This window comes from Mirounga leonina, unplaced genomic scaffold (assembly GCF_011800145.1).
Source record: "Mirounga leonina isolate KUSES-001 unplaced genomic scaffold, KU_Mleo_1.0 Mir_101608, whole genome shotgun sequence".
Classification (NCBI taxonomy): domain Eukaryota; kingdom Metazoa; phylum Chordata; class Mammalia; order Carnivora; family Phocidae; genus Mirounga; species Mirounga leonina.
This window is the reverse complement of record NW_023270163.1, coordinates 5,906,080-5,977,484: the sequence shown is the minus strand read 5'-3', so window position 1 is coordinate 5,977,484 and position 71,405 is coordinate 5,906,080. Positions and strand designations below refer to the sequence as shown.

The following is a 71,405-nucleotide window of genomic DNA, read 5'->3' as shown; positions in this document are numbered from 1 at the left end:
GGCCTTGAAGGTAAATAGGGGCTTCTTGGGTGGGAAGTGGGGGAAGGGCCCCAGAAAGGACCAGATACATGCAGGGAATTGGAGGAAGGTTCCTGGCTGGAGTGGACACATTTGTGGAGCACCCCCAACCTGGCACCATCAATTCAGGTCCAATGTACAATTTTTGGCATAGGAGTTTGGGAGATTTTGATGCGCTGTGAAGTTGCATTCATTGCCCACAGAGGGAAGTGTGTGCGCGCATGCACAAAGCTACCTAGATGAGGCTGGTCAGGCTCCTGTCCTGCACAGGGGGAGCGTGGCAGGAAGTACAATGTTTGTTCTATGGTTAAAAACCAGGGATTGATCTGCGGCACCCCCTCTACTCCAGTGTGAGTCCAAGCAAATCACTTTACCTCTCTGAGCCTCAATTTCCTTCATCTGAAAGATGGGCATAATATAAAAATCTTACCCTAAGGAGTAATAGCATTTTCCAGTTTACCTCATGGGGGTGAGGATGACATGAGGTAGTTCCTGTGAGAGTAATCTGTAAGCCATAAAGCATTCTACTACTGATATGGTTGAAGAGGCATCTCTTCCCAAGAAGGCTTTGCTAAGTAAGAAAGAGTATAGGGGTGCTGGCCTGTGCCTTGAAGCCTGCTGATGGGAGATGGGCAGATGCTGAAAACTCTCTAGCTGGTAAAAGAGAAGGAAGAGCAGTGACACCATTGGCCCCCAGTCCCAAAGCTACAGGTTGGGGCCTGAGGTGCTATGCATGGATTTTGACCAAAGATGTATAGTGGCCCCTGGGGCCAATTGGGAGGCACTGTGAACCTACTCGAACTGACAGGGTTTGAGAATTGAGGGCTATATGAGTGCCGGGAATGCATGAAGCTTGGAGCCTCTTCCCAGACCTGTGTGGGAGTCGATGTCAGCCTGTTGCCGCAGGTAACACAGGTCCAGGATCTGCTACCCACAATGTCATCATCCATAAAGCTTTGGTAACCACAAGTGTTTTCATAAGCTTGACCTAAACCCTTTTGGTGGTCAAATCAAAAATGGATGACATGAAGCTATTGAGAGAATCCTGAATTTTCTTTATTTCTGTATTTGTCTTATTATTAACGCTCGGTGTTAATAGTCACATGTTTCTCTACAGTGCTGTCTATGTGTTTGCTAGACCGTGCAAGGGTGTCACTGACCTATGGACTGTCCCCACCACCTTTCTGAATTCTGAAATTCATCTGGCCCTGAGGTTCTGGATGAGATGGTGTGCACACATGATGCTAACACCAGTAAGAGCCAACATTTGATGAGGATTTATGGAGGGCCAGGGTTCCTGGATGTATGTCCTTCCTCCAGCCTTCAGCCAGCAGGGATGCCCTCCCTGGGCTAGGCAGGACTGAGGCCCTCCCTGGGTCAGCCTGGATGGCCGGATGCCTCACCTGCTGCCGACCCGCACCATGGTGGGAAATCTCGTTTGGTACCCACCACAGTTCTCCATGGTGGATGGACACGGAGTTCGAAATAGGAAGGCCCCTTGGCAGGCATGTGTGTACACTAGTCATTTATATTACCGATAGTCTGCCCTCAGCCTTGCTTCAGGCGGTCCTGAGCCCCATGCCGTCTCCCAGTGCGGTCACACCGAGCCTGGGCCCACTCCCTCGATTTTGGGGTACTGTATGATTCGGAGTCGGATTTTGAGATGAAGGTAACGACGCAGGCAGCTGGGCGGCCCCAGATGCCCGGCTGCTGCTTTCCCAGTGCGCACTGGGCATGGCTGGAGGAGGGGGGCAGAGAGGGCACTGCTCAGCTTGCGCTGGTGACTCTTGCGTGGACCTCTGCCTGAGGAGCCTGGTGGTCCTCTCTGGACAGGACAATAAGACGCCAGAAAGCAGCTTGCCTGGGCTGGTCTTCGGGGTCTCGTTTTCATTCGTTGTGTCCATTTGTTTTCTTCAGGGATTTTTTTTCCCTTCACCTCGAGGCATCTTGACTGGAGAGCTCATGTCTTGCAGCCAACATGGGTGAACATTAAGGAGGTGGGGTGGCGAGGTGAGGTGAGGCCGATGCAGGCAGCACGGGGCCTGGCACTTGGCAAGTGCCCACCGCGGGGTAGCGCGTCGCGGTCCCACGTGGCTTTGTTCATTGTGTCTCTCTTCAGCAAAGCAGTGCTGAGCACGGAGGCTAAGTGAGGGAGCGGGGCTGGAGTCCTAGCTCGGTCAGTCTTGGTCACTGACAAGCTGCGAGACCTTAGCTTGTCTCCCTCTTCTCATGTGACAAGAGGATAGTAGTGCTATTGGGACATAAACTTCAGGCAGCGGCATCCAGTTCTCACTCACCGCATCCTTGGTGGCTAATAATATTCTCATTAGAATTAATGTGGACCCTGAATTGCCAAGCACACGTTTTCCTGAGCAAAATTAGGATTTTGTGCCAGCCCAAGATCTGGAAGCCCTCTCTTGCCTGCCCACCCTGCCTCCGTGACCCTCCATGTTACCCTGGTTGCCTGTGAAGATACACAGTGATCACCCTCACGGCACAAGGCTGAGCCACCCAGACCAGGGCCCTGGCCTGGGTCTGTCTGTGGCAGCCTGAAGGACATCGTGGCTAGAGGGTCAGGCTTTAGGTTCCAGCTCTGTTGGCTGTGCGGCCTTGAGCCGGTGATGCCCCTTCTCCAAGCCTTAGTCTGAACATCTGTGTGCTGGGGCCCATAGCAGTGCCCAGTCCCTGGGGCCGCCATGAGGACTCAATGAGCTGAAAAGGCTGGAATGGATTTGGTGCACAAAGATGTTATTGGGAAGAGAAGTGAGACCATGGTGTTGGGGTCTTTTGCCTTACTTGCCTCCCCCGCACCAGCTGACGATGGCACAGAAGTGCTGATACCACCCCACCGCCAGCCTGTGTCTCTGGGGACTTAGTCTTCAAACAGCTTGTTGTTGATGGAGAAGACAAGTGACACAGGAAACGGACAACCAGAATTCCCCCCCCCAATCTTAGTACAATGAAAGGGGCGCCCGGAACATGCCACCTGTGCCCCCTGGAGCCTGCCTGGCATCTGGGCCAGCATGCACTTGAGTGAAGGCTGAGCCCCCCATGCCACAGACTGTGGCTTTATAACTGGCCACGTTTTGCTGGCGCAGCCGGCGTCTCTCTGAGGTTCACAAGCCATGGTGTGGGCTCAAGTGAGCCAGCGATCACTGCAGCTGTGCCCCTGTGGGGCTGGAGCTGGGGTAGGCTGGGTAGGCTGGGATCTGGGTCTCCATGGGCCACCAGAGTCCAGCCAGGCAAGGAGAGCCTGCGACGCATGGCTCCTGTTTATTAAGTGCCTGCTCAAGACTGGGAAGGGGCCCCTAGGTGGTCTCTTTGTGGCATTCACCTTTGCAGGTGAAGTCCAGAGAAGTTTAGCAGTGGGCGAAGTCCACTGTGGAGCTAGGGTTGAAATCAGCTCTGTCTGATGGCTGAGCCCATGCTCCTTCAGCTGCGCCATCATCATGTGGCCCCTCAGCGTCTTGCCACTCAAGGCTAGGACCGGGAGGTACAAGGCTTTGCTCCTGCCCAGGATTCAAAGACAGCACTTGGGCCCCAAGATTCAATGGAGAGAAATCCCCACTTTGAGGACTTTTGAAAACTTTACATGTGAACAACGTATGCACTTTAGCAAGAACCCCCTTTGGTATGCCTGCCACCCCTGAGTGCTTTCAGTCGTCCCTTAGAGACCCTTAGAGACGTCTCCCATATTGACAGACTTTTTAACAATGTCACAGAAAAATCACGTCCCGCCAGTTCCATGAAGAGTAACGCCCACTGCTTCCCAAATGCCACACTTCTTCAAGTAAAAAGCAGGTGACTGCATGTGGTAAGTTGAGACGTCATGTCTTGGTAAAGACAGAATTGAAATTCTTGGCAAAACATGTCATCCCTGTCAGTAATTAACCTCATGTCATAGCAGATTAGGGCTGATTTTCCTCATCCAGCTGGCAAAGTTGCTCTCCTACCACCTTTTTGGTGTCAACTGTTAGCTTCATGAAGTCATCTGTCACACAAGGCACATGGTAATTTGGTGCACCTCCGAAGATTTCTTCTGTGCTTCTGGTTTTTATCCCTTGGTGGTGTCAGAGTTCAGGCTGTCTTTAGCTGTCCCTTCTATCAACACATGGATTCATGCCTGAGGTGTGTTTCATAGGACACCAGGAGAAGGGCCCCTGGAGGAACATCACCAAAGCCTTGCAGTGTTTCCCAGTCTGACTTGTCCTCTGGCTTTTACTTCAGAAGTGCAGGAGGCAGTGGGGGTCACTTTGGCCATCCAGCTGTGGGCTCCCCTTTGCAAGAAGCATCTGTTTGTCAGAGCCTGAGAGTGCAGGCTGGCAATGCCTGGTGAACTCCCTGCAGACCCAGGGACCAGAAGCCCCTCCCCGCGCACAGGAAGCCTTCCATGATGAGAGTCCTTTTTTATTCCCAAAGAGCTGTCATTGTTTCCCTTCCTTGAGGTTCTTTGTAAAGCTGGACCTGGGGGAATACGCAGAAATTCTCCCTGAATCCAAGAGGAACGGGAAGCCAGGAAGAGAGGGAGTGACCAAATGTAAACTCCTCATCCAAATGAATGCAACGCAAATGGGAAAAGAACCAGTCATACCTCACTGAGTGACAGAGCGATGCCTACAAATATCTGATTAGGCATCTCCGTTGTACTCATTTTGTTTTAAGCTTATGCTTTACACAAAATGCGTATTTTTGAGCAAATGAATCACCTAGGAAGCTGCGCTTTCAAACCCCGGCTTGGGCAACCCCTGGTGGAGGCTTTTTAGAAACGCTTTGCTTCCTGGCTCCAACAGCAGGAGGGTTGCTCACTCCAAGCCCTGCCGTCCACCCAACCTGGGCTGTGCTGGCGGAATCCACGGATAGCAAGATGGAAGAGTCTGGGCTTGAAAAGAAAGAGAGAGGAGGGGGAGGGAAGGGAAAGATTGCTTACAGGATAATGTAAGATGTCCAGAGGCAAATGGGACTATGACTAACCCCTTCCATTTGAGAACATCATTTTGCCTTACAAAGTCCTTGGCTCAGTGTGTGACCCAGGGTAGAAGCTCAGCAACTCTTAAGGCTGCCCCTCATGCTCCATGGGGCATGCTCCACGGGGCTTCTACTTCAACAGAATCAGATGCTGGTTGTGATCCGATTCAAGTTCACCCCCTTGGGCTCCCAGCTAGGGGCCAGGCTGTTCCTGCTGCATCACAAACCTGGGGGCAGCCCGGACCCAGCCCTGTCCATCTGGCCCTCCTCAGGCGGTTGGAGAACAGATTCCCAGAACTGCCTCACACACCCTGACACGGCCACTTCTAGGACCAGGGCCCTTGGTGCCTGGCATATTTGGTGGCGGTCACAGCCCACATCAGGCTCCTCAGAACCATTTCACACACTCACAGAGACCAGGGCCCGGCCTGCCTCTCTCTGCAGGGTGAGAGAGCCCTTCTTGGCAGCAGGCTGTGTACGGCCTGGGCCGCTCTGTCTTCTCATCCAGATAATTCTGATCACGCTTCTCATCCCATGATCCTTGGGAACCCAATGACAGTGCTAGCCCCGGGGACACAGCAGTGAGTTGAAGGCACAGAGCCTGCCCTCAAGGAGGGCCCACCTGAAGACCCTGGATCTGGAATGAGAGAGAAGCCTCGAGCTCTCCCCTGAACCCTCACCGTTCTGCTGTGGCAAGGCATTGTGTAGTATTTACCAATGTACTGATGTGTGCTGCCCTCAGCCCCTGGAGTTAGGGTCAAAGGTGGGAGTGCAGTAGAAGTCCAAGGGCAAGGGACTTGTGCTCCCTTGCTGGACCGTCCCCCGGAGAGTGAACAGAGCCCTAAAATTCTCCTCACACCGGATCACCAGGGCTCAGCTGCAGACGTGCCCGAGGCAGCCCCCCGACCTTCTTGTGGTACTAAAGTGGCACGGGAAAGTGGCTGGATTTACCTGTTCCCCAAGAAGGGCATTGAAATTGTATGTGTGTGTGTGTGTGTGTGTGTGTGTGAGAGAGAGAGAGAGAGAGAGAGAGAGTGTCACCCTCCAAAGAATGTCACAGTAGAAAGTAGTGTGGACTGCATACCAGGTTAGGCTGACCCCTCATTGGAAGCCAGCATGAAGGGGTGCTACCTCAGGGCGGGGTGGGATTGCACGCTGCGGTGGATGCTGGCACGGACAATGACCAAGGACAAGGATCAAATGTGCTTGCTCGCTCTCTCTCCAAATGCCATGAAACTCTGCCTCACAGAATTTAGGTGATAGCCTGAGGTCAAGAAGGAGAAAATTCTGAATTGCTTGATAATGATAATTGGAAATTAGTAAGAAAACCCTGAGGTAACTGGAAAAATATGGAATGGACTAGATTAAATTGTCTGTTATCTGACGGAATTAAGGCTCAAGATGGGGTTCATCTGTGGTAGGCAGAAGTCTATATAGCCCTCAAGTGTCCTATTCCCATAGTGTACATGTCCTTGTATAATCCCCTCCCTTATTGCTTAAAAGGAATAGAACATCGCAAAGGTGAAGGGATTTTGCAGATATAATTAAAGCCCCTAATCAGTTAACTGTGAGTTAATCAGAAGGGAGATTATCCTGGGTGGGTCTGACCTAATCAGATGAGCCTTTCAAAAGAGGCCAAAGTTAGAGCAATCCCCTGGCTGGCCTTGAAGAAGTAAACCCCTGGGCTGTGAGAGCACCAATGAGAGGGTCGTCTGGCAAGGAACTGTGAGCAGTCTCTAGGACCCGAGAGTGGCCCCGGGCCGATGGCCAGCTGGCAAAGGGGACCTCCGCCCTCCATCCACAAGGAACTGAATTCTGCCAACAGCATGAGCCTGGAAGGGAACCCAGAGCTTCCGATGACAACACAGCCCCGGCCGGCATATTGATTACAGCCGTGTGAAACTGAGCTGGGCAAAAGGCCCTGCTAAGCTGCCCCCAGACTTCTAACCTATAGAAACTATGAGGTACGAAATGGGTGTTGTTTCCAGCCACTAAGATTGGGGTGATTTGTTGCCCTGCCATTATCCTGGGCAACTTCAGCGTCTACCTGGGCAGCCCCTTGATTTCTTCCTCACCTCTGACAACCTCTCTTCCTCTCCACCTTGGCCTCCCCCATTGGAGGCCATAGCCTAGACCTTTTCGTCATTGGGATCTGCTCCACCTCACATGTCTTAAACTTCAGGAGCCCACTGACCAAAACCAGTTCTCTTACACCCCGAGTCTTAACCATTGTCGCCCAAACTGCTCTCACTGGCCCTCTCCACTTGCTGTCACTCTGGTCCTGTTGCTGCTTCTTCCTGCCCAACAAAACACACGCACGCGTGGCCCGTGTTGTGCCAACTGTTGCATGTAATTTTCTACCTCTGCCGGCCTTCTGCACAGCCCATCCATCTCATCATGTTCGAAATGTTTTTAAGTCGTATTAGTGTTTTGGGCTGCTGTGACTGAGTACCACAAACTAAGTGGCTTAGAACAACAGAAATGTATTGTCTTACAATTCTGGAGGCGAGAAGTCTGACATTAAGGTGTTGGCTGAGCCATGCTTCCTCTGAAACTGCTAGGGGAAGGACCCTTTCTTGCCTCTTCCAGCCCCTGGTGGCTTACTGCCAAGTTTTGCCATTCCTTGGCTTGGAGATGCACCACTCCAATCCTCCACATTTACGTGAACATCTGCCTTCTGTGTGTGCTTGTGTTTGTGTCCAAATTTCCCCTTTTTATAGGGATCGCCATCCGATGAAGTCCCACCTAACGACCTCATTTTAACTTGATGACCTCGTCAAGATCCTATTTCCAAATTGGGTCAGATGCTGAGGTTTGGGAGGTTAGGACTCCAACAAATCTTTTTTTGGGGGGGTGGGAGTAGGGGTACACAATTCAACCCATAACAGAAGTCAAAGAGAACAAAAAGCATATAATACAAAGCAAAGGGCCCGTGCCATACCCCTCAGCATCTCTAGTCTTATTTTGAATATTTCTAGTTTCAGTTCTTCTGGTAGTTTGCCTCTGGGTAAAACACTATGCTTACATTTATTTCAACTTTTTATGTTAACTTTAGACATTCTCAGCTGACTTCCTGTGGTGACAGAGGAGATTATAGTTCACTCATTGTTCCCTCTTACATTTTAAACTTTTGACTGCAGTAATTGAGCCAACATATACGGAAGTACATAAAGTAGTATACTAAAGCCCAGTGCTCATCACTGAAATTTACCAGTTATTGACGCATGACCAATTTCCTCTCTCCCTACATTCTCCCTTCTCTTAATATATAGATAGATCACTATTTCTCCAGGTTTTCTGTTGGCTCCTTTGTATCTTTAAATAATATCTCTATACCTCGATTTTTCTTCCCATCAACCGGGGACAATAACTACTGGTTTTCTACTTTGCAAGGATGATATTACTGTGCCAGCTCTTCCCTCCACTTCTCTTCTTCCTTTCCTCCTCCCAACTCCCTGACAATTGGTGCAGGTCAGGTTCCCAGGGGCGCTGGCTCTAAGATGGAGATGAATGTGCAGGAGTTTTGTAGGGAGTTGTCTCAGGATCAACACCTGTTGAAGGGAAGGGAAGAGATTGTACGGATGGAGAAGGTGGGCTGTGATGCAGTCTCAAAACATGCTCTGGCCCATCCCCTGGGGAGCTCTGAAGCTGGGGTGGCCTTGCAACGATGTGCAGGTGGGCTTCCTGAGGACTGGTGTGACTTAGTCGAGGTGGCTGTTTATCCAACGCAATTCCTGAGGAGGGCTGACAGCAGCTGACAGCACTCAAGCCAGCTAGGGAAATAAGAATTTTGGTCTTAAGGGAGTTCTGAGCAGTGCATCACAGCACCACCACAGATGTGTTTGTACTTTTCCATTGTTCATTTCTCGTTAACTGTAATTAAGTCTTCTGGGCTTTGTTGCAGCTTGATTCTCAAAGTTGAAAAGCAAACAGCAGTGCAATATTTTGACTGTGGTCATATTATTCATTACAGTTCAGTGTAGGGTTAGGATACTATTCCCATTTCTTTTTTTAATTGAAGGACATTTGACAAGCAATGTTATATTAGTTTCAGGTGTATAACGTAGGGATTGGACATTGCTATACATTACTCAGTGCTCACCACGAGAAGCGTGGTCCCCATCTGTCACCATGCAAGGTTATTACAATATTATTGACTGTATTCCCTATGCTGTACTTTTCATCTCCATGACTTATTTATTTTATAACCGGAAGTTTGTACCTTTTCATCCCCTTCACCTATTTCGCCCATCCCCCCACCTCTCCCCTCTAGGTAGTTCTCTGTATTTATGAGTCTGCTTCTGTTTTTATTTTGTTTGTTTGTTCATTGGTTTTGTTTCTGATTCCATTTCTATAGTTAGTCATGACCCCCTTGCTGCTCAAATGACAATGTTCAAATGGAGTCTCCTCTTTTGTACCTTTTACTTTTTGTTCCAAATCTTACCACATTCTCCTTTGTGTTATATTAAACCATGACTTTCTTTTATAGTTTTTGTTTTTTCTGGAATTGCTAACTGAATTTTTATTTGTAGATGGGAGAAAGAACAAAAGCCTTCTTCTTCTAGCCATAGCCCTAATATCTTTTAGCTTCTTTTTCTATGTATGTCCTGAAATCCCTTCTATTCTTCTTCTTGAAGGTCACTGACTTCTGTTTCAATTTGAACTGGTTGCTTAATATTTGGACAGAGACTTTTAGAGACTTTTGGTGTTTTGTTTTGCTTTAGGCACTCTATGCTTTTAGCATATATTTTTCTTCTAGTGTCTCAGTTACATTATCTATTGGATGCAATTCCTTTATTTCCTGGAGATCTTCCTCCCAGAGTCTCTAACCTTCTGTTTCAGTCGGGACTGGTTACTCTCTAGGTCTGCTGCACAGTTGTCATACTGGAGAATTTCCTAAACAAATATGTATGATTAATAACTTAACCTAATTATATTTAATGTAATTAGTATCTATAATTTCCTAATTTTATATACATATATATTAGCTATGGTGGTGGTAGTGATGATGGTGTTCTTCCATACTTCCTTCAGTTGCTAGAGTGCATCTTCAAGAAGCCTTGTAAGAAAGGGTCAAGTAGGGGGTAAGTTTTTGAATTCTTGCATGTCTGGAAAAGTCTTCATTCTCTTCCCTGTTTGACAGTTTGGCTATATATAAGAACTTACACTGAAATTTTATATAATTTTTTAATCTCTGAAAGCTTTTAGAATCTTTTTTTATCCTTGGTGTTCTGAACTTTCACAAAACTATGCATAACCTTGGGTATGCTTTCATTCATTGTGCTAGGAACTCAAAGAAGTCATTACAGTCTGAATTCAGTTTTTTCTTCAGCTCTGAAGTTGTTCTTCTAATATGTCTTTAATAATTTCCTCCTGTCCATTTTTTCTTTTCCACCTCTATAACTTAGGAAAATGTTGGTCTTCCTAAATGACTCATATTTTGTTTCATATTTCCTAGACTGTATTTTACCATATTGTACTGAGGCATAATGTACAGTAAAGTATATAAATCTTAGGTATAGAGCATATTTTTTTTCATATGTACTCACTCATGTAATCACTAATCAGATAAAATATTAGAACATCTCCAGCACCCCTATGGATGTCCTCATGCCCCACTCCTGGTCAGTACCTTTCCCAAAGGTAACCACTATTCTGACCTTATCACCATAGATCAATTTTGCTGTTCTAGAACCTCATATATATGTAATTGCACACTAGGTACTTTTTTTATGTTTGGCTACTTTCAGTCAGCATATTTGTGGAATTCAACTATATTGTTGCACATATGGGTAGTTTATTCTGTTTTATTGCTGTATCGTATTCCATTTTGTGATCATACCACAGTCGGTCTATCCAAATCATTGGATACTGTTGAGGGACCTTTGAGTTGCTTCCAGTCTGGGGCTACTATGAATAATGCTACTTTGAATTGTATGTGTCTTTTGGTGGCCATGAGTACTCATGTGTTTTGGGTATATTCATTGGAGTAGCATTGCTGGCTCATAGGGTAGGCGCATGTTCAGCTCTAGCTTTAGTAAATACTGCCACAAAGTTTTCCAGAGTGGTTGTATCCATTCACACTGCCGCAAGCAAGTAGGAGAGTTTGAAGTACACCACATTCTTGTCAGCACTTTGTGGTGGTGTCCTTTCCTGGATTTCTGTTGTACGTTTTTGAAGTTCCTCTCAACTTGGTTTTTTAATTCTTTTATTGAATTTTTAATTTTGCAATTATAGTTTTAATTTCAAGTGATCTTTCCTGTTCTATGGTATTTTTTTCATAGCTATCTGTTTTTGTTTTTAAAATTTTTTTTAGATTTATTTATTTGAGAGAGAGAGAGAAAGCACACAGAGGGAGAGGGAGAAGCAGGCTCCCCACTGAGCAGGGAACCTGATGCAGGGCTCAGTCCCAGGACCCTGGGATCATGACCTGAGCCAAATGCAGACGATTAACAAACTGAGCCACCCAGGGGCCCAGCAATCTGTTTTTGTTTTATATATTCCATATCTTCTCAAATCTTTCTGAGGATATTAATAAAAGAAAAAGTATTTTTTAAAAGATTTTATTTAAATTCAAGTTGGTTAACATGTAGTGTATTATTAGTTTCAGGGGTAGAATTTACTGATTCATCAGTTGCTTACAACACCCAGTGCACAAATCATCAAGTGCTCTCCTTAATGCTCATCCCCCAATTACCCCATCCCTCCACCTCCCCTCCAGCAACCCTCAGTTTGTTCCTTATAGTTAAGAGTCTCTTATGGTTTGCCTCCCTCTCTGATTTTGTCTTGTTTTCTTTTTCCTTCCCTTCCTCTATGTTCATCTGTTTTGTTTCTTAAATTCCACATATAAGTGAAATCATATGGTGTTTGACTTATTTCACTTAGCATGATACACTCTAGTTCCATCCATGTTGTTGCAAATGGCAAGATTTCATTCTTTTTGATGGCTGAGTAATATTCCATCACACACACACACACACACACACACACCCCACATCTTCTTTATCCATTCATCCATCAGTGGACATCTGGGCTCTTTCCGTAGTTTAGCTATTGCGGACATTGCCGCTATAAACATTTGGCTGCATGTGCCCCTTTGAGTCACTATGTTTGTATCCTTTGGATAAATACCTAGTAGGACAATTGCTGGGTTGCAGGGTAGTTCTATTTTTCACTTTTTGAGGAACCTCCATACTGTTTTCCAGAGTGGCTGTACCAGTTTGCGTTCCCACCAATAGTGTAGAAGGGTTCCCCTTTCTCCACATCCTCGCCAACATCTGTTGTTTCCTGAGTTGTTCATTTTAGCCATTCTGACCATGTAAGGTGGTATTTCATTGTGGTTTTGACTTGTATTTCCCTGATAATGAGTGATGTTGAACATTTTTTCATGTGCCTGTTGGCCATTTGTATGTCTTCTCTGGAGAAATGTCTGTTCATGCCTTCTGCCCATTTCTTGACTGGATTATTTGTTTTTTGGCGGGGGGGGGCGGTGTTGAGTTTAAGAAGTTCTTTATAGATTTTGGATACTGAGCCTGCCAGGCACCCCAATAAAAGGTATTTTTGTTTGTCCTTTTTAAATTGTTCTTTTCTGTCCCTTAATCATCTCTTTCCTCTAGGGCCAGCTTTGCTATTTCTACTTCTTGATATTTCTCTGTCATCCTGTATACCATCCTCAAATATTTAGCCTTTCTTTGTTGTCTGATTATGCTTATGAATGAGACTGGCAGCTCTGTGGCCATGGGACTTATTGATTTGCAGGCCTTGTTGTAAGATGAAGAGGCAGTAAGCCGACAGTTTTGTGGGGGCCCACCAAAATGTAATAATGTGGAGAGGTGGGGGTTTTTCTGGTGGTTTCAATACCCACTCAGCTTTCCTAGTCTTCCCCAGAGACTTTATTCAATTTATTTAGAGAAGAACCCTTCTTTTTTCCATTCTTGGGTTAAATACTGGCTTTTGGGCCTAATGGCACGAGATTAACATCCACATAGAAACCTTCAATTAGGGGCGCCTGGGTGGCTCATCTGTTAAGCGTCTGCCTTCGGCTCAGGTCATGATCCCAGGTTCCTGGAATCGAGCCTCACATTGGGCTCCCTGCTCAGTGGGGAGCCTGCTTCTCCCTCTGCCTCTCTCCCCCGGCTCTCTCTCTCTCACTCTATCTCAAATAAATAAATAAATAAAATCTTAAAAAAAAAGAAGCCTTCAATTAATCTCTCTGGTCTTAATCCCATTCCTTACTTCTACCCTTACTTCTACTTATACCTGTTCTCTGTGAGTTGGGGGACTGGCTAGGCTGAGTTTGCCCCCTCCTTAGCTGAAGTCCCTTTGTAGGTATTCTAAGCTGTGGCTTCATTGGTCTCCACTGTGGCAGCTTCAGGGAATTTGCTGGAATTCTTAAGCCATTGCAGGCTCCCTTCCATCTTTTCCTTTCTTTAAATTGAGATAAAATTCATGTAAGGCAAGATTACCCATTTTAAAGTGAACAATTCAGTGACATTTAGTGCATTCACAATGTTGTACAAGTGGTGCCTCTATCTAGTTCCAGAACATTTCTGTCAGCCCCAAAGGAGACCTCGTACATGTTCAGCAGTTGCTCCCCAACCCCTTTTCCAACACCTGGCAACCATCAATGTGTGTTCTCTCTATAGATTTACCTACTCAGAATATTGTATGTAAATGGAATTATACAATATGTGACCTTTTGTGTCCGGATTCTTTCCATTAGCATGATGCCTTCCAGAGTCCTCCATATTGCAGCACGCACCAGGGTTCCATGCCTTCTTCATGGCTGTGTCATATTCCACCGTGTGGCTAGACCGCAATTCATTTATCTGGTGATGGACATTTTGGCTGGTTCTAGCTTTGGCTGTTGTCAATAGTGCTGTTATGAACATGCATGTACACAAATTTGAGTACCAGTTTTCCAACCCTTTGGGTATATATCTAAGCGCAGAACTGCTGAGCCTATGATAATTCTATGTTTAACTTCTTGTGGAACTGCAAAACTATTTCTGCCACAGCTGAGTCATTTTACATTCCCACCAGCAAGTGTATGAGAGTTCCCGTTTTTCTCCACATCCTCACCAGCACTTGTTATTGTAAGAGTTTTTGATAACAGTCATCCTCGTGGGTATGAAGTGCTACTTCTTTGTGGTTTTGATTTACATTTCCCTAAGAACTGATGAACTTGAGCATCTTTTCCCATTCTTTCTTGCTGTCAGGTTATACTGTTTTTGTTCCTTCATGATTATTTTAAAAGGAGGAAGAGGTGTGGTGGGCAGAGGGATGTGCCACCTAAACCCCCTTCCGGCGAAGGCCTTCTTGCTCCAGTTGCTGAGAGGGCACCTCCTTCAAGGCTGTCCACCCCTTTAGGGCTTGCTGCAGCTGCAGAGAGCCACCTTGCCCAGGCTTGGACCCCTCCCAGGGTAGCTGCGTCCAATGACTTATGAAGGTGATGTATACATATCTGGCCATATTGGCCTAACTTGAGACGACTCTGAAGGGCTGCTCGAGTTCTAGACTGGCCCACGGGGTTAGCCAGGGCCCGTATCACAGCTCAACTGCCGCTTCTTCCCACTCTTGCTCCCTTCTCATCCTTTCTACACGGATTTCTCCCAAAGGCACTCGCCGACAGACATCCCGCACACTTAACTGTGTGTTAGTCAGCTTTCTGAGGAACGCAGACCGTACAAGACAATAAATGCCTATGTCTGGTTCACTAACTCGAACTGGAGGGTGGAACCAATAATTATTTCTTTAATATTCCAGAAACGTATTTACTCCTTGCTTGTACATATTCGGTATAGAAAGACTGGGGCTGTTTTCTTTGGATGCCCCTATTAAATCTCATGTAGGCACAGAGTTACAAAGTGGTGCCAATCAGGAGACATGGGAGACAAGATATTTTCATTTTTAGGGAAACCAATCTGCTCCCTTAAAAACTTCTCAGTGAGTTGAAGCTACCATGTGAATGGCCTTGATATTTAGGAGGGTGTTTCATATTTTGGTCTGTTGGGATAAGTAACTACTTGGGAAAAAAAAAATCTGCTTTTTTTTTTTTCCTTACATGGGGCTTCGTGGCCAACAGAGTGAGTCTTCAGCTTTCGCTTTCAGGTCTTCTGCATCGTATGTCCCTCTACTTCAGCATTTCCTCCTCCAAGCCTCTCCAGTTGCCCTGCAAGTTCAATCTCAGCTGTGTCTGTGGCCTCCTGGGCTTTGTTGAAACATGGAAGACATCCCCTTTTCCCTCAGTCTTTTCTTTGATTATGGCCATAGCTAGATTGAGGACAGAGAGGCCATCCATTCTGCCCAGAATTGGGTAGCGTCACATACCCTGGCTGCATTCCCTTCTGGAGTCCAGAGTCCTCTGTCAAGCTCATGCGGTTGTTGGCCGAATCCATTTCTTTGTGGTTCTAGGACCAAGTTCTCAGCTTCCTACTGGCTGTTGGCTGGAGGCCACCCTCCGGTCATAAAGACCCTCCAAAGTTCCCTGCCATGTGGCCCTCTCCAGGGGCAGTTACAATATGGCTTTTCCAAGACCAGCAGGAGAAGTCTCGTATGTGCTAGCAAGATGGACTTATACGTACATCAAAATGTAGTCACAGATGTGAAATACTGTCTCACCTTTGCCATATTCTATTGGTTAGAAGCTCAGGTTCTACCCACACCCAAAGGGAGGGGATTATACAAGGGTGTGACTCCTCGGGGGTTACTTTCAGGTATGTCCACCACAGCTGCCCATGAATGCTAGCTGTTCACCCTTATTCAAATCTAAACTCTCCCAGAAAGATCCAGATGAGCCTCCATCTCAAATGCATCATATATCCCCATATCAGGTCCCTCATATCTGCCAGTAGAGGCCCAGCTGTTCAACAGAACAGGCTTTCCAGTTTGATGTACTCCAACAACTCAACAGTATGTCAGAGGGCGCTTGAATCAATGTTGGAGTGCATGAACTTGTCTTCACATCCAACTGCTTCCTCTGGAGAAACTTTTCTTTCTGACAAATCGGAAGTCCACCTGTATGACGGCGATCTGGTTATGCTGCTGTCCTCCTCCCCACAGATTGTGCACTCCCGGGGGTGGAGGGTGGGGAGCAGGTGAGGGCCAGTCTGCCTCCTTCTTCCTCATATATCCCCGCCCCATGCCCACGGGCCTGGATGGGGTGGCTCAGGAAATGTTTGCCAACTTGAAAGGAGTCCACAAAAGAACAGATGTTTTTTGGAGGCAGGAACTGTGTGTGACTTGCCTCATTCCCTTCTTTGGTTAACCCTGGGGCTTAGTGAATAATTATTTATTAATGGCTTTTCAATAAAGACAAGTATGATATTATAAGGTCCTCAGTTCACAAGCTCACGGGAGACATCTGTTGCTATGAGAAAGTATTGCAGATGCCAAGGAAAGGAAATAAAGGGTAAGAGAAATTTTCTAAACATCCACCGGAGTCTTTGTTGACACCAGGCTCAGAGTTTCCTGAAACATTAAGGCCATACTTTTGAGAGGGAAAGGGTAAGACCCTGAGCAGCCACTGATACAAGGGAAGTGTCAGGATGAGGAGGGGCAGCTGAGGTGCCACCTGAGGCTTGACAACTTGGGTCCTTGGCTGGAGCTGGCCTACCCTGAGGGACCCGGCATGCTCTGGTGTGGGGAGTGCAGGCAGACGCTGCAGCGTGGCTTCCAGGCTCTGGTGTGAACAGCCGCCCACGCGGGTCCCTGAGGAAAGAGCAAAGCAGGTGGGGCAGCAATTGGCAGCAGGCTGCCTGGGATGACCGGGCTCTGGTTCCCTCCTGAGGAAGCAGGCCTCTCATGGAGAACCGCCCTGCTCCTCCACCTCCTGCTTGTGTGTGCTTCGTTAAGTGATGTAGCCTCTTTGAGTTTTAATTTCTGGAGCTACAAAATAGGAATGATAGTAGTAGCATCTAGCTCACAGTGTTGCTGTGAGAAGAAAACAAGCATGTTGCCTGGGTTATAGGAAGCCCCCAATAACAATACTAGTATTTATGCATTCCTGTATGCAAAAAGAGAGAGAGAGAGAGAGAGATCTGCAATCTTCCTGGCATTGTGTTAGGTAATTTCACTGGGAGGTGGGGGGTGAGTCAGAGACGGGAAGAGAGGGACTGTGATGTCCTTCTCAACCTTCAGTCCCAGGCAGACGGTGAATTCAGGTTTCTTGCCATGGAAGGAGTTAGGACCCTCACTCCTCCCATCTCCTATGCCTTCCCCATCTCCAGTTCACTGCCAACCACCCCAGCCTCTGTGCTGTCCCCTAACACCATCACATGGGCTCTCCACAATGGCTGCTCGCTCTGCCTGGAGCACCCTTCTTGCAGACATCCGTGTGGCTTGCTCCCTTACCTCCTTCAAGTTTCTGTTCAAATGTCACTTTACTAATGAGGCTTTGCCTGGCCACCCTACAGACAATAACAAGCAACTCCTCCTTGCCTTATTTTTGTCCAGACTGGGCATGCCCACTGCCGTTTTTTATTTGGTTATTTATTGTCGGCAAGTTCCACCAGGGCAGGGACTTAGAATTCCTGAGCCACCAGCAGAGCTTGGTATACATATCTGCAGTACTTAATAAGTACTTGTTGAACAAATGCATTAAAAGGGGGTCCTTTTAGGGGTGCCTGGGTAGCTCAGTCATTTAAATGTCTGCCTTCGCTCAGGTCATGGTCCCAGGGTCCTGGGATGGAGCCCCACATCAGGCTCCTTGCTCAGCGGGGAGCTTGCTTCTCCCTCTCCCACTCCCCCTGCTTGTGTTCCCTCCCCCCCTCTCTGTCAAATAAATGAAAAAAATCTTCCAAAAAAGGGGGTTCCTTTTAGATGGAGGAGAGAATGGCATTTGGGCTGGTCTGCGAGGAAGTGTGACATTTACGGTGAAGGGAAGGGCTTCCAGGTGGAAAGCATAACACAAGCAAAGGCAAAGAGGCAGAAAACTGCTGGTTAAGGACAGTGGTTGCATCGCAAATCTTTGGAAACACCCGGAAAGATTCTCACGGCAGCTCCCCAAGGCGGTAGTTGCCGGCGGGCGGGCGGGCCTGTGAGGCGGACGGCTCAGCTGGGCGGGGCCGGGTCCGCGCTCCTGGCTCGGCGCTCGAACCCCGGCCCCGCCCTCTGTGGCCGGGATTACGCGCAGGGGCCTCGCGGGCCAGCAGGCCCCGCCCCCCTAGGGGGCGGGGCGGGTACGAGGCACGCAGGCGCACTAGCATTCGGGCCCCGGTGCCCGGGCCTGTGGGGCCGGCGGCGGCCGCTTCGCGCAGACGGCGTCGGCGACGTGGGGCCCGCGTCCGGCCCGTCCGCCGCAGCCTGTCGCCGTCGCCCCGGAGTGACCGCGCCGGGGCAGAAATGCTGCTGGCCGGCTGGTGCCTGCTTTGGCTTGGCTTAGTCCTGGCCTCGGTCTGCGCCTCCCTTGAGTCTGCGGCGCCTGGCAACTGGACCATAGGTGCAGCCCTAGCCCTCGCTCAGATTGCGGTCTCCCTACCTCCTCCTCTGCCTACGTCCATCCTTAACTTCCTGTCTCTGTCCCATCTACTATTCCGTATAACATCCATCCTTCCTTTCCTCCCTCCTACGATCTTTTCTTCCCCCCCATCCTTCTCTCCCTCCCTAAATTCTTCTTTCCTTTCCTCTATCCTTCCCTCCCTCCCTCATCCAGGCTTGAGGCCATGCTCAGAGCCTAATTCTGCCACCCGGGACTGGAGCTTCTGTGCACCTACTCCCACCCTCCCTGAGGCACAACCCTAGTCTCCCCCTCCCTGGCTTGGTTGGCGGGGCTGTCCAGGGTGCAGGGGCCAGCCTAGGGCCACTCAGTACCCTAGCACCAACCATGGCTGGGGGTTCATTGTCAGTGCAGGTGATCTCACTGAAGCTCCTCCCTCCCATACAGCTCCTCTGAATGTCCTTCTAATCATCGTGGATGACCTGCGCCCTTCCCTGGGCTGTTACGGGGACAAGCTCGTAAGGTCCCCAAACATCGACCAGCTGGCATCCCACAGCCTCCTCTTCCAGAATGCCTTTGCCCAGGTATGTCTGGGGACCTCTAGGTGTGGGTGTGTGCTTTGTGCAGTGGGTTAGGGGATGGGGTCCTTCCAGCTACGGTTAGATGGCACCGATTGGGCCAGGCATCTCTGGAAAATGGTGGTAGAGAAAATCTGGTTGTGTACCGGCAAGGAAGCTTGTGCCTTCAAGCTTGGGCAGAGGTTGTCCCTTGACCCTAACATGCTCAGGATGGTCCTGCCCAGCTGTCTTCCCCAAAGGGGATTGCCTGATGCTGAGAAGGAAGGGGTGTTGCAGAATGGCACTCTCAGGTCTGCTAACTGACCTTGGGCAAGCACCATGCAGCTTGCCCTCACGGGGCAGCCTTTAAGACCCTTGCTTCAGTTCACCCGTGGGACACCAGCACACAGGACACAAACATCTGCTTGTTTGAGGGGCTGAGTCTTTTCCTGCTTCTTTGTGGGAAGACTTATTCCTGGTGTCTGAGTGAGGCCCTTGTCCCACTGGTTGGCTTTGATCTGCATGACTCAGCTGCCAAGCTGTTTTGCTGAGGACTCTTGAGGTTGCCTGGTTACCTTTTAGCATCCAGACTTTGTTTGCCTCTGAGGACATTTCCCTCTGCTTCTGCTCCCTAACAGCAAGCAGTGTGTGCCCCGAGCCGTGTGTCCTTCCTCACTGGGAGGAGACCAGACACCACCCGCCTGTATGACTTCAATTCCTACTGGAGGGTACATGCTGGAAACTTCTCTACCATCCCCCAGTACTTCAAGGAGAATGGCTACGTGACCATGTCGGTTGGAAAAGTCTTTCACCCTGGTACTGTTTGCTGTCCAAAATCTGGGTTCTTTTCTGTTTTGTGCCCAAGGGCTGGAATCCCCCTCTGGGGGCTGGGGCTGTGTTTGCAGAGGCCTGTTTGGGCTGGGTGGACACCTCCTTAGTCACTGCTGTCTTTGTACAAAATACTACTTCTCACCTTAGCTTCATGTTCTCACCGAAAGTGAAAAAGGGTAGTAGGACTTTTTTCTTTCGGCAACTAGTCGTGGTGCTGTTTGGTTCCTTTGGCTTCTCAGCCGGAAGGAAGGGCACTGGCTGGGGAGGTGGCAGTGCTGGGTGCGAGTCCAGCTCTGCACCTGACTGACCCTCTGTGCCCCGGGATCCCTGTCAGTAAAAGGAGAGCAGGGTGGCTATGAGGATTTGCCAGTGAAGAGGCCCGCACTTGGGCGCGGCTGCCCATCGTCTGTGAGTTAGGTCAGCAAGAGGAGTGTAAGCTGGTGCCCAAGGCCTGAAGGGTGCCAGGGGCCACCAGTGCTGACTTCCAACACGGCCTGATAAACTGGCTCTTTTTAATGCCAAAATGAGAATGCTGAAACACAAACTTTAAAACTTTTTTAAAACCTATTGAAGTAATGCATGGTTATTTGACAAAAAGTTGGGGGTAAAAAAAGGAAAGTATAAACTAAAGGATATGAATTACTTGTAATTGCACCACACTGAGGAGGGCTGAAGTTTGATGTTCCCTCATTCCAGGCGTATTCTTTTTCTGATTTGAGATTTTCCTGTGTATACAGTTTTATGTTGTGAACGTTTTAAACAAACTTTTCGCCATATGGCTGCCCTTCGTGCATGTCACTTTTTAACAACAGCACGGTCGTCTCACATACAAATCCACTGTACTTTAGTCTCAAGTTGATTTCAGGTCTCCACTGTCACACGTACTGCTGGGATGAACATCTCTGTAGAGGGAACCGATGGACAGCGGTACCAGGGATTCGGGCTCTCGGGTTCCAGTCCCAGCTCTGCCACTTCTTAGCTGTGCAGTTCACCTTGGGCAAATCGTTCTTCCTCTCTCAGCCTCAGATTCCTTCCCTGGCAAATGAGTCATAGCTGCTTGGATTACCTCCCAGGGTAGCGTCCCAGTTCTGGTAGTTCAAGGGTGTGAAAGTGGGTTGAAAGCCCACTTTATACGACAGTAGTGCTTATTGCTAAGGACGAGGACTTGAACGTTTTCCGTAGCTTTGCCTTTGCTCACTGGTGACATCAGCAGGCTCAGCAGCCTTCTGGTACCCAGCTGGCCAGTCCAGGTTGAGGATAGCATTTGGCTGGGCTAAGTGGGGCCCAGTTTTGGAAAGTGTTTCTGTCAGGAATCGTGTGTCGCCAAAAGCCCACCATCAGAACTTTCCGCAGTTGGCGCTTACACCCTGACAGCCTTTGCCTGACTGAGCACAGCAGGAGGGGAGAGACACGTTTGGGGAGAAGAGGAAGTAGGGCAGAGGGAAGGCTGCGCTTCAGGAAGGGAGGCTAAGGAAGGCCCGAGTGGTGTTGATTATTAGATTGGGGAATCAGGCTGTAAGCAGCATGTCTTACCCAGAGAACGAGAGCTTAGGCTGCAGTCCTTGTGGAAACATGTTTTTCAGCTGGGTCTCTGTTCTCACGACCTTGCCTGCGAGGCAGGGACCTGTTCAAGGAAGACAGCAGCTACCATTGATCGACTGCCAGCGACGTGCCAGTTCCTGTGCTGGCCGCTCCCACAGTCCTCTCCTTAGCAGCAGGCTGGGGGAGGTTTTAGCATCAGCATCATTGCTTGAGGAGGAACTTGAGGCTTACGGAAGTCAAGGAGCTTGTGCAAGGTTGCACGGGTAATATGGGGCAGTGCTGAGATTTGAACCCAGTTCTGTTGGCCCGCGCTGCTCTTTCCACTGTGCTTGCTGTGTTGATAAGCCCTGCACCCACCGCCCCCTGTCCCTCCAGTCCCACCTTGCCTGGTGCTGCCTGTTGGAGCCTGACGGTCACTATGCTGGTGACGCTTTCTCCTGTGGTTCTTTCTACCTACACTACCGTCTCTGCTCCTCCTGTCTCATCCCGCTAGGCGACGCTTCCCTTCAGATCCCGCACAAGCCTCACCGACTCCTCACAGCCCTCGCTGACCCATCACCTCTGTGGCCCCCCCCACTTACACGGCACTTCTGCTCTCTAGATGGCTGGCCAGCCTTCTGTAGTTTCACTGTTCTTTTCTCTTCCCAAATGGACTACAAACTGCTGCACTTAGGGCCGGGTTTCTGCTTCATGAATGAGCACTGAACCTGGGGTCCTAAGGCCTGGGTTTGAGTCCCAGCTCTCTTATCTAATATGTGGTTGGTATCAGTCTAGGCACTGGCCTTCCCTGAGCCTCCCCTTCTGCACCTGGCGCATGGTGGTGCTGCTGCCTCTTTGTAGGGTCTGGGAGAGGCTCCAGCAAGGGCTCTGTAGGGCCGCGTTGCTGTAGCAGGCTGGCCGATCCTACCCTTTTGGGTTTCTTCCTCAGAGCCTAGCATGAATTGCCAGGGCTTAAGGGACTGGGAGGTCAGATGCCTAGTACTCAGATAGAAACCTAGAGAGTTGGCTTTAATGGGGACTTCTCATCATCTGCCTAAGCTCTTGATTTTATAGATGAGGAAAAAGTCCCAAAGAAGGGAGATGATACTTCTGTAGCTGTTCACAAAGTTTTGATTTGGAGTGGGGAGGGCATTGAAGGACCCTTCAGGTTTTATTTAATGACTTTCTTTTTCCCCCCCTTAAGGAATATCTTCCAATTATAGTGATGATTCTCCGTATAGTTGGTCTATTCCACCTTATCATCCCTCCTCTGAAAAGTATGAAAACACCAAGGTAAGGATGTGAAAGGGGTACTGTTCTGAAGAGGAACTGCTTTTTCCCTGTGTAGCGGGATTAAGCTTAACTGTTGCGTATACCTCACGTTCTTTCAAGCTGGTTATACAGTGAAGTTTGTGGGTTTTGTCTGTGATCATGACTTGACAGAGACGGGTGTTACGATCTTTTTTTTTAAAGATTTTATTTATTTATTTGACAGAGAGAGAGAGAGAGAGAGCACAAGTAGGGGGAAGTGGCAGGCAGAGGGAGAGGGAGAAGCAGGGGAGCCCGATGTGGGGCTCCATCCCAGGACCCCAGGATCATGACTTGAGCCGAAGGCAGACGCTTCACCAACTGAGCCACCCAGGCACCCCAGAACTTCATTACTTTCTTTTTAAAGATTTTATTAAGTAATCTCTACACCCAAAGTGGGGCTCAAACCCCCAACCTTGGGCGCCTGGGTGGCTCAGTCGTTAAGCGTCTGCCTTCGGCTCAGGTCATGATCCCGGAGTCCTGGGATTGAGCCCCACATCGGGCTCCCTGCTCAGCGGGAAGCCTGCTTCTCCCTCTCCCACTCCCCCTGCTTGTGTTCCCTCTCTCGCTGTGTCTCTCTCTGTCAAAGAAATAAATAAAATCTTAAAAAAAAAAACAAAAAACAAACCCAACCTTGAAATCAGGAGTTGCATGCTCTACCGACCAAGCCAGCCAGGTGCCCCAAAACTTCGTTACTTTTTATAGCCAAATAGTATTCTATTGTGTGGGTAGAACACATGTTATTTATCCATTCACCAGTTGGTGGACATTTGGGTTGGTTCCACTCTGTGGCTACTACTAACAGTACTGCTACAAACATTCATGGACACATTTTTGTGTGGCTTAAGTTTTCTGTTCTCTTGGGTAGAATTGCTAGGTCAAGTATTTGTGTGGACTTAGGTTTTCATTTTTCTTGGTGTCTCCCTAGGTGTGGAATTGCTGGGTTATGTAATGACGCTCTGTTTAACTGTTTGAGGAACCGCCGGCGTGTTTTTCCACAGCAGCTGCCCTGTTTCACACCCCCAGTGGCTATGGATGAGGGTGCCAGTTTCTTCCCGTCCTCGCCAGCACTTGTCATTGTCCAGTTCTAAAATTTCTAGCCATCCTAGCACGTGTGGGGCGGTAGCTCACTGTGGTTTTGACTGGCATTTCTATGATGAATAATGACATGAAGCATCTTTGCATGTGCTTATTGGCCATTTATCTGTCTTGTCTGGAGAGACATCTATTCAAGTCCTTTGCCCATTTTTTAATTGGCTTTTTTTTTAAATTATTGAGCTGGAGACAGATTTGTTTTGATCATTAGTTTCCATGGGTTTCCTTTAATTAATTATGACCTGGAGACAGAAGATTAACAGCAAGAAGCTAAGTGCTGGGGATTTCTGGCCTCTGCCTGGAGAAGAGGAGATGCTTCTCTGTTTCAGTTCTCCTTCGTGTGTGCCCGGCCAGGGTACATGAGGCGGACTTAGAGGGCAGCTGCTGTGAATGCTAAATCCATTGTGCGTGCACACCAACCTTCCTGACTTCTCTTTCTTGCATTTAAAGAGCTGACTTGATATGTTTTGTCTTGAAAGACATGTAGGGGGCCGGATGGAGAACTCCACGCCAACCTGCTTTGCCCCGTGGATGTGGCGGATGTGCCAGAGGGCACCTTGCCTGACAAACAGAGCACTGAGCAAGCCATCCGCTTGTTGGAAAAGACGAAAACATCGGCCCGCCCTTTCTTCCTGGCTGTTGGGTATCATAAGCCGCACATCCCCTTCAGATACCCCAAGGTGAAGAGCTGCCTGACAGCTGACCCCACACCTCTGTGACAGCTGTGTCATTTGCTGAAGGAGGGGTTGGTGTAGTGGGGCCATGTCCTGCCATCCCTGGTCACCAGGGGTGCCTGATGGTGCTATTGTACTTAGTGGCATGAAGATGGGATTCAGAGGTCAAGGCTAAGAAGTAGGCTTAGGGCATGTAAGAATCTTGTTGGGAATGCTCGGCTTCCTCCCTCTCCACTGGAGGGTTTTATTTCTTTTCCTTGAACTCGGGGAGCACGTGTTGGGTTGGACGGTAACATCAACATGGAGAAGTCAGAGCTGGCCGCTGATGCCTGTGGTAAGGGACGGTCCTTGGGGCACAATTCCAAGGGCCGTGAAGCCCTCTTCAGTAATTGGCATTCCCCCTGAGCCTGGCACGTGAGACCCCTTCCACACAGGGTGCTGCATTGCTCGTTGCAACCTGAGTGCTGTGCTCACCTGTCCATCATTTAGAGTGTATAATCTCTTCTTTTTAAAAATCTTTTTCAGTTTTTCCCTGTTGTGTCTTCCCTGGGCCTGAGCAGCGCATTCTTTTGACTTTGTAAAGAATGCCCCTCATTTGTGTTGGGAGTGGAGAGCCAAAGGCGTGCTCTTTGATGCTTCAATTGGCCCAGGGGATCTCACCTTCCTAGCAGGATCTGTCCCCCTTTGACGGAGGGAGACTCACTTCTGCCTCTTGTGCAGACAGGAGCTCACCTAGCCGGCCTAGCTGCTCTCCTTAGCAAGGCCTGCTTGCAAGGCTGGCCTTTGGCCGGGCTCTGGGAACCTGGACCCTGGGAGAGTTCGCACCGCTCCCCAAGCGAGGAGTGGCTCCCTGTGCCCACACTGTTTACGCACACCCCTGCTCTCCCGCCTAAAGTCTGTGGCGTCGATATGTGCAGGCAGAGGGGGCCTGGGTGGGCAGCCCCAGTAAACAGCCCGCGTGCTGAGGCTCTAATGAGCTTCCATGGCAACAGCATCTCACACACGTTGTTACACAACTCATTGCTGGGGGAATTAAGCACGTCCTGTATGACTTCACTGGGAGAGGATTCTGGAAGCTTGTGCCTGGTTTTCCCTGGGCTTCGCTCACGTGGCTTTGCCCTTTGCTGATTGTGTTTGGTAGCCGCAGGTAGGACTGTTCTAAGTTCTGTGAGCACTCCTGAGGAGTTGCCAAACCTGAGGGAGGTTTTGGGAACTGGAAATACCCCCTACCCCTTTTCCAGCTGGAGGGGAAGTAGGAAGTGGGGACAGAAATAGGATGACGTTGATTTGTATGAGAAAAGAGCTGTTGCTGCTTGGTTTATAGGAAACAAGTGGCATGATTTCATTACCATGGGCATCTTGTGACAGTGACCTTAGGCCTGACCTTCAGGTAGGGGAAGCTACCTGGGGAGTGTCAGTGAGTCACCGTGTAAACACATCCCGGGCTTAGAGAAAAGGCAATAGAAAGACCTGGAGATTCCCAGCCTTGTGCCTTTGCTGAAAGAATGACAACCTGGTGTCTTTCTGTGCTTTTCCCCCAAGGAGTTTCAGAAGCTGTATCCCTTGGAGAACATCACCCTGGCTCCTGACCCCCACGTCCCTGCTGGCCTCCCTCCCGTGGCCTACAACCCCTGGATGGACATCAGGAAGCGGGAGGACGTCCAGGCCTTGAACCTCAGTGTGCCCTATGGCCCAATTCCTGTGGATTTTCAGGTACCAGGGACATATTTGGGGGAATTCCTGGGCTCTTATGTATGGCATGATGTCATCGGTGACAGCACCCCACCTATCGTGTCTTACTCAGAATCTTCTCTGTGCTAGGTGTCTTCTGAGGCGCTGGGGCTGGGGGTGGTCTGGAGGAATTTAGGATATGGGAAGTGCTGGGTGGTTATCGTCTCCCAAGCCGTGTCTCCACTTGCAAAGAAGCGGTGGGGGGAGGGCATCTGGAGATGTGGTGATTGACTGGATGTTGGCACTGGGGTAGGGAGGAGGTCTGGATGACCCATTCACTGACTCATGGGGGATGCTGTTTAATTCATGTGACAGTTCATCAGCTGTAGAGTGGCGGGTGGCTACCGTGCAGCCCCAAATGTTCAGTTTGCTGGCACTTGCACGGCCCCTCTGTGGGAAGGCCTACGCAGGCACCTATCACTCTCGGCTGGTGGTGCACTGAGTAGGGCCTTGATGCAGAGGGAGCCAGGGCGCCGACGTGGCCAGTGCCATCCAGCTGCAACATCTGATGTCCCTTTGCCATTGTGTGGAGGCGGAGTAGCCACAGAGTTAGACTCCTCAGCTGACTCATCAGTCACCCTCTCCCTGGAGTGCAGAAAACATGCTGACCAGTGCTCTTTCTGGAATATTCCACAGGCAGCCTGCAGTGAAAGGTAGAGGGCAATGGTTTTAAAGGGTGCTTCCTGGACCACCTGCATCAGAATCCCCATGAGGGCTTGTTGGAAGTGCAGCATCCTGGCCCAACTCAGACTTGGGGGATTGGGAGCTGGAGGAGGGGCCTAAGAACTGGCATTTGCAAAAGCACCCCTGGCAATTTGGATGCACGCAGAAGCCTGCAAATACTGCCATAGGGTATAGTTCAGAACAAAACAAAATATCCAGGCGTCTCTTGCTAGTCAGAGCTGTTTGGACAGTGAGGGTTTGGGTGGTGAGGGGTGTGCGCCCCTTGTGTCCGTGGGACTCCCGAGGTTCACCTGGCAGTGGTGAGAGTTGGGAAGGGAGCGGCTTCATCACGTGGCTCTGTCCCTGACTTCCCGTCACAGGGGTTCTGAGAGCAGGGTTGTTCGAATGGCATCTCCGAGCCTGCACCCGGATGCCTTGTTAGTGCCGGTCACTTAAAATGTCCCTTTAAAATGGACTGTGTCCCAAGGAGGGTGCTTAGTGTTTTCTGTGTGTCATCTCCTCTGGTCCCCATGGAAACCCACTGGGGTACATGCCCTCCCTGTTGTCCAGGTGGAGAAACTACAGGCAGGGCGGTGTGGTGACTTGGCCCAGATCACAGAGTTAGTGCCATGGGGAGTCCAAATTCCCCACTGGAGACACGGAATGCCAGAGCCTCGTGCTTTGTCTTGTCAGTTCTTAACAGCCTGGGCTCGAATTCCCGTTCTCCCCCATACCAGCTGCGCGGCCCCTGGCAAGTCCCTTTACCTCTCTGAGGCTGTTTCCTTATCTGTAAAACGGAAACGAGGTGGAGAAAGGTTTCCAGCAGGGAGCACAGCGAACCTGAGAAAACATCTAGGATGGTGCCAGCCTCATGTGAGGGCTCCTTCAGATGCCCTCTCCCCCCCCCCCGCCCACTGGTGCTGTTGCCGCCCAGAGGACCTCCCTGGTGTGCTTGCGTGCTGCTCCCTGCCCCACATTCTCCTTGAACTTGGGCCCTGCTCACTGCTCTCTGGCAGCTCTGGGTGTCTGCGCCCCGGCCGCATCTCCCTGCGCCCTTGAGCCTCTCAGTTCTGCCCTCTTCAGCCTCCAGCCCTCTCGCTCTGCTCCACGGGAGGGAGGGACCTCAGGGCCCACCCTCGGGGGTGTGTCACCTCCTAGGCCGGCTCCTCCTCGGTCACCACCCTGACCACAGTCTCTTCTCACAGCCCTTTCACTCCACATACTCGTTCCCCACACGCCTCCTGGCGATTGTGAGTGGGGACTTCTCCTCTCCCCCTGGGCTTCGCTCCTGGGCAGGTGGCTTACTGTTCTCGCCAGCCCCTCGAAATACTTGTGCCCCGATCACAGGACGGTCCAGCCACCACTCTGCTCTCAAGCCCAAGGTCCTGAGACTGCTGGACTGAATCCGTGCAGCCCTGAGGTGGAGACACACAGGCCCAGCCTCCAGCCCCAGCAGTCCACCCACGAGGGCTCTCTGCTCAGGACTCTCTTGCCCCGTGCGGCTGCTCACCTCCTGTCCTTTACACCCCTCTTCACCATCTCTCAGCAGATGACACCATGCCCGCACCTGCCCTTCAAGGGAGAAGGAGGGAAATGTGGCCTTAGTGTCCGTTCGTTCTTCATTCGCTTCTGCCCAGCCTCCTGCCTCCCCAGCCCACTCAGCGCTCTTACCTAGGTCGGCACTGACCTTGGCAAATAAAATTCATCCTTGTGGGACCTAACCTTCCCAAAGTCCCTGCTGCTTTCTCACTGTTGGCTGGTGCCACTCCTCCTTGGCCCCCTCACCGGTCCTCCTGGGCCCTCTCTGCCCCCCTCCTCTTTCTGTGTCTGCTGCTTAGGAGGTGCTGCTCCACTGGGTCAGCCCCAGGGCCCCCACTGGAACCTTCCTGCCCCTTCTCTCCTCCTATCCCAGTCTTGCTCCTGATTTCAGACATGTCTGTCCACTTGCCTGTGAGGGTCATTGCCACGCAATTGCCTGTGGAGACCTCTGCTTCCTAGGACCCATGGGGCCACGCCACCACTCCTGCTCTTCCTTTTCTCCTTCCTCCCCCTCCTCCTCTTCTTGTGCTCCCCATGCCATTGAATGGTGCCACCAGCTGAACAAGAAACCTGGAGTCAGCCTGGGAATCCTCATCTCCTTCCCCGCCGGCTTCCTCCACTGCCCGCACTCCTACTGGATCTCCCTGCATTCCCTTCAGATCCGTACTGCCCTCTTGCTCTGTCATGTCTTTCATGACCACTGCAGTCGGTCTGGGTTCGATTTGTTCATTCAACAAGTGTCTGTCAAGCTCCTCCTACGGGCCCAGCACTGATCTAGCACCATTCATCCCCTGACAGGTGCTCTGGGCTGTTGTCAGACTCACGCACGTGAAGCCCAGATCGCATCAACTCACCTTGAATCGCCTCAGTGCCTCCCTTGGCCTCCAGCCTGGGTCCCTCCATTGCTCTTCTCCTGCCTGCTGGAAGGTTGTTAGACATGAGCCTCACATGCAAGCCACAGTCTGTGAGGACAAGCAGTTGCCGTCCTGCTGGGTTAAAAGGTAGTCAGAGGAAAGACCCAGCCATGGCCATTGTTATGGGCTCAGTTGTGTTCCTCGAAAACTTAAAGTCCTGACCCCCTCAGAATGGGGCCTTGCTTGGAACTAGGGTCATTTGCAGATGTCATTAGTTAAGATGAGGTCATACTCGAGTTAGTATGACGGGTGTCCCCATAAGAAGAGGAGAGAGACACACCCGGGAAGAAGGCCATGGGGGAATGGAGGGAGAGACTGGGGTGATGCGGCCACAAGCCCAGGAACACCAAGGCTGCCAGCCACCAGCAGCAGCTGCACGAGACGAGCCCCTCCATCAGAGCCCTGGGGGAGAGCGTGGCTCTGCCCACCGCTGCATCTCAGTAGCTGTCTCTTGTTCTAAGCCCCCCGGTTTCTGGTCCTTGGGGAAGGAATAGAACTTCGTTGGGTCCTTGGTGCCACCCTCAGCAGAGTTTGGAGTAACTGGGGGGGGGGGGAGGAGTGCGTTTTAGTTTACATGGTCACCTCCTGGGACCCATAAGAATAGGTGAAGGAGACAGAAAGGGACAGTAAGTGGCACATCCGTCCACTGTCACCTGTGCCCTAAAGTGAAATCTGATTTGCTTAGAAAAGAATCTCCCTTTTGGATCTGCTGTGGACCCTGGATTTCGCCAGGAGCATGTGGGCCCAGGGACACAGATGGGGGGGAAATGTGCTTTATGTTTTGGCTGAGTGAGTCAAGGGCATCAGCAGAGGTGACACGGCTCTGTGCACACGGTTAAAGTGGCATCACTCTCCTCCTTTAACGTGCAGCGGAAAATCCGCCAGAGCTACTTTGCCTCCGTTTCGTACTTGGACGCGCAGGTTGGCCGCCTTCTGAGTGCTTTGGATGATCTCCAGCTGGCTAACAGCACCATCATTGCATTTGTCTCCGATCACGGTAAGCATTTTCCGGTCCCCTGGGGAGTCACTCAGAGCACCTGGACTTCTCTGCAAAACATGCTTTTCTAGATTGCCTTCAACACAGGCGTGTTCTCTTTTGGGAATCAGCAGTGCCCCAAGTCTGGGGTCTTGAGGTGCTTTTATGATGGCCTGTTAGTCCTGGGACCTCTCTCCGTAGAGGTGGGGCCCCTTTTGGGTCCAAGGAGCATCTTGGATGCTTGGGTGGGGACCTCGTGGAACCTTTTTTTTTCTGGATGAACTCAGCAGGAACCCTTCATTTGTATGGGGAGCCCTTTTAACCCATGCTTCCAATCTAGAGGGTTGGAGGACTTTTAGTTTTTCTTAGGAGGATCCGGAACAATCCTGGCACGGCCCAGCAAGGCCCTCGGACCTGACTTCACTCCTCCACCCCCAGTCCCTATATTCTTTCTGCCAAGAGCCTGGGGCTTGCAATGCTTTCTCTCTTTTAAGGCAGTTTCCCACTTTTTCCAAAAATGGAAACAATTTATTTAAAAAGATTCTTCTTAATTGGAAAATTTTTAACATGTCCAGGAATAGAGGATAAACAACAACCCCCAGTCCCCATCACTGTGCTCCCCAGTTACCCACTCCCGGTGGTCTTGTTTGGCTCATCCTCACCCCTCCCCTCCCCCCAAATTATTCTGAAGCAAATCCCAGGTTGTTTAGGTTTCTGAACAGTATCTCTAAAAAATTTAGCTCTTTTAAAATATAATCATACTACCATTATCATACTTAGAGATAAGAAAACGGTTCTTTAGTATCGTCAACTGTGTAATGGGACGATATCAACGTATAGTCGTTGTAAAAAGAAAAAAGGATAGAGAGCATACAATGTAGGGCCAGAGCACCCTGCCCTTCCCTCTTATCCCACCTGCCCAGGCCGACCTGGTGCTGACAGACCTTTGGTTGTGCAGCGACAGGTGGCTGTGGTGTGTGCGGGCGTGGGGATGTATGTAATATATAGTCATGGGACGAGGCAGGATCGATTGTGCTTATCAACTCTTTTGTTCCCTGGTTTGCTTTTTCCACTTGATGTCACGGACAGTTCTCCATGTGATTTCTCACGGGCCTACCTTAAGCCTTGTAAAGACCCACATTATTTTGTTATATACGGAGGTGTCATAATGTTTCGCTCTCTCCCTAATGGTTTGCCATCCACTTCTGACCCCTCTTGTCAGTGCTCAGTTTCCTGTCCCAGCGCCAGCACAATCCGCTGTGCCCGGGAAGAAGGCAAGGCCCACTCAGAAGCTCTCTTTGCTCTAAGGCCGCTGCATTGATTACAAATGGCTCTTCTCAAATGGCCCTCCTGAGATTCCCTGCCTCCAAACCACAAAAGCCTCTCGAATCCATACATGGCAGCTTTATGTGGCTTTGGTTATTTTGTAACATGAAATACTCAAGGTGCAATCTCTGTTTTTTATATATTTTTTTATATCAAAAAGGGTGCTTAGAAGCAGCATTAGAAATTTCCAGCTCGAGTGGTCAAGCTGTCTTTTGCAAGGAAGGTTTTCAATCAGGGTTAAGAGGGTTGTGTTTTTCATGAAGGTTAAGGGTCTGCAATCAAGTTCTATTTTTTTGGTCTGTGCTTTATTTTAACAATTGAACAAGATATCTCTGCCTTCTTAAAAGGTGAGCGATGTGGCAGCATCGCAGTTCATGGTTTGGTGGTGCACCCCCTCAAGTGGAAAGTGGAACCCGTGGGACTTGTGTCCAGAGAGGGCAGCACAGGACAGGGCAGCATCCCCGCCCAGTCAGGACGAGCCCCTCTCAGGAGGGGAGGCCTGGCCTGCGTGCAGGGTTGGGGGGATGGGGGCGCTGGGCCCTCGGAGCCCAAGCTGGGTGCAAGTGTTAGTTGCTTGCTAAAAGAAGATAGTTTTGTTTGGGAATTTAGTATGTTTTTTTCCTTCTAGAGGTTTCCTCATTCAAGACAAATGTCTAACTGCAAATAAAGCAGTATTTAGGGAAGATCACCTTGTTTGTGGTAATTACAGAGGAATTTCTCCTATGTGATGAGTTTTTGCTTCCTCTGGTTTCTACAGCAGGGAGTGAAATGGTATCTTAAATGAACAAGCTGAGCTGTGATGTCATTATTTGTTTTCTCTTACTCTGTGCTTTTTGTGAACCAGGGTGGGCTCTAGGTGAACATGGAGAGTGGGCCAAATACAGCAATTTTGACGTCACTACTCGCGTGCCCTTGATGTTCTATGTTCCCGGGAGGACAGCTCCGCTTCCAGAGGCAGGCGAGAAGCTTTTCCCTTACATCGACCCTTTCGATTCTGTCTTGGAATTGATGGAGCCAGGTATAAAATATGCTGAAGTGATATTGCTTGATAGTAAACTCCCTCTACTTTATATGCAAACCATCTCACCGATTCATAGCCCGGGCCTTACCCAGCCCTGTCTTCCTGTCCAGGGTTGGCATTCCTGAGTACCTCTGGGTCCGGGAGGAGTGGCAGGGCCGGAGCCAACACGTACGGCCCCGGTCCATGAGGAGCCTGGAGAGGGGGTGGGACGAAGGAGTAGGCAGCATCCCCAGGATGAGGAGGACTGTCGTGGTGGAGATGACCGTGTGCTCCGAGGCTCAGAGGAAGGGGGCGGCAGACTCCTCCAGGGCAGGAGCCTGCCCCCGACAGATGAGCAGAACTCCGTTACCCGCACCCTTCGGGCAGGGACGCAGCCCTTCGTGAGGGAGGCATTTGCCACATTGGCAGCTCAGCAGTCTAGTGAGCCACTAGACCTATAAGGTCTGCCAGGTGACTCTGCTTCTGCCCTGCCCTCCCCAGCAGTGAAGGGCACGTTTACTTTGACTTCCACGTGTCAGTCCGTCCCGGCCTTGCAAACGACACTGATACCTCTCCTCTCTAGGTGGAAACCCCCAGGCCTGCAGTTCCTTCACAGTAGTGATAGACCCATGGTTATCCTGGTCTCTGCTTTCCCCAAAGCTCCAGTTTAAAGAAAACATTTCCAGAAGTGTCCCTGGAACAAGATACCCTTTGCTGCCGCATGGGGCGACCTGTGTAGGTTCTTTGCCAGTTCTTTCTTGAGTTGATCTGCTCAGCACAGAGACGAGTTGTGTATGAGTTAGAGTACTTTTTCCATGAACTCTGCAAAACCAGGTTGCCCCTTTCTGGACTTCTGCATTTAATCCATCTAAATCCACTTAACATCTAAATCTTGTCCTTTATATTGATTTTTGTTGATTTGTTGTTGTTGTTGTTGTTCTGGCCCATCATTCTGGCCTTTCTGGATGTTTCCAAGTTTGCTTCATATGGCCCTATTTTATTTTCTCTACATTTGATTTTTGTATGCTGCATACTCTGTCTTCTTTCAAGTCATTGATAAAAAGCTTAAACCATCAGGGCATGATTATAGCCCTCTGTTTGCTTGGAGAAATCTGACAGGTTGAGAATGTTTTTTGAAACTTTTTTGGGGAGGTGTTCAGCAAGTTGTAAATTCATGTAACTGCACTGTTCCCAGTTTATTCCCCAATTTTATCTCTAGCCTCTATCTCCTCTCTGAACTTTGGACTGGGATTTCCAACAGCCTGTTCCACTTGGCCAGTCTAACATGCCCAAGCTGGGCTTCTGGCCTTTCACTGTAAGCCTTTCTTTTGACCGTCTTTCCCCTCTCAGGGAATGGCCGTGCTTACTCAGGCCAAAAAATTGTGGAGTCCTCCTGACCCCTGCCTGTCTCCCATCCTCCCTACATATGTGATATGTAGTCTGTCCGCAAGCCTATCGCTCTCCATGCAGTCTGGCCATACTGCTTCTCACCGCCTCATGCTGCCACCTTGGATCACAGTGCCACATGTCCTGCTGGATTCCTGCAACAGCTTCCTGAAGTCGTCCTGCTTGTGCCCTTGGCCCGTTGGAGTTCTTCCTCCTCACAGTAGCCAAAGTGATCCTGTCAAAACCCGAGTCAGGGGGTGTCACAGCCCTGTTCTGGAGCCTTCCGTGCCCCTGTCTCACTGAGTGAAAGCCCTTATGATGGCCAACAAGGCCTGACGTGATCTGGGCCCCCATTTCTCCCTGCCCTCATCTTTTTACAAGCATTCCAGGTAGCTGTCTTTGCAACAGCCCACAGTCTGGATTTATCTCATTGCTTCCTCATGACTAGATTCAGGGTAAACATTTTTGACACGTGCACTGCACGTGAGGTGGGGTCACAGTGGGGGCACTTCATGGTGGCCTTCGCTGTTGTTAGTGGTGCCAGATTTGATCACCTGATGAAGGTGGTCATGCCAGCCAGGTCTTGCCATTGTAGAAAGTATCTTTTTAAGCTGCTTTACTTCTTTTCTTTTTCTTTTACTTACCAAATGTGTAGGAAATAAAATTGGGCTGTATAAAGCTAACTCTTAAAGATCCAGAAAGGCCAGAATGATGGCTCAAAGCCCAGATCAGTTTTAACAGGAATCAACATAAAGTATAGGATTGAGACTTTAAAGATGATGGATCAACCACAATGAGATGTTGTTTCATACCCATTCTCAAAATAAATAGAAACCTACGGCACTGGCATGGCGTGGAGAAAGTGGAACCCTCACATTGCTGGTGGGGAGGTAAAATGGCGCAGCCACTGTGGAAAATGGCTTAGTGGTTCCTCACAAAGTTACACGTAGAGTTACCATGTGACTCCACAGTTCCACTCCTAGGTAGATATCCCACAGAATTAAACATAGGTATTCAAGCAAAAACTTGTACATGAATGTTCAGAGCATCCTTCACAATAGCCAGAAGGGGGAAGCAACCCGTGTCCATTGCCAGATGAATGGAGAAGCCACACGTGGTCTCTCCGTGTAGTGGCATGTTGCTCAGCCTTAAAAAAGGCAGGGCATTCTGACACCTACAACATGGGGGAACCTCGAGGACATCGTGGTCATGGAAGGAAGCAGTCCTAAAGGGACAAATACCGTGTGATTGCACTTACACGAGGTCCCGCGAGGAGTCCAGTTCATAGAGACAAGAAAGTAGGATAGTGGGTGCCAGGGGCTGGTGGGAGGAGGAGATGGGAAGGGAGTGTTCAGTGAGGACAGATGACTGTTCAGGAAGGTGAGAAGCGTTCTGGATATGGATGGTGGGGACGGCTGCACAACAGGGTGGATGTTTTTAATGCCCCTGAACGGGACACTACAGAACATCAAGATGGTAAACGTGATGTTGTTTGTAGTCTGCCACAGTCTAAAGGGCATGTGCTGATGTCCAGGAGGGAGTGATCTGCAGGGTGGTACTACTGAGACTCCGAATATCCTGTCCCCCAACAGATTTTTACCCAATGGTTAGGGCTTCTGTTGGTGATCCTTGCCTGAATCAGTGATTACACGGATGGTTCCAAAAGTCACAGATTTTTACAAGTGCCAACCGGCTGTGGGCACCTTCATTTTGCATCCTCTTGTGCGGTGAGGTGCCAAGTTGGCGTTGTTCCTAAACTCGTGGGCCCAAAATAAATGCAAGAGAACAAAAGACAACCTGTGGAGCCCAGACATGCTCCCTTCTTCATCCTGTGAGCTGTGCAGGCTTCTGTAAAGTAGTCTGTTCAGCTGGATTGCTTCCCGTTTCAGGCCGGCAAGTCACAGACCTCGTGGAACTTCTCTCTCTCTCCCCCACACTCGCGGGACTTGCGGGACTGCATGTGCCACCTCGCTGTCCCATTCCCTCATTTCATGTCGAGCGGTGCCGAGAAGGCCAGAGCCTTGTGAAGCATTTCCGATTCCAGGACCTGGAAGAGGACCCGTACTTTCGTGGTAATCCCCGTGAGTCTATTGCCTATAGCCAGTACCCCCGGCCTGCAGATTCTCCCCAGTGGAATTCTGACAAGCCGAGCTTAAAAGATATAAAAGTCATGGGCTATTCCATACGCACGATAGACTATCGGTACACTGTGTGGGTTGGCTTCAATCCCCATGAATTTCTGGCTAACTTTTCTGACGTCCACGCAGGGGAACTGTATTTTGTTGATTCTGACCCTTTGCAGGACCACAACATGTATAATGACTCCCAGGGCAGAGACCTCCTCCGATCACTGATGCCTTGACTCCTGCCAACTAGCGAGGAGGGTGGGTATCACGTGCTCCCTTCCACCTGGGGAGAGGGGGAGTTAGGGCTGGTCATTTGGTGATCACCCATAATGGAAGCAACCTGAGGGGTAGGCAATCAAAGCATGCGTCAACAGTTTGACCTAAGACTATGTAATAGCCTAACCTTTTGATTCTTTATTAGAGTCTTTATTAATTTCTCCTTGGTAATCGGACTGGGCTAGGCTGAACTATTTTTTCCTTTTTTGGACAATCACAGCTTATTTATTGAGTGGATAAGCGTAAAGGGAGCAACTGAAAATTGTCATGCTTTTAGCCATCAAGACCATAATAACCAAACATAACACTGTACTCAAGAAATACTGTAATTATCTCTGGAATTTAGTGCATTTCAAAAAGTAGCCATTGGTCACATTAGGTTTCACATGAAGTCCCTGGTTCTTTTGTTTATAATTTAATTATTTAGCCCAATATATTCAAAATATTATGTCAATATTTCAGGTTTCATGTTTGTAAAATGTGCAGTTAAATAATGCTAGATGCTAGGGCCTTAAAGTCTTACCTTCAACTTTTGTTAATAAGATTGCAAATTTTCAAAATCCAGAGGTATAATGTGCATGAAGTGATTATGTGGAATTTCTACATCAAATAATAAATAATGCTCAGTAAACTAGGGGCATGAGATATTTGGGAAGTTCAGTTAGAAATGTTCAGGAACTTCTGGCCCAAATAATAATTTGTTAGCAAGTAATATGACCCTTGATCTCAAAGATCACCTATTGAAAGGCACTGTTATTCACAGTGGAAAACATTTAAAGGCATAACTGTATCCATGAATTGAGTCACTCAAAACTGTTAGTGTTCTCCTTCTTCAGGAATGGTTGGTTGCAGGTATCCATTTATCCAGGAGGCAGGAAATACTCTACTTTTAATTGCTAATTAAAGACAACACTAATTTTATTAAATTCTGAATTATTTTGAGCATTGGGAAAACTTCATTTAGTATAATATTAGGTAATTTCTAATCCCCCAGAACATAGTTCTGTATTCCCTAAATATGAAAGTAACCAGAAAGGCAGGTGGTAGTTATAATAAGCTTAGCCTACATCATCTTAAAAAGGACGGGGTAGTCACAACTCATATTTATAACACGGGGAAGCTGGTCAGTTACCAGTAGTCATCAGAGGAGTCAACCACATTCTAAATAAACATCTTACGTAGTCCCTGTATCGAAGTGACTTATTTCTAGTAATTCTCTCTTTACAAGTGCTTCAGTGTTTAAAGGTAAATGCTTGTGAAAGAAAATTCTTCAGCAAATTAGGTTAAGTTACTTAAGTGTATTAAATTGTAACAAAAAAGGCAAGATATTATAGTAAAAGATGACTTCAAATCAGTAATTTCAGGAATTTTTTTTTTTTTTTTTTTTATTAATTAGCCTACAGCAGAGGTATATATGGTAACACAGCAATCTTCGAAGTGATTAAGTGACTTAGTGTCCTGGCAACAGCAGTTTCTAGTTGAAGAGTGAAGGGCCCTATTCATCTCTCCCGATCCTGAGGCTCATCTTTCTTCTGGAAGCCTCAGCTTTACTAGTAGATGGGTTCCCTGGTCCCTTTATTTCTCCTTCTTCATCCTCTTTATCGCTCTCATCACTTCCACTAAGATTTTTACAATCTAGTCTGTAAATTCCTCGTGACATATTTTCAGTGTATTTAGCTTTATCTCCTGCTCCCCAGTTATAATGATAAGTTTTAACACGGGCTTTTATTTCACATCCGTTTGTTGCTCCTGTTGGCCGCAGTGTGTACACCCCATCATTTTTTCTCGCTTTATTTCTTTTTATTTTTTAAAAGATTTTATTTATTGGACAGAGACACAGCGAGAGAGGGAACCCAAGCAGGGGGAGTGGGAGAGGGAGAAACAGGCTTCCCTCTGAGCAGGGAGCCCGATGTGGGGCTCGATCCCAGGACCCTGGGATCAGGGTCTGAGCTGAAGGCAGACGCTTAACGACTGAGCCACCCAGGCGCCCCGCCCCCCCACTTTTTTTTCAAAGATTTTATTTATTTATTTGAGAGGGAGAGAGCATGAGAGAGACAGAACACGAGCAGGGGGGAGGAGCAGAGAATGAGGGTGAAGCAGGCTCTCCGCTGAGCAGAGAGTCCAAAGCTGAAGTTGAAAGCTGAACTGTGCCAGAGAAGAGTGAAGTGACCGATAGGTCGGGGGTGCGGCTGCCCTTCTGGCAGTAATTCACCCGTGTGACCAAAGCCACATCTGGGGCTGGGTCTACACGGGGCGCTTTTGTGTGTCGATCTGTCTCTACCGGAAGTGCTTCTGTCTCCTCTCTTCTATGCGAGGACACTGGCCGAGTGCTTCAGCTCTCCTTTGCTTTTGGTTTCTCTCGGCCTCCCTTTACAACCTCTCTCCTGTTAGAAGCAAAGCCTGCATTTCCCGTTCAGTGGCACGCTCTTCCAGATCGTCTCACAGGTTATGGGTGGTTACTGTTTTTGACACCGAACCCAACGTAGAGCCACAGTTTCTTTCCTTTTGCACGTCTCCCGCACACGCTGCGATGAACAGCCACGGTCTGGTTTTCAGACGTCAGCGCTGACCACATTCCTTATCCTGACTCGGCCCAGAGTGAGCACAGCTCTGTGGCTCCACACAGCCCTTCTCGTGTCCCCGAGCTGGGCACGTTTTCTTCATGGTTTGTAGAAAGCCCCCCCCATTTCACCCGAGCGGGGCTTCTTGCATACAGTGCGGGTGAAACCAGAACTAGCGAGCCCAGGAAATTTGAGTGGCCCCGTTTCAGTGGCTCACCAACGGGAGGGTGCGTCAGAGCCACCTGAAGCCTTGCTAAAATTCAGCGTGCGGGGCCCCGCCCACAGAGCTTGTGCGTCATCGCGGCTGGGGTGGGGCCTGAGAATGTGCATTTCCTACAAACTACGCTGCTCCCCCCGAGAGTAGACTTTGAGAATCACCGCTCCTCGGTGTGTGCTGTCCAGTGGCCACTAGGCACACGCGACTGTTTAAATGAATTAAGATGAAATAAACATTTCCCAAGCAGAATCTGGGTTAGGCTTGCCACATCTCAAGCGCTCATCAGCCTGACGCGGTTAGTGGCTGCCTTATTGGAGAGCACAGATCTAGAACCTTTCCATCGTGGCAGAAAGTGGAACGGAGCTGCCCTAGACTAACTCTGAACGCGAGCCGGGTCCACCCAGCGGCTGGCAAGTTCCGCCCGGGGGCTGATTGTCCACCCGGTGTTTGCGTGCACAAAGGCTTGTCCAGAGGCGCGCCAAGGCTGTTTGGTTGAAGCGCGGCACGGGGAGTGTGCCCTCTGGCCCTCGGCGCTCACCTCCCCCAGGGCTAGTGCCATCGCCATCACCATCACCATCACCAGCCCTCTCACCTACTTCCCACGTAGCTTACCTCCCCTCCTCTTTCCTCCCTTGCTCCTGAAGAATCCACGTGTCTTCCTGAACTCCCTCTTTGACCCCACCCTCTGCGAACACCGTCAGTGCCTACTACGGGGTCCACACAGACCTTCGCTGAGCAGTCAGAGTCTTCCCTGGCTCCACAAAGCCCCTTTCCTTGGCCGACCAGTGTGCACGCTGGTCCCTGGCTCTCCCTTGCCGATCCCTGCCTCCCTGCCCGCCCTAGCTTGTCCCCTTCCCTCGCCGTTCATGACCATTCTTCACGCTCACTCCCCCGCCCCCACCATCTCCATGAGGCTGGCACTCTGTGACTCTAGACCGCGTCGTGGCATGAAATGAACAGGAACATCGCTAATGAGTCTTGTGGCCACTTTGGAAAAAAGGTATCTTTTTCTGAGCGCAAAGTTAAAGTGTTAATTATAGAAAAACTGGAAAACAGAAATGTAGTTAAAGGCAAGAAAACGCATCAGTATTTTGCCCCAAGATGGTCACTTAATATCTTGCCTTCTTTGGGCTACGAATTTTTTACATTGCTGTGGTCATCCTGTGTGTTTTATCTTATAGTTTTATATTCTTCTTTTTCTCACTAAATATTATATGTGGTTACTACAAATTTCTGCAAAGATGCTTTATACTGATGGTAATATATTTTATTGTGTAGCTTTTTTCATAATTAACCTTCTTTCAATGATTGAAAATTCAGCTTATTTCCAAATTTTCGGTATTGTAAATAATGCTGTGATGAACAACTTGGCGAATAAAATATTTTTATGTATTTCAAATTATTCCCTTAGGCTTGTCTCTCTGTGCCAAATTGTCAAAAGCTTCTCTGTTTGGCCCCTCTCCCCACTCTTCTGCTACCTTAGGGTAGTAAAACTAAAAATAAAGCAAGCATACAAATAATAAAAACCATAAAACCAAAAAGCCCCCACCCCTAATGATAATGGGTGAAAGTGGTATCCTGTTTGACCTTGTAACTCTCTGCTTATCAGTGACCTTGATCATTGTTCTCTTTGTAAAATTGTTGGGTGTGTGTATTTCCAGTCATGTGAATTTGCCTTTAAATTTTGGTTATGGATTTCACTTTTTAAAATAAACAAATTGCTCTTTTCCTGTCTGATTTTTTTTTTTTTCCTGTTAAACATGGAGACCCTTCCCAATCTGGAGATTGAACACATATTCATTTTCCTTTGCTGTTTTTGTGGTTCGGTTTTATACTTCATCTACCCCGTCTCTTCACTGATTATCAGAGTCACGTATGCTCATTGTATAAAATGTGGAAGATGTGGAAAATGGTGAGGATGAGAGGAAGAGCCCCCTCCAGAATACAGCCATTGTGACATTCTTGCATTTCTCCCCGCTCTTTTTCCTGCCCACATACATATGCACACATAAGGACATTTGTGTCTTTACATAGATGAAATCTATCACATCCAATCCTGTATCCTGCTTCTGTGATCTAAAATAATGTTAGCGAGGCACCTGGGTGGCCCACTCGGTGGAGCGTCTGACTCTTGATTTTGGCTCAGGTCATCATCTTGGGGTCGTGAGATGGAGCCCGGGTCGAGCTCTATGCCCAGCACAGTCTGCTTGTCCCTCTCCCTCTGCTCCTCCCTCCTCCACCCTGCCCAGGAGGCGTCAGTGAGGTCACCCCTTGCCATCATTCAGAGAAATCTTGCCCTCTGTAGCCAGGGTGAGGCTCCTCCAGCCACCTCGCTCATCTCGCAGCACACACCCCCAACATTTTTAACTGATTAAGACTGGGTATATACTCAAAAATAATTAAAAGCAGAGATTGGAACAGATAACTGTGCAGCTATGTTCACAGCAGCATTATTCACAATAGCCAAAAGGTGGAAACAACCCAGGTGTCCATCAGGAGGCGAATGGAGAGACAACAACATGTGGTCTATCTGGACAATGGAGCATTATTCTGTCTTCAAAAGGAAGGAAACTCTGACTTAGGCCACTACATGGATGGCCCTTGAAGATACTGCTCTAAGTCAAAGAAAGCAGACACAGACTGATGAATACTGTATGACTCCACTTCTGTAAGGTTCCTAGAGTGGCCAAATTCATAGGAACAGAAAGTAGAATGGTGGTTACCAGGGGCCGGGGAGAGGGGGACATGGGGAGTTAGTGTTTAATGGGGACAGTGTCAGCCCTCACTGTGTGAGGGGCTTTGGGCATCCCTTCTCTTTGCCCAAGTCCAGCCTTCACACTACAGCTCCTTTGAGGAGTCTCTTGAATTCTGGCCTGGGATGGCGCGTTGAACTAGAACCCAGCTGCCCCCTTTGGCTCCGCCCAGTATCTCTTTTGGCCGGAGGTATAGTCCATCGTGGTTGAGCCTGCTGTCAGCCCAGCCCCCTCCCGCCCCAGTGCACTCGGTGTCCCCTTACCTTGCCCGGGCAGTCTCTCCTGGGAGACTTGAGACACGAGAACTTGAAGCTGAGAGGGTTGTCACTAGTCGGTGCCCTCAGATCGCCTACAATGTTGCCGTGATGGGTAAGAGTCCCCGCTGCTCTTGGCACCTGCCTCCCATGTGCTCCTGAAGCTCCTGCTGATATCCCGTCCACTTACCTACCTGGTAGGGCAGATGCTGTTTTCCTCTCGAGTGTTTGCTGAAGTCCAGGCAGTCTGATGTGGTGGAGAGCCCATCCTCAAGGGCTTTGCTTGGGGGCTGTTATTCCATGTCCCACCCAGGATCGCTGGCAGCCACTGGTGGGGATCTCTGGATTCCGGACAACGGTCCTAGGCCTCTGATGGGGGTGATTCCAGGCTGGAGAAAACAAACGTGGCTTGGGTTGGCTCTGGTGTCTGGGAGGCCACCTGCAGGTGCACGCAGGGGGCGGTGTGGCAGAGCCCAGGCGGAAGGAGCGGAGCCCCGCCGGCGGTGGGGAACAAAGGCTTGCTGTCCAGTGTATTTGGCACCTGCAAGGAAGCCAGACTTAGGACGTGGGCAGAGAGAGGAGCAGCTTTTGTGTGTTCCTGTCTGTAAAAGTCAGGGACTGTGATTTATGCGGGTAAGACGGTTTAAAGCAGGACTGAGGCTGACATTTACAAAACCCTTGCCCTAATTTATTGTCGTTTCGGGTGTGCTTTGGAAAGAACCTTTGCAGGTGATTTATATTCAAAACTCATTATTTACTTAACAGGTTTTATGAATTCATCTCTTCCACACTATTGAAAAAGGTATCCTTGTATTTGTGTTAAGTGCAGCATGAGTTATTGTATGAATAAATCATATTAAATTTGCCATTATCATTGTGTGTGCAGTTCTTGCTGCTGTTTTGGGACTGCTTGATGCCGCCTGAAAATCCGTGAAGCCGGTTAACAGACCTCCCTCCTGACGTGCAGTTTCGCCCCCTTACAGTACCCGACCTGCTCCCACCCGTGGGAGGCCAGGCCAGGCACGGGGGGCGGGGGAGGGGCTGGTTCCGAAGGAGCCGAGTTATTGGTGGCAGCTGATTTCTCTCAGCTTGCCCTGCAGTTAGAGACTCCCCAGAAAGAAGGAGGAAGGGGGGTCACCAATCGGGTAGGCCTCCATTTAGGGAAACCACTGAAAGGAAGGCTGACTTGTCCTCTTGAGGGAAAAGGGTGGGTTCGTGGGGTGCCAACTGGAAAAGAGCCCACTTAGTGCTTTTGACTTAAAAGGGCTTTAACAAACCCTGGCTTGTCATTTCCACCTTTCCTTATCGATGGCTTTGAGTGAAGATTGGGAAGGCATGCCTATCACATTTGGGGAAGAAAGTGAGAACACCGGAAGACGTCATAAACTTCTGAATGGGTCAGGACAGGCGGGGAGGATTGGGTCCATCTAAGCAGGTGAAGTATGTCCAGTGGATTTATTTGCTGACTTATTCATTGTGATGAGGCAATACACCAAGTTTATTGGTCCGCAGTTTAACAGGCACACACAGGTATGCAACAACAAGGCATTTTCTATTTCATCCCACGCCCGGCCAGCTCTCTGTCCTCAGAGGCAAGCATGGGTACCCATTTCTTGTGAACTGGTGAAGTTTGAGAAGGATAAATGTAGGCCTAACAACTGGGCCCCAGGACCAAGGTGCTAAGGAGGGATGACCCAAGGGAGCAGTGTCACGTGTCCGAATGAACCTTCATTTTGGTCAGCGGCTCAGTGCGGGACTTCATGCAATGTAGGTGCCAGGAGTAAAAGCGATGTCTGGCTCCATCCGGGAATCCGGGAGGAGGGAGGCTGTCGGCTGCTCTGCCAGCACCTGGAGAATTGCGTTTAGCTGAGGACCTGGAGCTGTCGTGGAAATTCGGACCCACGGGAGCCCCGACGTGTCAGGTGAGCAACCGTTGAAGGAGGAATGTTCAACTTGGAGGAAAGAAGACTTGGGAGTAGGGCGGGGGGTGATGAGGCATGAGGGGCAGAGCATGGCATGGTCTTGAAATCTCTGCAGAACCACCCTAGGCCAGAGAGATCGGAGCAGCTCTCACGGCCCCCAGGGAAACACCAGCACTGGATGCTGCAGGGGTGCGCTTTTGGACAGCAGCTCGTGGTGGGGAGAGCCTGGTCCTGCACCTGGAGAACTCTGTCACCTAAGGTACGTCAGCTTCGCCTGGGCTGGTGGTTCTCTGTGGGGGTGGGGGGCCATTCTGCCCTCAGGGCACATTCGGCAACTTCCGGACTCATCTTGGGTTGTCATAATCGAGAGGGGGCAGCTACTGGCGTCAAGGAGGGGAGAGGCCAGAAATGACAAGAGGCACGCCCAGGGCAGCCCCCACGACAGAGAGCCGACACAGGCAATCATTTGCCAGAGAACTAACTACTAAGACCCCTTCTGTCCCTGAGACGTTTATGATTTGGAGAGTACACAGTCAATTATTAAAAGAACTTGCTGACTACACAAGGTGAGTGGCCCTTTGCATGTAGACTTGAACATCTTTTTTTAAGAATTTTATTTATTCGGGACGCCTGGGTGGCTCAGTCAGTTAAGCGTCTGTCCTCGGCTCGGGTCATGATCCCAGGGTCCTGGGATCGAGTCCCGCATCGGGCTCCCTGCTCTGCGGGGAGCCTGCTTCTCCCTCTGCCTCTGTCTCTCTCTCTGTCTCTCATGAATAAATAAATGAAATCTTTAAAAAAAAAAAAAAGAATTTTATTTATTCATTTCAGAGGGAGACAGAGTGCCCGCGATAGTGAGTGAGCAGGGGGAGGGGCAGAGGGAGAGGGAGAGAGAGAATCCCAAGCAGACTCTGCATTGAGTGCGGAGCCTGACATGGGGCTCGATCCCACGACCCTGAGATCATGACCTGAGCCGAAACCAGAAGTCTGACACTTAACCGACTGAGCCACTGAGGCACCCCTTGAAAATCTTTAAAGAGGGCAAGGAGCTTTCAAATCAAGATGAAGAATTTAAAACAACAACAACAACAAAACACTTCTCTAGTAATGGTTGGATTTCTCCTTTCTCCCTGTCCAGAGAGACTCCCGTCTCAGTTTGCTCCCCCTAGAGAAGAGGAGTTCTATATACTAGGTAATTTCTTTTCAAAAACTATATTGGATTCTCCGTTATTGCAAAAGTGTTTTACATATTCATCACAGAAAAATTAGAAAAATGTACAAAAGCAAAGGCAATAATCCACCAGCACAGTTACTTGGCGTAGCCCTTCCTAGGCAGAATATATTAAACCATTGGACCCTATTCTACATCCTGTTTGTTTTTCTATTTTACAACCTGTTTTTCATGCTGCATAATTTCTAAGGGCTTTCTCAACTCCAACTTTCTATGACACCCAAATCTGAAGCCTTTCCTTGTGAGCATGTGACAGTTTCCTGGAAGACAAAAGCAGAAACCACAGAGTTTCCTTCCTCTTCCCCTTCAGCTAGTAAACATGAGTATTTCTACCAAGGTTAAGACTGAGACTGCTGCTTTGCCCAGCCTTGGCCATCACAGCGCCATGGGGTGTAGACATCCACCCGCAGACCGTGTGGATTTTACCCCTGTGAGTATATCCTGAACCCGTCCAGGTCTCTGTCTCTACCGGTACCATTTTGTGTCCCCATCCCCTCTCACTGGGACATGCGACCACTTCCAGTTCGCAGGGTTCTTTGAAAAGATGATCTTGGAAAAACGCAAATCTGATGGTATTACTGCCCGCTGTTTGCATCTCCCCCACCCTCAAATATTTCAATGGCTCCCCACTGAAATGAGGACAAGCAGAAAAATACTTTCACCTGGCCTTTGTGTATGCAGTCCCTCCAGGGTCTGGCCCCTGCCGACTGGCCACAACTCCTTGTCCCAACTCCTACCCTGTCTTCCCGAAGACGCCCGTAACAAATATTTGGAGAATGAATGAGGACAATCTTTATAATGGCAGCATTGTTGTCCAGAACCCCCCGAAGCCTCTAGTGCCGACCCTTCAGCTGTTACAATTTCGTTTCTCCGCAGAGAACACCGCTGTGCAATCATCTGTGTGCCCTTGTGTAAGCATTAACGTTTCTCTGCAGACGTGGAAATTGTAGAACTGGAAATTCCGGGTCAAAGGTGTGTGTAGAGGACACTTGTCACAATTTCGGCCACCGGGATCGTAAGTGTCTTCGTCTGCATGGGAAATTGGCCGTGCTATTACTTTGGGGGGGGGGGGAGGCAGAGTCCACTTGCTACTGTAGAGGTCCAAAATGCTGGGTGCCCGCTTTCCCTGTGGCACCCTTGTGGCTCGAATGTGGGCATGTGACCTTGACCTAGCTAAGCAGACGCCTTCCTCCCAGAGTGTGTAAAGCGGGAACTGTGGCGACTCCAGCTTTGTGCCAGGCTCCACGGTAATGGCCCTGGTGTCGCCAGTTTTTACAGTGTGATTTCAACTGTGGTCATGGCGGCTGCCTGGTCACCTGTGTCCCTACCTGGGCCTAAGACTGCAGCCTTCAGCCTTCCCTTGGGTTCCCTGGGACTCAATAGCTTTAAAAAACAAACAAACCCGTTTTCTGCTTTAGGTAACTAGAGTCGGTCAGGCGTCTGGGGCTCCCGATTCATGTAGTGTGTGCATTTGGCAGTCTGGGAGCTGGGGCCAAACTGGCCTCCAGAGAGGTTGCACGAATTTACACTGCCATCAGCAGGCATCTGGCACCTGGGTTTATACCCCTCCTCTGATACTTCTGTCGCTTTGCAATGACCTCATTCTAGAAGGGGGCATTCCTTATGAATTTCTCTATGCTGAGCCTCTAACCCAGCGTGTGGCACATTTTAGGCACTCATGTGTTTGCTGAATGGATGAAGGAAGGAAGGAAGGAAGGAAGGAAGGAAGGAAGGAAGGAAGGAAGGAAGGAAGGAATGAAAATAATTCTTTTTAAGAGTTTGACCAGAGGCCTCATAGCTAGAATTACAGACTCAAGAGTCGGGAGGCCAACCATGCAGCTCCTCATTCCAGGAAGGGAGCTGAAGCCCAGAGGAGGGAAGCCACTCAGCCAAGAATTCGCAGCTAGCCTAGAGGAGCAGACCTCAGACCCAACCTACCAAATCTACTCTGTGGTTACCTCCCTGTCCAGTTTTGCACGGCCCCCCGGCAAGGGCTGCTTCCCCGGGCAACATTCCTCTCCGTGGGTGTCCCCACCAAGGAGGGAGATTTCAGCTGAAATGATGTGCAAATGAGCCAGCCGAAAGCTGTGAAAAATTGCCTTTGTGTGTACCTGGAAGGCACCAAGGTGTGTGTGTATGAGTGCGCGGAAGGATCAAGCGCCCGCCTCTCTGTGGTCATATTTTTCATTTCCCTTTATTCTTTGTATTCCTTTCAAATCAAAGGCAGAGAGCCCCTTGCTCCGAGCTACATATATGAAAATGAACAAGGTTATGGGAGTCGTGTGTGTTTTCAATAACCGATCAGTAGTGCCTCCTTTTCTCGGAAATGAAGCAAGACTGTTGCTAGTTGGAGGTGAGAAGCAACGGGTACGAGGGGGGGGGTCTTAATTCCACTCCTTTTGCCTTGCCCACATCCCCCAGCTCTCCATTTGAGTGTAACCAACTGGCAGAATAAGAATCAATTCTGAGCCCAGCCGCCTCTCATCTATTTAAAGGATTTTTTTTTTTTTTGACGTTTCCATCACCGCAGCTTGATAGTTAAAACTACTCACAAAGCCCAGTCCGGTTTGAAGAGAACATCTGTGAAATTGGGTCAGCAATGGTACACTGGCATGCAAGATGAAATATAACCCTGGTCTGGTCGGAGCTTCACAGCAGCAGAGCGCGGCTTTGTCTCCACGTGGCGCACTTGGATTTGTGTCTTTGGGCGGAGATCCTTCCACCCAGCCCGGGCCCCTGGGCGGCCAAGGGACGCCGTGTCTTCCGCAGCCCAGGGGCCAGGCTCTGGTCCCTCGCCGGGTGGTGCCGACAGCGTGCGGTTCCCCGGGTGACCACTGGAGGCCGCTGTGGCACCGAGAACGCGCGGAGGGCGCCCAGCTGGCGGACGGGGCGTGTCCTAGGAGTAATGACTGTCACACTCACACGCCGACTGTTCTCGAATTCTAGTCCAGGATTTAAAAGACACTGTTATGAATTAACGAGAATAAAAGACTCGGCAGATGAAGCGCGGGTCTCGGATCCCCTGGGGTTGTTTTCTAACTGCTTTCTAACTCATTTTCCCCCCTCTGGGACTGGGTTTCATTTGCATCCCACACGAGGCAGGCTTTCGATACGGCGAAAACGTCCTCCAAAAATGACACAAGAGGAAGAAATGTCGCGGCGGCAGCCTGTAGTATTGAGCCCCAAATACTTTGGTGAAACAGAATATTACCGTGTTTTCTCCATCACCCGGTATCGGCAGCAGGTACCAGCCACCAAGGGGGCTGCAGGTAAAATCTAGGACGCGCAATTAAATACGAATTTCAGATGAACAATGAATAATTGCTTTCTATAAGTATGTCCCAGATATCGCGTGGGTCATACTTAAACAAAGATTTGTTGTTTATCAGAAATCCCAACTTAACTGGGCGTCTTGGGTTTTGATTGGCCAACTCTGGGCACCCGACACAGGAAGGGTGACTCGGGTTGGGTAGCAACGAGCTGCCCTGAGGGAACTCGGAGACTGGCGTGGCCAGGGCTGAAGCTGGGCACAACAATCCTAATCCAAGGTGCGCCGTAATAAATGCCACATGTTCAGACAGAGAACGAATAGGCTCTCAGACCTGCCTAGCGGTTAGGGGTCTCAGACGAAGGGATTTGCTCACTTAGGAGCAGCAACTGGAGGTAAGGTTCTCCTTTTCTCTATTTGGTTACCGACCTCGCTGTAACACCTACACGGGCGCACTGCCTTTGGGGGACTCGACGCCAAGCCCCACTGAGTGCATCCAGTGGTCACCATGTCCTGGCTCTGGGAGGCCCTGTGCACACGGGCTGCGCTGATACGGGTCCTGCCCCTGGTGTGGTCCCCCCAGGCCCCACGGTGGGCCTGGGGCTGCAGGTAAGACCAGCAGTAGATTTAACTCTGAGCTGCCAGAGAAGGTGGCGCATCAGGCCTTTTGAATGTGGGGCTCCTGAGGTCCCAATGCATTAATGCTTCCCGCCTCTGACTCCTCACGAGGCCCTCCCATCTGACTGGAGGTCTCCAGGACTCAGTGGAGACATGCGGTCCCCAAATTTCTATTTTCTGGTTTGGCAAATAAACCAGATTTCCTGAGGAGCCCCCAATCTCTGGTCCTCTGGTCCCCTCTTTTGGGTCTGCTTGGAACATCAGCTGGCTCGGGGAAAACCTGAGCCTCGGTTGACCCCATTCTGCCACGTGAGAGCTGGATGACCTTGCACAAACCACTTAACTTCTCTGGGCCTGTTTCCCCCCAGGGTGGGGGGGGGAAGGGGGAGGCAGAGCTCCTCGTGCTGGGTGTTGGGAGCCCTCGGTGAGCTGAGACCATACCACGCCCGGGCTGCATCTGGCATCTTCTCCTCTTTTCCCAAACTCCACAAGGTGGAGGAGAAGGTGGGACTCTCTTGAAAGTGATGACTCTGCACATCCCAGGCCACCACTGCCGGAGTGGAAACAATTAAGAGGGAAGCGGGTCTCTAGTTAGGGGGTACTTCTGAAAACAAACAAACAGCTAGTTAATCGAATTATTACTTGGCAAGTGTCAAGGTCCGGGACAATTATTTGGAATATTTCTTCATTGTTTGCCGAGGTCATGAGGACCTGCAGGTTAGGGATTGTGTTTCCATCTCTGCCCTCTCAGTACTGAAATTCGAGCCCTGACCCTGACCCTGACAGTGCCCCATGAGGTGACCTGGGACAAATCTCCTTCCTGGATCTGGGTCTCCCCAACCAGGGGCTATCCTTCCCAGCTGTCATACTCCAGAGTCCTGTGAAAGGCCAACTCTTCTCTACACGGGGTCTGTGTTGCTATTTTGCCTCCGTGGAAGGCTCTGGCTGTGTCCGTCTCCGTCACCGTGTCCCACTCGCCTGTGGCTGTGCATGCTGCGGCCCTGCCGTCGGCCTCGGGAGGGCCTGCCTTTCCATGACCACAAGCAGAGCTCATGGGGGCTCCATCTTCCAGGGGCTGCCCGGCCCAGTGTCAACAGAGCGTGGTCTCTGGAGCTGGTGGGTTCTGGAAGCACTTTGGTGGACAGGCGAATGAGCTCTAGGCTCGCATGTGGAGCCTCGAGAATAACAGGACTAGCTCTGTGACTCTGTTCTTTTCTCAGCCAGCTCCTCTAAAGGCCCCTGGAGTGAGAGACTTTGCACTAACTCACTGTGCCTGGAGGTGTCCACTCACCCACGTGACCCCTTTCTCAGCCCATCAACACAGGGTCCGGTCCACTCCTGGCTGGGGCCGCACTAGACTCAGCTGTGAGTGGCCCTGCAGATCTGGGCTCGAGGAGTGACGCTTCATTTCCAGCTCCAGGCCCCCGGGTGTGAGGTTTTGCAGGGAGGGGCGGTCTCTGCAGCCCGGCAGGAAACAGAGCAGGCTTGAATCAGCACCCGAGTGGTGGTAGGGGGGCGGGCAGGGGCCGGTGGGGCTGGGAGGCACAGTTGGCTCCAGCTTCAAGGGGCTGGTAAGACACCAGAGGTGGGAAAAAGAGGCAGACACCTTGAGCTGCTACCAGATTCTGAAAGCACGGTGATGCGTTTCAGAAAGGGGCGGCCAACAGGTGCCTTCTGGCCCACCAAGCCCCACTGACTGTGGAAGGCTGCCTAGGGCGCGTCTTGAGAACGTTTCTGAGGAAAAGAAAGATCAACTCATGGTGTCTGCCATGGACACCGGAAGGGCGTTCGAGGCAAGTGTTTGCCCAGTCTTCATGGGTGGAAATGGTGCCGTCGAGGAGATAGGGCCTCGGGCTGAGCGCTATATCACAGTAGTTTTGTGACTTCAGCAAGTCACTTGGCTATACGTTTGGGTGTATGTATATATATTTGTATGAATATATACTCATATATATATAGAAAGAGAGGGAGGGAAAGAGAGAGCGAGGGACACAGAAAAAGAGAGAGATTTATGATTCATTTTAAGGACTCAAGGGCTGGCAAGTCTGAAATCCGCAGGGCAGGCCAGCAGGCTGGGGGCCTTGACGAGCTGCTCTTGCAACTCAAGTCTGAGGGCCGTCTGGAGCGGAAGTCCTTCCTCTCTGGGAGACCTCAGTCTTTTTCTCTTAGGGCCTTCAACTGAGTGGATGAGGCCCTCCCCTATATGGAGGGTCATCTGCTTTGTGATCCGCTTTCCTCAAAGTCTACTGATTTGAATGTTAATCACATTAAAAAAAATACCTTCATAAAACATGTAGACTAGTGCTTGACCAGACAACTGGGCACCAGGCCCTAGTCAGGTTGAGACACGAAATTAACCATCACAGAGGTGCTCTCAGGAAACACCTGCAGAGGAATGAAGAGATGATACAGGAAACTAGCCAATAAAGGACATGTTACCAAGCCAGCTACCACTGAGGGCAAGAGGGGTTTAATCCTGGCGATCTCTAGGTACCAGAGTAGAGCACGTGCCTCTGAGTTGTCCTGCCCAAGGGGTGAAGGAGCTGGGTCACTCATACACGAACCCCCATCAGTCATACGCTCAGAGCTGTGGCTAATTCCTCACCCTTCCGGGCTGCCACGTGGGCAGGGGGCAGACACTAGTGGTCAGACAAAGGGACTCAGGTGCTGGCAGCGGGAAGCCGGGCCAGTATGCATGGAAACAGGGCTGAGGGACATGGGGGGCACCGAAGATGTCTATAAAACCGGGGAGAATAAATAGTACATTCTCAATCCCCCACCTCATTGAGAGTTTGTAACAGTAAGACGAGAAAATAGCTATGAGAGTACTGGAACTTTTATCTTTATAAAGGAGGTATAATTAATTATTTAATTAAAAAGTTAGAACTTTAACCTAAATACCCTCTTTCTTGAATATTCCATTTGATCCAGATTGTACCGATGGATGCCATCTCAGGCTAATTCCTGTTCATCTTTCCAGTCTCAGTGAGAATGTGATATTTTCCAGGAGGCCTTCTTCATCCCCTCTGGCCAGGTAGGTCTCCAAGCACCCTATTTTTTTCCTTTAGAACATTTCCCATCTCCCTGAAGGAAGGAACCATGTCTTTCTTGTTTATTCTTGATACCCCAATACCAATAACAAGTACCTGAAACATAGTAGGTGCTCAGTAAACATTTGACCAAAAAGATGAAGGAGATGTGGCAGAAAACCTTTACTGGAATTCATTACCAATTGATGAATGCTATAAAATAAATTCATATAACTCAAACTGGGATCAGAAAGGATCTTTGGGAACCTGCTTTAATGAGGAGGCAATAGCACTTTTATCAATGTGTTAAGTAAATGGGCACTCTTCAAGTACTGGAGGGAAGTTACACCCTTACATAGATTGACCCCTGAAATTATGTTTACACTACTAATTTCCTGGGAAAACTCTTTCATCAAAGGTAGTCTGTGTCAGTCCACATGGGCTGGGTTATGCTGTGGTAACAAACAACCCCACACATCTCATTGGGTAACACAACTAAGTTCAGTTTCTCATTCACATGAATTTTCCAATGCAGATCAGCAGGGGGCTTTGCTCTTCATAGTTGCTGGAATGCAGGCTGGTGGAAGCTCCCTTGTCCACCCCTGCTTTCATCGTCACCATGGTGGCAGCCAGGAACACCGAGCATCATGCCCTGGCTCTTCCAGCGTCCACCAAAAGTGACGTGGTTATATATCTGATAAGGCGTTAGTATCTGAAAGACATAAACAATTCATACAACTACACAGCAACTTAATAAATAACCCAATTAAGAATGGGCAAAGGACCTGACAGACACTTTACTGAAGACATACAAGTGGCCAATAGGTATATGAAAAGGAGCTCAACACTGCTAATCACCAGGGAATGCACATTGAAACCTCAACGAGCTATCCCCTCACACCTGTTAGAATGGCCATTACCAAAAAGTCAAAAGATAACAAGTGTTGGGGTGCCTGGGTGGCTCAGTCGTTGGGCGTCTGCCTTCGGCTCAGGTCATGATCCCGGGGTCCTGGGATCGAGCCCCGCGTTGGGCTCCCTGCTCGGCGGGAAGCCTGCTTCTCCCTCTCCCACTCCCCCTGCTTGTGTTCCCTCTCTCGCTGTCTCTCTCTCTCTCTGTCAAAAAATGAATGAAAATCTTAAAAAAAAAAAAAGAAAAAGATAACAAGTGTTAGCGAGGATGTGGCAACAAAGGGAACCCTTTTAAACTGTTGGTGGGCATGTAAATTGGTAGAGCCATTATAGAAAGCAGCATGGAGATTCCTCAAGAAATTAAAAATAGAACTATCATATGATTCAGCAATCCTGCTTCTGAGTGTATATTCAAGGAAGTGAAATCCCTGTTTCCAAGAGGTATCTGCACCCCCACGTTCATTGCAGTATTATTCACAATAGCCAAGATATGGAAACAACCTAAATGTTTGTCAGTGAATGAGTGGATAAAGAAAATGAATGAATGAATAAAGAACACAACACACACACATACACACACACACAGAATATTATTCAGCCTCACAAAAGAAGGAAATCCTGCCATTTGTACCAGCATGGATGAAACTGTAGGACACTATGCTGAGTGAAACAGATCAGATCCAGAAAGACAAATATTGCGTGATATCACTGAAATGTGGAATTTAAAAAAAAGCCAAACTCAGAGTAACAGAGAGTAGGATGGTTGTTACCAGCGGTTAGGGCAAAGGGGGAAAGGGGAGATTAAAAAAATAAAAAAGAAAGTAGGATGGTCTTTTCCAGGAGCCGAAGGGAGGGGGTGATGGGGAGTTAGTTAGCGAGCATAGCCTTTCAGTTTTACAGGAAGAAAGAGTTCTGGAGATACATGGTGGTAAAGATTTCACAACAATCTGAATGTACTGAATATCACTGAAATGTGTCCTTAAAAATGGTCAAGATAACAACTCAACACCCAAAAAACAAATAATCCAATTAAATGGGCAGAAGACATGAGCAGACATTTCTCCAAAGAAGACATGCAGATGGCCAACAGACACATGAAAAGATGCTCATCATCACTCATCATCAGGGAAATGCAAATCAAAACCACAATGAGCTATCACCCCACACCTGTCAATGGCTAGAATCAACAACACAAGAAACAAGTGTTGGTGAGGATGTGGAGAAAAAGGAACCCTTTTGCACTGTTGGTGGGAGTGCAAACTGGTGCAGCCCCTGTGGAAAACAGTATGGAGGGTCCTCAAAAAGTTAAAAATGGAACTACCCAATGACCCAGTAATCCCCCTACTGGGTATTTACCCCCAAAATACAAAAACACTAATTCAAAGGGATACATGCACCCTGATGTTTATAGCAGCATTATCTACAGTAGCCAGATTATGGAGGCAGTCCGTCAATAGACGAATGGATAAAGAAGATGTGGTACCTATATACAATGGAATATTACTCAGCCATCACAAAGAATGAAATCTTGCCATTTGCAACGACGTGGATGGAGCTGGAGTGCATTATGCTAAGCGAAATAAGTCAGTCAGAGAGAGACAAATACCACATGATTTCATTCATATGTGGAATTTAAGAAACAAAACAAACGAGCAAAGGAAAAAACAGAGAGACAAGCCAAGAATCAGGCTTTTAAACTATAGAGAACATGATGCTTGCCAGAGAGGAGGTTGGGGGGAATGGGTGAAAGAGGTGATGGGGATTAAGGAGCACACTTGTGATGAGCACTGGGTGATGTATGGAATATTCTACACCTGAAACTAATATAAGACTGTTAACTGTACTGGAATTAAATAAAAATGAATTAAAAGATTTAACAATTGTCAAGATAGTTTTATGTTATATGTATTTTAGCACAATAAAACATCAGAAAAATAAACAAATCAGAAGATTTCCCAGGGAAAGCATTTACTTTAAAATTGAAAAAAAGAAAATATTATACTCCTTTTATTATGAAAATGGAACCAAGGATAGGAAACGTAAGATGAGTTGCAAAATATATACATATCTATATTTGAAAGCTTAGTTCCGACTAGAATAGATGCTGCGTTAGGTTACTTTTTGCATATAATATTAACATGTTGGAAAACAAAGATAAATTAAATCTTCTTGTTTTTGTAAGTTAAGGTCCCAAATTGAAATCCCTTCTCCTTGTAAGTGAAGTCCACAGCTCAGAATTCTTAACTCCAAAGAAATTAAAATCCAAAGTTGATTCTCTCAAATTTCTTATTCCGCTCAGCCTCCACCACACGTTGTCCTCGGTATCTGGGTGGAGTGGGGCTCTCTTCTGCAGCTGCTGCCTGGGCTGCCCTCCCCAGGTGTAGGTATTCTTACCTGGAAGTTGAATTCGTCTCTCTTGTGCCCTGCTTGTAAGAGTCCCGTGACTGTGGGCACGCAGATCTTCTACTCTCCAACAGCTCAGCCTCAGCCTGCACCTGCCACACCGTGGTAGGGAGTTTGGTCTTTATCCCAAGGGCAAAGGATCCATTGTAATGTTTTAAGAAGAAGGGTGACATGATGATCAGTTATGAATTTTAGATCGATTCCGGTGACTGCAGAGTGGAGCATAAATTGGAAAGGGAATTGATATACGTGGAGGAGAGACCAGCTAGGAGGCTTGTGAAGACACCAAGCTGGACTTAACGACAGGGTGGGGGCAGTGATGACAGAAGTGAGGGGATGGCTTTAAGGATGTTAGGAGGTAAGATCAGCAGTATTGATTTGACACTGAGGATGAGAGAAAGTTCTTTTCTTTCCTGCAGTGTCTATGTCGTGCTTTTCCTTTCATTCATTCACTCATTCTTTCTTTCTTTTATTCATCCATTCATTGAAAAGACATCTACTGAACCCTGACTGCATTGTCTGACCTCAGGGAATTCGGTCCAGTGGTAGAACCTGGTCACAGTTTGGATCATGTGATAATCACACTCAATATCTATGATGTGTTGAGCCCTCTCAGCTGTGCCGACACTTTACCTATTCAGTATATGTAAAGTATGTATTTGGCCTTTGCATGTGTGTTTATTCTCTGTAGACTATTCTACAACACGGAGCCATTTGTAATGCTGATGGAGGCCCTAGAAGGTTGGTGTGTGGGAAGGAGTCTAGCCCAGCACCCGGTGTCTGCCCACAGAAAAGCTCTAATTGAGGATCCCCAAGTTCCTCAACCATACTCCTTTTTGTGGGGGATCTACGTGTAAGAGTCCTCTCTGAACCCTACGTCTGGTTGCAAGTATTCTGGAAGGCATAGGCGTCCATCATTACCTCCAACTTTCCATCCTCCCCAAGCAAGAGACCCCGGCCCAGAGGAGGTGCGGGGCTCAACTGTGATTCAGTGGGCAGGAGGAGGTGACTTCTTCCCCCTCAGTATCCCCAACTTCGACATTTAGAAAGAAAGTCTTCATGATGAGGTCTGGTAACGGCCCGCCCGAGCTGAAATCAACCCAGTGACCTCAAAGGGAAAGATCTTCTTCTAAATCACTTTTTTCTTTTTGGTTTTCAAAGGACCTGGTACTGTACTTTTCATTTCACACATCACAAATTTACGTCTTCAAAAGCTGCAACCCGTCAACACCTCAGGAAAATACGGTGTAAGCACCCAACTTCGAATGTTCCGGACGAGGCCGTCAGCGGGCTTCAGCGCCCATGACCTGACCCGGGGCCATCTTCCACCTTCGGAGCTTTCTAGAACAGAAAAGCCCAGCCGGCTCGTGCCCCTGAACGAGGCTGCTAGTAAAACCGCAGACCCGTTTCAGCAGAGAGTCAACAATGAAGCCGTTGTGTGTCACCGGAGTGAGCCGGGCCTGGAGGAGCCGGGCTTCCCCCTGCGGCCTAACACCTTGCCGGGGCCTTCCTCCGTGGCGCAGGCCCGCGGAGACAGGCGGCCGCGTCCGGCCGGCCTCCCCTCGGCGCCTCTCAGCTCCTTCTCAAGGCGCGCATTCACGGCCAGGCCATTTATCCTGCCTGCCACCCCGGGCTGATGAAAATGGTCCTTTGACTTATGGCTTGAGCACTTCCTCAGAAAGTTGGGGACCCCAAGTGAGTTCCACTCTGAACTTTCTTCATGGAAAGGCTTTCATTGTTTATAGTCTGTGAATTTTGGATGGCGGCCAACGCCAAAGCCAAAAGGAAGGCTTTCTCTGTGGGATTTGCCTATATCCACCACCATGATAAATATGCGAGGTTATTATCAGTATATTTGCTTGTATATCAATGCTTGCTTTGTCTGAGAGGAGAGCTGTGTGGTTTGCAGGTTTATGCATTGTCCTCTGCCATTAATTGGCAATCGTGTTTTCATTTAATTATGAGATTAATGTAGCCTCTTTTTGAGCCCTAACACATCACATGGTAAAGAAAATCCAGACGTTTTTAGGATCGAGAAAAACTAGCCTTCTACGGGCTCTCTCTTCTAATTCCTGGAAGATGAGCCAATTATACTGACTTAAGCAGGACGGAAAAGACAAACTGATCTGTGGGGCAAGGAACTGGTTAGCAAACAATAGAAGAGTTATTTTACTTTGAGGACAGTTGTGTGGATTATAAGTGAGAGAGGTGGCAAAAGCTCTGCTGCCAATCTGTAGGAGTAGAGCAGAAACAGCACTCCTGCTGTGGTTTAGGCATTGTGTTGTTGTCATTTGGGGGGTACGATGGTGCCCTCTAGGTACCTGGGTGCCATTTAAGCGGGATGGAGAGTGGCGGGTGGGGCTTCTCAAGAGCAGCTTCTTGGTTGGGTCACCATATTCTAGAGAAGTGTTTTTAAAACACTTATTACTGGTTTGTTTGTTTGTTTGTTTATTTATTCATTCATTCATTCATTCATTCATTCATTCATGTGACAGAGAAAGAGAGAGGGAATATGAGCAGGGGAGAGAGGCGGAGGGAGAGGGAGAAGCAGACTCCTCGCTGAGCCAGGAGCCTGATATGGGGCTCGATCCCAGGACCCTGAGATCACGCCCTGAGCTGAAGGCAGACGCTTAACCATCTGAGCCACTCAGGCACCCCTTATTACTGGTTTACTATAAAAGATACAGCTCAGGAGCAGGCAGACGGAAGAGAGGCACAGGGCAAGGTATGACAGGAGTGGGGGGCAGCACGGAGCTCCCAGGCCTGCTCCAGGCATGCCACCCTCCCAGTTCACCAATGAGGGAGGTAGCAAAGTGGCTTTTAACCTTTTTTGAGTCATGGACCACTTTGGGAATCTCAAGAACCTATGGTTTACTTCATATCCTCGCATGCTTATGTGCGCATATGTATACATTTATACATACGGTTCCATGGAGTTCATTGAACTCCTACAGACCTATTCTAAAAGATCATGGCCCCCAGGTTAAGAATTCCAGTTCTACAGTCTGGTTCTCAGTCTTGAACTGCGTCAGGGTATCAGAAATGAGCATACGGTCAGGTAACTGAAACACCAGACAGTGATGTAGAAAGCAAAAAGTGAAAGGGTTTATAACTGGCCTTCCTTCTTTCCAGGAGCCACATGCTTTCGTGTCTCCTTCTCTGTATCCACAGACCTGGGAAGCGGAATCATGGATCCAAATATCACTCGGAGAGGTAGGTGGCCAGGGGGTAGGTTTTTTACTCCAGCACTGAGGGAGCTCAGTGATCTGTCTCTGTCTCCCAGCAAAGATCGCCTCTTTAATGACCCCAGATTCAGGATTTCTCTCTCTTAGATGGTGCTGAGTATACGTGACAATTTGTACTTCTTTGAACTTGGTTTCCTATGCTGGTCAGTTCCCTTGCTGGACACACTCTTTCTTTAGATTGTTCCTGTTCCCTAGAGCCCAGGAGCCATGTGGTCTCTGCCAATTGTAGGGTGCCCATAGCCTTAGCTTATAGTTCACAGGTATGGAGGGTCCATGAGAGCAGGGGGTGGATCCAATCCTTGGGTTTCACCATCTCCAGAAGGCCTAAGAGTTCACAAGAAAACTGGAAGGAGCTCCTGGAAATTTGATGCGGTTTGTGGAAGTCATGTTGCCTTTGTGTCTACCCCAGCCCTGCACGACAGCTGCAGTGGTCAAGGCTAAACCATCTCCAGGTTTAACCCCTTGAGGACTTTGTGTAGTCAGGGAGGCTGTGATTTACCAATTCCCCCAAATGACTGATTCAGAGAGTATATATGCATGTTTTAATGTTGTGTGTTCATGCTGCAGACCATATTTTCAGGTACTCTGCTGAAAATCCATCTGTACAATGTGCCTAACTGACTTCCATATGTGAAGATCCACAGTGGCCTGCAGAATGGTATAGTTGAGTACCAACTTTAGGGCTGGGGTCCATGGCCTCTTCAAACATTAATATTTGGGGATTCTCTGGTATCGAAAGACATCCTCATTGATTCATGTAACCTAAGATAGTAGAAGGACACCTTCCTAAGCCAATATGAAGACTCTGTTGGCTTTTCCTGAACCTTCATGGGACAGGGTTGTTTTGGAATGCAAAGGCACCTGGGAGAATTTGGATAGTAGTGATGCCTGGGCATCTGGAAAGATGATAAGTTTCTTGGAATAGTTATTACCTCCCTGTCAAAAGCCTAATATTTCTAACAATAAGAGCAAAATGTTGCAAACTAATGACTGATCCTGGAGAGAAAGGAGTGTCCGTGGCACAGAGCGCTCGTCCCTGGGGCACTGCCTTGTATTTTCATTCTTTGGACTGGCCTTACACCTCATAAATCTGTCAGTCATTTCAAATAAAATTTCTGTTTGTGTTGGGCAAACCATTTCCAGCATTTTATATGAACTATCTGGCAAGCTGGCGAAACAATGGGGACTATATTCCACATTGAAATAAGGAGAAAAAATGAGTCTTTATCTTAACTGATCATTTCTTTGCTACCTCTAAGGCTGCACACCTATTAAAAAGCTAGTGTCACATTTCCTTCAGTTTGGAGAATTTAAGTTGAATCTTCTCATTTGGGTTGCCATCTGGTGTGCTACTAACAGTCTCAGAGAGTAAGAGGCCATCTGTTAATACTTTTTCCAGGAAGCTTTTTATAGAGCAGTGAAGTGGCAACTCTCAAAAACACATTGTAATGACTTACAAGATCTTGGTTATATGTACAAGTTGAGGCTGATATTTTATTTCTACCAACAGTACTTTCTTCCGTTGAGCAGAGACAGAGGAATCAATAAATATGGCATATTTGCATGCAAAAAAAATGCTTATCTCTGATATGTGGGGAGCCAGAAGGTTGACAAGTTATTTTTCTTATGGTATTTCAAGAGGAAGATTGTAAAGACATACTGAGAAGTAATAATGATGATGATGATGTTGATGGTCATTTGCTGAACACTTGCTGTCTTCTGGCCATTGTGCCAAGTGCTTTACATCCATTGTCTTATTTTCTCCTTACAATAACTCTGAGGAATAGTTACTGTGTGATTTACAGATTAAAAGGAATTGGTACTCTGGGGTGCCTGGGTGGCTCAGTTGGTTGAGCATCCATCCGATTCTTGGTATTGGCTCAGGTCATGATCTCAGGGTCGTGAGATGGAGCCCCACACTGGGCTCTGTGTTCAGGCAGGAGTCTGCTTGAGATTCTCCCACCCTGCCGCTCCCCCCACTTGAGTGTGCATGCACACTTTCTCTCTCTCCCCCCACCCAGATAAATAAATAAATCTTAAAAAAAAAAAAAAGAATTCGTGCTCAGAGAGGTCAATGACTGGCCCATGGCACAGAGCTCATAGCAGCCGGAACTTGAACAGACTGTTCTTAATTTTTTTAGACCCCAAAGCCTGTACAATAGCTATTTATGAGCTATTCTCTCTCACTGTCCTGTGCAAGTTAGACCAATATCCTTTTTTTTTTTTTTTACCAGCTGGATACCAACAATTAAACTTTCTATTACTAGAAGTAAAGGTTTAGATAAATTTGATCCAGGACAGCTGATGGTCTGGATTAATAACAGTATGGGTCAGCATGGGTTAGGTTTTGATATAGTTACAAATAACCCTCAAATCTCAGTGGCTTAGCAGAGAAACATATTTATTGTCCATGCTACATGCCTGACAGCTCACAGGAATTCTGCTCATTATAATCACTTGCACTGCTGGAGCTTCCATTCCGATACAGACTTCAATGACCACAATGGCACCAGCCCCTCCTTACTTCCTTGCACATTTCATTGGCTCAGGCAAGAACTTAGCCAGCCCAAACGGGAAGATACAAGTTAAATTCTCCAAATGGGTTGAGGAATTTCAATCCTACCACATGTGTGACCAGAAGGAGGAACGCCGAAATATTTGGAACTAGCTCTAGTTAACCACTGAAGCAACTTACAGTAGTTGATTGAAAGTCTATGATTTCTGGCCCTTTGCTCAGTGAGCATTGCTGGAGAAATGTCTATTTAAGTCCTTTGCTCAGTTTTTAATTATTTGCTTTTTTGCTATTGAGTTTTAAGGGTTCCTTACATATTTTGGGTATTAACTCTATCAAACATATGGATTACAAATATTTTCTCCCATTCTGTTTGAGATTACAACAAATGGTCCTAAAACATACCTTTGCATTGAGTGGGCTACAATATATTCCCATTGCCTTGTTGTTGCTGTTCTGATGTAATTAATTGTTCTTTAGAATCACACCTTGTCTGAACCAGCCTCTTTTCTATTCACTATCAGATTTCTCTTCTGCATCTACATTCTATAAATGTCAGAGGATACTACTATACACAAATCATCCCAGTATCTTTTTTGTATAATTTGGATTTACTCCAAAGATGATTTTGAATCATATACAGTTGACCCTTGAACAATGCAAGGGATTGGGGTGCCAACAGGATGCCCTGCCCCTGAGCAGTCAAAAATCCGTGTAACTTTTGATTCCTGCAAAACTTAACTACTAATAGCCTACTGTTGACTGGAAGCCTTACCAATAACATAAATGGTCGATTAACACATATTTTGTATGTTACATGTATTATACATTATATTCTTACAATAAAGTAAGCTGGAGAAAAAATGTTATTAAGAAAATCATAGGGAAGAGAAAATACATTTACAGTACTGTACTCATAAAAAAAATCCACAAATAAGTGAATGGCGTAGTTCAAGTTCAAACCCGTGTTTTGCAAGGGTCAACTGTAATTGAATTTCCTTTTTCTTTTGTTAGTATCCTATTGTAGCCCACTCAATGCAACTTTCAATTTCAAGTATGTTAAAATTTTTGCTGTTAGGATGTTTCCAGTATATTCAAAGTAGACTTCCTTTTTGTATTTGTGGTAAGCTGACGGTAGGGGTATTTACATCATGACAAAGTTTAAAAGATGACTTGAGAGGCACTTTGGACAGGCTATGTGTTCATCAGGACACAGGAATGAGGCATATACAGGGACCCTTCTTAGACAAGTCAGCTTGCCTTTGTTAGACAATATGACTTTTGGAGGATTGGCAAACTAAGGAGTAATATTTAAACTATTTTATTCTATTTTGGGTATGTTTTTCTTTTACACTTACTGTTTACTTCTTAAAAAAACCACTTTATTTTGAGTTCTAATTGACATACAAAAAAAGCTGTACTCATTAAATGTAAAAAGCTTGATGAGTTTGGAGACAAGTATACACCAGTGAAACCATCACCACAATCTATACCACGGACATATCCATTACCTCCAAAAGTTTTCCACTATCTCTTTATTATTTTTTATGATACGAACACTTAATACAAGATCTACTCTCTTCAGTCTTTTTTTTTTAAAGATTTTATTTATTTATTTGACAGAGAGAGACAGCGAGAGAGGGAACACAAGCAGGGGGAGTGGGAGAGGGAGAAGCAGGCTTCCCACCGAGCAGGGAGCCCAAGATCTACTCTCTTCACAAATTTTTAAGTATGTAATCCAGTATTGTTAACTATAGGCCCTATGCTGTACAGCAGATCTCTAGGACCTATTCATCTTGCAGAACTAAAACTTTATACCCTTTAACTAATAACTCCCTGTTTCCCCTCCCCTCAGCCCCTGGCAACCACCATCTACCCTTTGCTCCTATGAGTTTGATATTTTAGATTCCTCATTACAAGTGATATCCTATAGTGTTTGTCTTTTTGTGCCTGGCTTCTTTCACTTAGCATAATATCCTCCAGGTTCATCCATGTTGTTACAAATGGCAGGATTTTTTTTCTTTTGGGGGGCTGAATAATATTCCACCCTATGTATATACCACTGTTATGAACTGAAAGTTTGTGTCTCCCCCCAAATTCATACTTTGAAATCTTAACTCCTAATGTGATGGTGTTAGAAGGTGAGGCCTTGGGGAGCTAATCAGGTCATGAGGGCAGAGCCCTCATGAATGGGGTCTGTGCCCTTATAAAAGGGACCCCAGGGAGTTCTCTTGCTCTTTTTGACATGCAAGGATAGGAGTTGACTGTGACCTGGAAGAGGGCCCACACCAGAATTCAACTACACTGGCACCCTGATCGCAGACTTCCAGCCCCCAGAACTGTGAGAAATAAATTGTTTAAGCCCCCCAGTCTGTGGTACTTTGTCAGAGCATCCCCAATTAATGAAGACAACCGTATTTTCTTTATCCATTCATCCAATGATGGACATTTAGGTTGTTTCCATACCTTGGCTCTTGAGAATAATGCTGCAATGAACATGGGAACACAGGTATCTCTTTGAGATCCTGATTTCAATTCCTTTGGATATATACCTAGAAATGGGATAGCTGGATCATAGGGTAGTTCTATTTAACTTACTGAGGACCCTCCATACTGTTTTCCAGAGTGGCCGCGCCAACTTACATTCCCACCAACAGTATACAATGGTTCCCTTTTCTCCACATCCTCAAAAAGAGTTGCTATCTTTTGTGTTTTTTTTAAATAGTAGCCATCCTAATAGGTCTGAAGTGACATATCTCACTGTGATTTTTGATTTGTGTTTCTCTATGATCAGTGACATTGAGCACCTCTTCATATACCTGTTGACCATTTGTATGTCTTCTTTGGAGAAATGTCTATTTAAGTCCTTTGCCCAGTTTTTAATTATTTGCTTTTTTGCTATTGAGTTTTAAGGGTTCCTTACATATTTTGGGTATTAACTCTTTATCAAATATATGGATTACAAATATTTTCTCCCATTCTGTAGGTCGAAAATGTCCTTTAATTTTGTTGATTGTTTCCTTTGTGTGCTGAAGCTTTTTAGTTTGATGTGCTCTCACTTGTTTAGTTTTGCTTTTGTTGCCTGTGAGTTTGGTTATCACATCCAAGAAATCAGTGCTGAAACCAATGTCAAGAAGCTCTTGCCCTCAGTTTTCTTCTATGAGTTTCACAGTTTCAGGTCTTACGTTTTAAGGCTTTAAACCATTTTGATTTTACTTCTGCATGTGGTGTAAGATAAGGATCTACTTTTACTCTTTTGCACGTGGATATCGAGTTTTCCCAACGCCATTTATCAAAGACACTATGAGTTCCCCATTGCGCATTCTTGGCACCCTGTGGAACATCAGTTGACTGTATGTGTGTGGGTTTATTTCTGGGCTCTCTGCTCTGTTCCATTGGTTTATGTGTCTGTTTTTGTGCCAGTATCGTACTGTGTTGATTACTGTAGCTTGTAATATATTATGAAATCAGGAAGTGTGATGCTTCCAGCTTTGTTCTTGCTCAAAATTGTTTCGGCTGTGTGGAGTGTTCTGTAGTTCCAAATATATTTTAGGGTTGTTTTCCCTGTTTCTGTAAAAGATGTCATTGGGATCTTGATAGGGCTTACACTGAATTTGTACATTGCTTTGGGTAGTATGGCCATTATAACAATATTAATTCTTCTACTCAATGAACAGGAGATGTCTTTCCATTTCTTAGGGTCTGTTTTAATTTTTGTCATCAGTGTCTTATAGTTTTTAGTGTACAAGTCTTTTACCTCCTTGGTTAAGTGTATTGCTAAGTATTTTACTATTTTTTATTATAAAAGTAATACATATTCATTGCTGAAATTTAGGAAAATATAGCAAAAGTGATAAAAAGGCAAAATCACTAATAATTGCTAATGAGCCCATTAAAATAAGAATCCCTTCAGCATTACAGAAAACAACTTATAGTTCTTTTGGTATGCTCTGCACACCATGCTCACCCTCCTAACAAATCAGCCCCCTTTATGTGTGGTGGCAGAAACTTGTAATATTTCTTCAAGGCACTTATTGAAATCCATAGATATATATTTATTTGTGTGTTTATATGTTGAATACAACTGCTGCACCAGAATGTAAATGCCAGGAGCACAGGTTTGTGTTCTTGCTCACAGTTGTGTCCCCAGAGCTTACTAGAGTACTTGCCACATAATCAGTGCCTGATAAATATTTATTGAAGAAATGAATTATATATATATGCATATATGATTTCAAATCATATAATTGAACTTTCTTCTATTAAAATATCACAGCATTTCAATTTCAACTATGTTTTAAAATTTTTTGCTTTTAGAATTTCCCAATATATTCAAAACAGACTTTCCTGTTACATTTGAAATAAGCCAAATGGTGGAGGTGTTTATATATTTTAAACATATATATATATATTTAAATTGAGATTATATTTTAGTACTATTTTGTAGCATGCTTTTTCTCACTTCACCCTATATTGTATCTTACTTAACAATATATTGTATTTCAAAAGTATTTCTCTTATAATTCTCATATTTTTGTCAGATAATTTTTGATGGCTGCGTGCTATTTTTTCTTAAAGATAAGTGGACCAAGATTCCTTTACCATGTCCTTAGTGTTGCCTATTTATACTGTGTTCAATATTTTGCTCCTATAAATACCGCTGTGTATTATGCATACTTTCTTGGGAACAGTTCTGATATATCCATTGAATACTTGGATGTTCTAGATCAAAGTGAATGAATTTCTTTTAAGGCTCTTGTTATATTGCCAAAGTGCACTTCAGAAAAGTTGCACTAATTTATATCATCATTCACACTACATTATGGGAGTATACTTATCTCTGCATCCTCACCAAACTCACGTAAGTCTTTTTACTTTTTGCCAATTTCGCAGGTGAAAATATATTTTGTTTACATTTCTTTGCTTGCTAGTGAAGTCATACATTCTTTCTCTGCTTTCCTTCCCTCTGTTCTTTCCTCCAACCTTCCCTCCCTTTCTCTCCCCGCTCCCTCCCTCTCCCTCTCTTTCTCCTGCTGTCTCTCTCTCCCACTCTTTCTTTTGCCATTTGTAGTTTTTCTGTCCGTGTCTCTTGCCAATTTTTTTTCTTGTGTTGGGGTCTTTTTTTTCCTGCTTATTTGTAAGAGCTCTTTATATATTAAGGTTATTGACCCTTGTCTGTCACATATCACATTTCCCCCTCAAATTTGTCATTTCTATTTTATTCTTATTTATGGTCATGTTGAAATAAATAAATTTAAAATGTTTGTGTAGTCAAAATTAGGAGTCTTTTTCTTTACAGCTTCTACCTACTTATGCTTAAAGAATTATTCCTTCCTCTAAGATTAAGTATTTACCTTAATGATGCCCAGCTTATTTTACCCCAGTGGTTAAATATTTCACATTTAACTGTTTAATTCATAGTTATGGGGTATTTATAATGATGTAGAGGAAGAGAAACAATTTTCCCTCTACCCTTCTAGTTTCTTGGCTGAGAACCCCTTATATTAAAAGACAGATTCACAGAAGAAAATAAACAATTTTAATTACATGCATGCACATACGGGAGCCCCACAAAGATATGAGACCCAAAAGGTGGTCACACTATTGAGATTAGTAAACCATCCTGAGCTATGGAAGGGGATAGGGGCCTGTGGCTTCTAAGGGGTGGGGCAGAGGCAACTCACAGGAAGGTGAGAAGAGAAGATGTTTAGTATACCAAATTTGCCCTGTCTCCTGCAGATAAGTCTCTAAGATGAAAAAGGGATCTCTGGTAATAACTCTCTTCCTGGTACAGGCCATCTTTCTAATGTAAATTTCCTTTACAAAAGGGTCACTTCTACTCTGTCTTCAGAGCCCCTTCCGTGCCTGCAGTGTCTTAAAATAATTAGCTCAAAATAATCCTTATGCCAAAGTGGCATATTTGGGGGTGGTATACTCTGCTACCCTCAATAACATATAGTGCAAGATACTGATTCACTCTTTTTTTCCCCTCACATTTAACCAATTCTACCAGCTCTCCTTACTTACTTGGATTTCACAACCTTTTTACTAAAGTGGAAGCTTCTTCCCAGTATTCTAAAGGTTTTATTGTGAATGGGATTTTCTTTTAACATTGTATTTTCTAACTTCTTATTGCTGGCATACAGAATACCATAAATCCTGTACATTTATTTTACAACCACCTAACTGAATTATCCTAGTAGTTCTTAGAGTTTATCTCTTGCATTCCTAAGTAGAAGGAGACTGTGATGACATATTTCCTTTATTTTTCTTGCTCTGCTATGCATATAGCTATGGATACTTATACAAAATTGGGATCATACAAAACAGAAAATTTTCATATATATCTCCATTTAAAATAGTGTGAGTGTTTCCTCATTGACACCCTATTACTTTAAGAGAAACCTAAGTTTAATATTTGCATAAAATTCCACTGTATGAGATACACTATAATTTAAAAAGTTTTAGTTTCTTTAAATTTATTTCTTAATTTAACTCTTGATTTTGAAATGATTCCAGATTTGCAAAAATTTGCAAAATAGTCCAAAGAATTCTCATATAGCCTTCATCCAGCTTCCTTAAATGTTAACATCTTATATAATCATAGTACAAATATCAAAACCAGAAAATTAAAATGATGCAATATTATTAAACCAAGGTCTACAGATTGTTAAAAACCAAACTGATAAAAACAATTTTATTAATTGTTCCACTAACATATATATATATATATATATATTTTGCTCCAGCATCCAATCTGGAGCGCACATGGCATGTAGTTGTCATGTCTCCTTTGTCTTTTATGAATTGGGACAGTTCTTAGGCTTTACTTTTACTGATTCTGAAAATTTTGAAGAGAACTGGCCAATTATTTTGTGGAACATTACTCAATTTTGTTGTCTGAGGTTTCCTTGGTGAAATTCAGATTTTGCATTTTTGGCAAGAACACCACAGAAGTGGTGCTGCGCCCTTCTTAGGGCACCATGTCAAGAGGTGCCTGATGTTATGTCCCAATACCAATGATGGTAATGCTGATCATCATTGTTTGCCAGGTTTCTTCATTGTGGAGTTACTATTTTTCCCTCAGTAATTATAAATATCTTATGGTAATATATTTTGAGACTATGTAAATATCCTGTTTCTCATCATACTTTTACCCACTAATTTTAGCATCTGCTGATGATTTTTCTTGAAGTAATTATTACTGTGGTGTTTGCCAAATGGTAATTTTCTATGTTCATCATCCCTTCTAGTTATGAATTGAAAGAGCTTTCCTTTCCCTCTCATTTATTTATTCAATCGTGTATTTATCTCAGTGCGGACTCATGGATATTTATTTTATACTTTGGGTTATACTCTGATACGACTTTATTTTGTTGCTCAAGTCATTTCAACTTTAGCCATTAAGTGCTCTTTCAGGTTGCCTCCTGAATCCCGTTGGCACGTCCCCATCCTTTTATCCTTTGAGCATTTCCTACTTTCTGCTACTACAAGGTGCTCTAGGCTCATCTTGTACATTTGCTGCCCCAGTCCATTTCTCCAAAGATAATAGTACTTAGAAATCAAGATCTAGGCACTAGGTGTGCTCATTGCCTCTCAATGGCTAGAGCTAGGAAGTATATGTGTGTATCTATACACACATATATGCATTCAGATGTATATTGTATTGCTTGCTAAGGAAATATCTTTATAATCATACTGTATTAAGAATACTTATTAGGGGGTACCTGGCTGGCTCAGTTGGTGGAGAGTGCCAACTCTTGATGTCGGGGTCATGAGTTTGAGCCCCATGTTGAGTGAGGAGATTACTTAAAAAATAACATCTTTAAAAGAAAAAAGAAAAGTTATTAGGCACTCCTGTATGTGGATTTTAGAAGTTGCCTTCCCGACACCTATCAAGATGGTCATATAGCTTTTATTCTGATGTGAATACTATTCATAGGTTTTTTCTAATAATCAAACACCTATGTATGCCTACAAAAAAACGTGCCCAGTCATAGTGAACTAGTATGTATTATTCTTCAGGAATTGCTTTGCTAATATTTCATTTAGAATTTATGCTTCTATATTCACAAATTAGATAGGGTTTTTAGTTCTCAGTTTTGTGCTTTTTCAGGTTTGGATATCAGAGTTGAGGTGGCTGTATTAGTTTCCTGAGGCTGCTGTATTAAGTAATCCCAACCTGGGTGCTTGAAACAACAGGAATGTATTCTTTTGCAGTTCAGAAGACCAGAAGTCTGAAATGAAGGCATAGGTATGGTTGGTTCCTTCTGGCGGCTCTGAGGGAGAATCTGTTCCCTGCCTCTCTCCTGGCTTCTCGTGCTTGTTATTTCTTGACTTGTAGCTGCATCACTCCAAGCTCTGCCCCCGTCTTCACATGGCCTTCTCCTGTGTATCTCTCTGTGTCCTCTCCTCTCCTCATAAGGACACTAGTCATTGGATTTAGGACTTATCCTAAATCCAGAATGATTCCATCTTGAGATCCTTAACTAATTACAACTGCAAAAACTCTACTTCCAAATAAGATCACAGACTGAGGTTCCAGGTGGACTTAAGTGGGGGGGGGCATTATTTAACCCACTAGAGTGGCTCAGTCAAATTAAGTGGATAAAACTTTTATTTTATTTTATTTTATTTTATTTTATTTTATTTTATTTTATCGTTTACAGTTTAGAACCAGAGTTTCCTTTCAGTCATGGTAACCTCAAACCTGAGTGTGAGGTCTTTACATACTACATTTCTGACTTTAAATCATTGTTGCTTGGGTACCATATTCTAGTTTTTGGTATTCCTTTATTGTTTAGGCTGCTGAGTGCCTCAACCATCTTTATGGTTTTTCCCTTGGCTAATTGTGTTTTGTCATATATAAATCTATAAATCACATGTAATCATATAATTCAAAAGTGATTATATGTTCATCTATGCAGCAGGGTATGTTTGTGATATAGATAGATACGGTTATAAATATTGGCATCTGGCAATAAGCTGACATCTGGTGTGTAGTACTAACTTTTTATTAATTGATTTATGTTCATAATTGGCTTATGCATACTACATAAATATCACTCTCATTTTTGTTTAAAAAATTAACCTTACATTTGTGATGGCTTTAATAGGGATTAAACTGCTCTAATCAGCTCTCATCATTTTAAAGAGCTGTTATTTTCACTATATGCCACAGAAAGGCACCTCAACTTTCAGTCCTGATACTGTCCCCAGAGGGGCCATTCGAACTTGTAAGATGAGTTGCATTTCAGTGGGCATATAAGTCTTCTGCCAGACCTAGGGAATAACCTGATGAATGCCAAGAAGATCAAAGAGTGGGAGTTTGGCAAGCTCTGCAAGGAGCATGTGTGACAGAGGAGGAAATGGGAGGGGTAGTCAGTGGATCAAGGCCAACTTGGGGGGTGGCCATTCTGTGAAGGGTTTGCAGGAGGGGAGTATAAGCCCCTGCCCTCTCTTGCAGAGACCAATTGAATGTTCTAAATCTTTTCTGCCTTTGGGGTGGTCTACATCCAGCCTTGTTAGCAGTGCTGGTGACACTTCCCCCTCACCCCAGAAGGTTATGTCCCAGTTTATAGCCTTGAGCTCAGGAGACTATAGGAGACAACAAGGAAATGTAGGAGAGAAACCTATGACTCCTGGAGGCTCATCTGGCTGGAATGGGAATTTAATTCAACCCACCTTAAATCCTTCCAAACAGAAGAGAACCAGTCAAGATGGAGAAACTGAGTCATGTACCTTCTTTGACCATGCCTGCTCCACTTTTTAAAAGAAATACATGGCACATGCTCAATGTATGTTTAGCGAGTACCTCCACAGTACCTAGCACTTGCTATAGTGAGTAGCTATTACGAGGCTAATTTTATAGATGAGGAAGTGGAGGCCCAGAAAGGTTAACAAACGACTTGCCCCAAGTCATACAGTTCGGAAATCCTAGCGCTGGGATTCCAGCCTGACTTTATCAGGCTCAAAGCCCATGCTTTCCCCAGCGTCCTATGCTAGAGGGAGATGGTTTAGCCAGTATGGAATACAGAGACTCTTTAAAGGCTGTCTACCCCGGGAACACATTAAGCTGCTTATTTGGCTGTGCTATTTTGCTAATTAATTTGGTACTTGCTTAAAACCAATACAAAATGATTGTG

General features: G+C 47.1%; 1 protein-coding gene across 1 annotated transcript; it reads left to right on the top strand.

Annotated features, from left to right (window-relative positions):
• The first annotated feature begins 18,202 nt into the window (after nucleotides 1-18,202).
• Nucleotides 18,203-37,522, top strand: IDS (iduronate 2-sulfatase). The gene is made up of 9 exons (XM_035001958.1): nucleotides 18,203-18,421; nucleotides 18,866-19,002; nucleotides 19,614-19,791; nucleotides 22,532-22,620; nucleotides 24,210-24,410; nucleotides 25,947-26,117; nucleotides 30,122-30,248; nucleotides 32,398-32,571; nucleotides 35,829-37,522. Exons 1-9 carry the CDS (start codon nucleotides 18,325-18,327, stop codon nucleotides 36,299-36,301), a joined length of 1,647 nt encoding a protein of 548 aa, XP_034857849.1. The 5' UTR covers nucleotides 18,203-18,324; the 3' UTR covers nucleotides 36,302-37,522.
• Nucleotides 37,523-71,405: the final 33,883 nt, after the last annotated feature.

Bases quoted from the DNA above. Each gene is read 5' to 3' on its own strand.
- IDS (XM_035001958.1), top strand. From the start codon at position 18,325: ATGCTGCTGGCCGGCTGGTGCCTGCTTTGGCTTGGCTTAGTCCTGGCC. The intron at 19,003-19,613 runs GTATGTCTGGGG...GCTCCCTAACAG, and splicing joins TCCAGAATGCCTTTGCCCAG to CAAGCAGTGTGTGCCCCGAG. The intron at 30,249-32,397 runs GTAAGCATTTTC...TTTGTGAACCAG, and splicing joins TGCATTTGTCTCCGATCACG to GGTGGGCTCTAGGTGAACAT.